Source organism: Coregonus lavaretus, assembly GCF_964263955.1.
Source record: "Coregonus lavaretus genome assembly, chromosome: 12".
In the NCBI taxonomy this organism is placed as follows: domain Eukaryota; kingdom Metazoa; phylum Chordata; class Actinopteri; order Salmoniformes; family Salmonidae; genus Coregonus; species Coregonus lavaretus.
This window is the reverse complement of record NC_139999.1, coordinates 48,054,450-48,126,538: the sequence shown is the minus strand read 5'-3', so window position 1 is coordinate 48,126,538 and position 72,089 is coordinate 48,054,450. Positions and strand designations below refer to the sequence as shown.

General features: G+C 42.8%; 3 protein-coding genes across 3 annotated transcripts; 2 read left to right on the top strand and 1 right to left on the bottom strand.

Moving 5' to 3' along the window:
- Nucleotides 1-27,951: 27,951 nt before the first annotated feature.
- evc (EvC ciliary complex subunit 1) lies at nt 27,952-45,260 on the bottom strand. Its single transcript, XM_084172780.1, has 20 exons — nt 44,984-45,260; nt 44,434-44,547; nt 43,962-44,048; nt 43,203-43,426; nt 42,955-43,039; nt 42,605-42,703; nt 42,346-42,483; nt 41,942-42,103; nt 41,376-41,592; nt 39,485-39,633; nt 39,162-39,260; nt 32,026-32,238; nt 31,589-31,698; nt 30,946-31,159; nt 30,332-30,547; nt 29,789-29,924; nt 29,369-29,471; nt 28,873-28,999; nt 28,480-28,570; nt 27,952-28,073 (listed from the first exon to the last, which is right to left on the bottom strand). The coding sequence occupies exons 1-20, from the start codon at nt 45,161-45,163 to the stop codon at nt 27,976-27,978; spliced, it is 2,862 nt and encodes a 953-aa protein (XP_084028906.1). The 5' UTR covers nt 45,164-45,260; the 3' UTR covers nt 27,952-27,975.
- A 498-nt stretch (nt 45,261-45,758) lies between these two features.
- Nucleotides 45,759-66,723, top strand: LOC311138023 (limbin-like; the record flags this gene model as incomplete). The annotated part of the gene is made up of 23 exons (XM_084172672.1): nt 45,759-46,025; nt 46,147-46,216; nt 46,436-46,626; nt 46,795-46,851; nt 47,025-47,211; nt 47,598-47,698; nt 47,815-47,880; nt 48,098-48,232; nt 48,592-48,731; nt 51,120-51,444; nt 51,761-52,000; nt 54,017-54,192; nt 54,401-54,560; nt 55,339-55,527; nt 56,006-56,301; nt 56,575-56,767; nt 59,070-59,213; nt 59,861-60,088; nt 61,883-62,121; nt 62,260-62,347; nt 62,512-62,687; nt 65,461-65,559; nt 65,971-66,723. The coding sequence occupies 23 exons, from the start codon at nt 45,759-45,761 to the stop codon at nt 66,404-66,406; spliced, it is 4,203 nt and encodes a 1,400-aa protein (XP_084028798.1). The 3' UTR covers nt 66,407-66,723.
- Nucleotides 66,724-67,234: 511 nt separating this feature from the next.
- Nucleotides 67,235-69,821, top strand: LOC311137990 (cytokine-like protein 1). Its single transcript, XM_084172635.1, has 4 exons — nt 67,235-67,490; nt 67,583-67,627; nt 67,995-68,141; nt 68,516-69,821. Exons 1-4 carry the CDS (start codon nt 67,350-67,352, stop codon nt 68,618-68,620), a joined length of 438 nt encoding a protein of 145 aa, XP_084028761.1. The 5' UTR covers nt 67,235-67,349; the 3' UTR covers nt 68,621-69,821.
- Nucleotides 69,822-72,089: the final 2,268 nt, after the last annotated feature.

Sequence of the window (72,089 nt, the reverse complement as noted above, 5' to 3'; positions counted from 1 at the left end):
TAAATCGGCCGGCCCATATGTCCTGTCTCGTAGCATTCAGTAATCCCCTACACACTGACTTTTCGTCAGATATACAACACCGGAGTCAATCTCTCCCTACTAGTCTGGATGAAAAGGGACCACACACACGCCACTCTCAACAACAATCCTGCCTACAGCGCTATTGGTGTGCAATGTATCTTGCTACACAATTCCTATAGACTGAATTCAACAGTAAGGCCTAGTTCTATCTTAGACTCCTCGCACGGGGGCTCCAATATGTCGTGACGTGCCTTTCATTATTGTGATGACTATTATTTATCTAATAATTACCTACTATGTTTAATTGTTACTAGATTAAATGAATCATGTAACAATTAACTCATTAGGAATTTGGGGCACCACGGGAAAAGTTGTTTAATGAGTTACCTTTTCCCGAATTAACTCTAAAGATATCTAGATATCTCTTATAATTTAACAGTAATTTATTAATCATTTACCTCATATCAGTCTCATTCTGAAAGTCGTATTCTCTTTAACTCTGCACGAACCTGGGTCTTACTGATCATTCTGTACCACACAAATTGATTTAATTATTTATTTACTAACTAATTAAAAATGATAACACAGGATACATACACGGTATAGGTAGGGATTAGAAACTTAATAAAATGAAAACGGGTCCCTAGCGGACTAACACAATATGACACTTGTTACAAAAGATGGCAATTTAAAAAGGGAGAGAGCGAGAGAAAACATTTGGATACACATGGACCTACGCTCATAGTAATCCTATTAATTTGCCAAGAACTGCTGCCCGTTTGTTAAGAAGTAATGCATGTATTTACGTGTTTGTCTTCGTCTCTGTTGGACCCAGGCCTTCGTGGGAAGGGTCGATTGGGCCTTCTCTTTTCGGATGGCCTTTTAGATGTAAGGCTCAGATGTAAGGCTCAGATTGTCCACAAGACGTCACAATGTCCTTCTTCTTGGTCGTCTGTTTACTTTCACTCGTTCTGGAAGTGGTCTTCTGAGGACGGCTAATCAGCCACGTCGATGAGCCCCTGTGGTGTGATGAGAGCAGTGTAGTAGACAATGGTTTGAAGAGAGTAACAGGATGGTCCCACTTAAATTCACCTTCTTAGATACAGTACTTAGAACAGCTACTCAGCCGTAACATTGATTGTTAGTGGAGGCAACTTTGTCGTCTTCACCTCGTGTTGATTTTTAGGGTCGGGACCAATATGGACAAAAGCTGCAGCTTGAGGTCCGTCTGATCTGATAATTCTTATCTCAGTCTTTTATGCACTCTGGTAAAGAAGGGCGTTTCCGTCATACTGACACACTTTCTGAGCTCCCTCGGGCGTGGCTAGTTCTGAGGCAAAAGTATTATTATCACTATGATTTTGTTAGAAAGCTAAAATCACATTCCTATCTTCACAAAAACATTGTCTTCCTCCTTGATATTTTCTACACAACGTAAAGGATGTAAATCCTCTTCAAGTCACAAGGTTTTCATAATAACGCCTTTATACAATTTTTTATGACATCACAAAATATACATTAATTTTCCATATTCCATTTCTCATCATTCCCAACGTTTGGATGTTGAAATATATTGTCCCAATGTTCATTGTTGGATGTTGAAAACAAAAGACATTCCTTTCACCATATTAGAGGGCCAGAGATAGCTTCTCCTATCTCTAATTTATGGCAGTATTAAGGTGTCAAGACCGGCACAGCCCCCTCCCTCCTGTAGGTAAGAGGGTCTGGTTGTTGTCGGCCATTTACCAAGCCGATATGAGGCCTTTGATCCTCACCCAGGGAGAGTCATGACAATATTCTGAAAATATATGTTTGCAAATCTTATTGAATGTATTCAAATGTCAAGTTACGAGTTTTCAACCATTGTAAAATCTTTCACACATAATGCTACAAGCTTGCGAAATTAATACAATTTGTGAATCGTACTTTCAACCATGAATTTGAATGTGCGACCACGAAATTCAAAATACAAACTCACGTAGTTCTGACTTTATAATCCCATATTGGGGACCTTCGACAAGTCTTTTGAGGCCTGTGGACGTCCTAGAGCGAAACAACCATCATGTAGGTGTTTGTGAGAGTCTCACCTTTTCGCAGAGGGGTCATATTAGTGTGTATCCTAAACTGTTCGGATGCTACAGACAGAAGTTGGCAGATCGGCTGTACTGACTTTAGACGAGTCCCAAGACGCAAAACGGAGAACACCAGTGAGTTCGTGACAGTCTCAGCTTTCCATAATAGTTTTTAGGCCAAACCGTTCGGACGCTACAGAAAATGTTGTGAGAAGGACCGATCTTCGGGATGTCTCATGGTCTGACAAACACTGCTCTAGCTCTGTCACCTTTCATCGCAGATGCGGAAGTGCGACATAGGCGGATGCGGTGGATTGAGACGCATCCGGATATCTTTAGCTTAAACTGACAGATTTTTATGGGGAATTTTGTATTCTGCTCATTCGATTTCCGCGGGGGCGCAGACATCGACCTTAGGGGGGTAAGCAACTCCAGTGTAGATTTGGCCCAGTGTCTGGTGGAAAGCAGACTGAACCAGGTTTTCCTCTCGGATTGTGCCTGTGCTTAGCTCTATTCCGTTTCTTTTTTTATCCTGAAAAACTCACCAGTCTTTAAAGATTACAAGCATACCCATAACATGATGCAGCCACCACTATGCTTGAAATTACACTGGGCGAAAAGGTTCCATATCAGGGGATATCTTTACATGGCACGTTTTTGATATTCAAGAGAATACAGACCATTTCCAATGCATATTTTGAGTTTTGTGGATATGCGCCATATCCTGACAAATTCTGAATCCAGATGTCTTTTAGACATATGATATTGGGATTATTCCGAATATCACACATGGACATTTCCTATGGCCGGATATGGACTCATTCAATATCCTAAGATATACAACATCCTATTTTCTCTCTTCATGTTGATACTGACTGTATACATCACATCTTTGTGTTTTCTCAGCACATTCAAGATATGAAGCTACAGTATATTGATTACAGATATGTGACTCTTGGCTGAGGTCCATATCCAGATCTTGATATGCTTTTTGATATGCTGAAAAGATTTCTGATGCATTTCTGAGTTTTCAGCACATGCTTAATAATTGGACAAATATGAAATCCATATTTTTCTTTCATGCAGAAATCATTTTTGGATTCCCTCCGGATATCATACATGGTATGGCCGGATATTGACTCATTAGATATCTTGAGATAGGCCTTGGTGGACATTTTATTTTCTCTATATGATGACAAATACTGACAGTAGGCCTACATATTATATTTTCTCAGCACATTCAATTCATATGCTCTTGACTGAGGTCCATATCAGGATCTTGATATGCATTTTGATATGCTAAATAAGGACAATTTCTGATGCTTATTTGAGTTTTGAAGACATGCTCAATAATTTGACAAATATTAAATCCATATCATTCTTTCAGACACTAGCTATACTTTTTGTATTCCCTCTGGATTAAGGCGCGTGCAAACTGCAAGCTAAAATCACTGTAACTAGTAGCGCCTAGCTAGAATCACGTATTTTCTGCTGTCATTTTTTTATTTGGGCGCCACAAATTAGTGTGTAAATGGTGTGTGTGGTCAAACTGACAACTGGAGAAACAAAGTGAGAATCTATTCAGAAAATACCTAAAAGAAGTTAACGTTAAAGTGAGTAGCTAATTTGAGATGTTTTATTTATCTTAGTAATTAGAATCAAGAACGATAGCTAATTTGGCCAGCAGCCAGTAGGACGAGCTAGCTAGCTAGGCTTGATAGGGGGGTAAAAGCTAACTTGTAGCCTAGCTAGCTAACTTCAGTGAAAAACATTTTTACCCCCTATCAAGCCTCAAGAAGACAGCTAACGTTTTAAAACGTTTAGGCATATTTTCTATTACTGATTTAATATAATCTAGCTAGTTAACTAACATAGCTAGCTATGTAAGTAGAAACTTGGCTAGCTAGCTAGCTTGTTCCAGTTAGTTTTCTCATCATGAATGAAGCAGGCAGAGTAGCTACCTTGTGGTATGGTTATGTGAAATGACAATATTTTCTTGCAATATCCACACAATTTTGATTCATGATTTATGCATTGACAGTTTGGAGTGCATCACAGACCAACATTACCACCACATTAGGTCTGGACTGCGAGGGACTGCACTGACGATCCGATCTGCACCCATCGCATCCATCGTCCGTTACAAACAGGGCCGGCAGGGGTATTGAGGGTGTGCAACTTTTAATTTCTGTTAAATAAGTAAAAATATTTTTTTTAGCAAAGATTGGCCTACGTTTCCATCTTTACAGAAAATGTATTGTGATTGGAGCTCTGGATTTGCTATGATGCATTTAAAAAAAAAGAAATAGCAGAGATGTGCTTTGGAAATAGCAACTTGGATTAAATATGACAATGCTTGCCTTTCCGTGCCTTATATAGTCTACTACTGAATATGGTGCAAATGTATAAATGGGTTAGCTGACCCATGAAAACGATGCACACGCTTCAATGGGGCAGAAGTCAGTGAGTTGTTGTGATTCTGGATGTTCAGATAGCTAGCAACAATGACAATAAACTGCCATGTGGGGAATTATATGTGACTCTTTTCAGCTCGTTTAATCTTGTTCTTGATACCATGTCTTGTTTTGAGGTGTTTTGACTGATTTCCCACGGGGGGCCAGTATGAAAATGTATGCACTCACTAACTGTAAGTCGGTCTGGATAAGAGCGTCTGCTAAATGACTAAAATGTAATGTAAAAAAATTAATTTCATGTCCCAACCCCCCCCCCCCCCCCCCCCCATCTCCACCCCCCTCCCCCCAAGCCACCATCCCTGTCCAACCCAACCAAAACCACCACCCACCCGATGCAAAAGACAAAAAAGACAACAACTATTCAAAAATAAAACACATCAACGACAACAAGAATCAAAACAGCAAGGCCAACTGTATGTGCATGTGTGCCACTATTTACGTGTGTTTTGAATGCGAGTGTGTGCATGTGTACAGACGTTCCTTTTTAGTGAAATTTAAACTTTTTGTATTTGTTGTTAATTTTGACTTTATTTTTTACTTGTATCTTTGACCGTCATTCTACCTCCCGCCCAACAACTTCCCTTCCACATCCCAACCCTCGGTTTCCTTCAGCCCATCGTACCTATCTCTGCTGGCCACCCTTTTCGGATTTCTACGCGCCATATATCTTTCAACTATGCTGTGATGTTTAACATACAATTTGAATCCATCTAATCGAATAGAATCCACAGATTGTGAGTTGAAGATAAATACTTTTACTAAGAGTATTAGTATATTCAGGGGCTCAACTTTGGTTTTAGAAGTGGGGGGACATATATTTTTTGTATAAAAAAAAAAAAAATCAGGTCTGATAAACACTCCAAACAGCCTTCCCGACTGCTCGGAGTCGTCCGCATGGTCCTAAAGCACATCGTTGCCTCGTTTTGTATCACATTCCAATGATAAAACTGCGGGGGAGAAAAATTCAGTTTCAGAATGTGGGGGGGGGGGGGACATGTCCCCCCGTCTCCAGTGAAAGTTGCGCCCCTGAGTATATTAGTAATTGACTGACCAGGTCTCTCCAAGTCTCCCAACAATGCTATTTCTAGGGTCCATTTTAGATTAATGATATGCTTTTTCAGCTTCCTGAACCTGAGACCAGAAACAGGCTACCTGAGGCCAATACCAGAACAAATGGTCTATTGATTCTGTATCCTCGCAACAAAATCTGCAGAGCTGCGATGGTTGTTTTCAACATTTTGTTGGTGGCAAGAATTCTGTACAATAATTTTAGCTGAAAATCACGAAGTGTTGAATTTTGCATTGTTTTATATATCAACTCATACACCCTATGCCAAGGAATCGGTACATCAAAAATGTCTTCCCAGCTTTTTTGCAATCTGTATGGCACAGCTGTCAACAACCTGGTCCTCAAATGAAACTGGTATACTTTCCTGTTTATGTTATTTTTGTTCCTCCGTCAGTTTTGATCCTTTATATTGGGTAGACAGACCAGTTCCCTACATCCTCCCGATGCCACCTGCCTCCTCCATTTTTTGGGTAGTGCTGTAATCAATTGTTTGTAATCTTGGATTGAGCAGACCTTCCCATACATTTGCTATAGCTCCATGAAAGACATAACTCTACCATTCCAATTTACAATATAATTTAAAAACAAAATACCCTTCTCAAACATATTTTTTATGAATACAGGTATTTTATCAACCAGTACGTTTGAGTTCAACCATAATATTTGTTGTAATATTTGTTCTATCTTTTCTGGGGGATGACATTTTAATTGTAACTAACTCTGCATTGTTTGTTTGAAAAAGAGAGATACTTTGAACAAGGTTTCATTTTCAATTAATTGAAAATGAGAAATGGCAATCTGCACAAAGGCATGAAGGCAATTTTTTGCAGTATTACTTTAGTGCCTTGTTGCAAACAGGATGCATGTTTTGGAATATTTTTTTATTCTGTACAGGCTTCCTTCTTTTCACTCTGTCAATTAGGTTAGTATTGTGGAGTAACTACAATGTTGTTGATCCATCCTCAGTTTTCTCCTATCACAGCCATTAAACTCTGTAACTGTTTAAAAGTCACCATTGAACTCATGGTGAAATCCCTGAGCGGTTTCCTTCCTCTCCGGCAACTGAGTTAGGAAGGACTCCTATATCTTTGTAGTGACTGGGTGTATTGATACACCATCCGAAGTGTAATTAATAACTTCACCATGCTCAAAGGGTTATTTCATGTCTGCATTCTTGTTGTTGTTGCCATCTACCTACAGGTGCACTTCTTTGCGAGGCATTGGAAAACCTCCCTGGTCTTTGTGTTTAAAATTCACTGCTCGACTGAGGGACCTTACAGATAATTGTCTGTGTGGAGTACAGAGATGAGGTAGTCATTCAAAAAAGCATGTTAAACACTATTATTGCACACAGAGTCCATGCAACTTATTATGTGACTTAAGCACATTTTTACTCCTGAACTTATTTAGTCTTGTCATAACAAAGGGGTTGAATTCTTATTGACCCAAGACATTTCAGCTTTTCATTTTTTATTAATTTTGTAAACATTTCGAAAAACATAATTCCACTTTGGCGTTATGGGGTATTGTGTGTAGGCCAGTGACAAAAAATCTCAATTGAATCAATTTAAAATTCAGGCTGTAACACAACAAAATGTGGAAAAAGTCAAGGGGTGTGAACACTTTCTGAAGGCACTGTATACACGAGTGTACAAAACATTATGAACACCTGCTCTTTCCATGACATAGAACAGTTTCCCATGAGTATCAAGAATGGTCCACCACCAAAAGGACATCCAGCCAACTTGGCACAACTGTGGGAAGCATTGGAATCAACATGGGCCAGCATGTTTCTGTTTCTTTTTACCTGCTTTTTGGTAAATCTGAAAGGGGTAAACAACATAGCAAATTAAAAGCCAACAAAAGACCTACACCCTTAGAAAAAAGGGTTCCAAAATGGTTCTTCTGCTTCCCCATAGGAGAACCCTTTTTGGTTCCAGGTAGAACCCTTTTGGGTTTCATGTATACCCTTCTGTGGAAATGGTTCCACAAGGAACCCAAAAGAGTTCTACCTGGAACCATAAAGGGTTATTCAAAGGGTTCTCCTATGGGGACAGTTGAATAACCCTTTTAGGTTCTAGATAGCACCTTTTTTTCTAAGAGTGTAGTCATTATTCCTGCATTTTCACATACCCTGTAACCAAAATACAGGTATCGGGTCTTTGTGAATGGTTCTCTGCTTTTTTGCCGGTAAATTCATTAACACTTCCATTATTTAATACCTCCCTAATTTGAAATGTAAACAGCTCCCATGATTTAACAAAACTGCCCACTCCCTCCCCTCCCAATTTGCCAGTTACCCACTGATGTGTATAAAAAGGGGTAAACCTGCATGAAAATTGTAAATGAGGGGCTGTTTGAAATGGGGTCATATTGCCTTATATTTTTTTACAGGTAATATATCACATCTTCTGTCTGAAATGGGTAATACAGCGGTGCGTTACTGAACAGGCACATTAATTGAACCAAATGTAAAACCATTAATTGAACCAGATTTAGGCCAAATGAAAAGCCGAACTCAAGTAGCTGTGTTTTTAAATAAATTAGATATGACATATGGTATCCTTTACTCTATTTGTAGCTGATCATTTAGTCATTTTATTAAGCCTTCTCAGAAGCACTAAAACTTTGAGAATCGGAGGACAGAATACAATGAATCACATTCGTTCCATTCAGTGGCAAATCTCTGCCATAAATCATTGTCACTCGCACTTGTTGTAAGGTTACTGTAGCCTACGGCCACACAAAGTAGGTGACTTACTTGTTATCTCTGGGCAGAGAATCGTTGGATTTCCACAGCCGCACCTGCGTCCGTTAGAAACGACCTCAGGTATACCTCATTATCTGTAGATGAATAAAATGACGATATTCCTTAGTAAAGAAAGAAAGAAAGATCCAATCGACCCGCACAGTTGATTCTCATCTGCTCGGATGGGCTCTGTTAAAATGGGTAGCTACCGACAAGGCAGAGAGGAGAGCATTTGAAACCAGGTCATCCTCTCACTGGTCCATCCAGTCCCCAAGGGGACCTCAAAAAAGCAACCATTGAACTAAGCATTATCTCTCCAAATGGAATAGCTGCATGACACCTGAAATGTCAATATAAACTAGAGGCTACATATTAGCTAATCCAATGAATCATTAACTAGTCTATAATAAAGACATACCAGTTGGCACAATAAATATGTTATTGTGATATCACATGTATAAATATGTGTGTGTTGGAGTGGTTTTTCAGTGTGTCAGATAACAAAAGTGTTTATGTGTAAAGGAGAAAATTGATAAAAAATTAATGCTTTCATAATTGAAGCTCCTCAACAACATCTAGCTTGACAGTAAACCATAAGGCCTGGAGGACCTGCTAGCGTGCACACACACACACACACACCTGCCGGTCAGTCCTTGTGGACCTGTCACCATTACCGAACATTAGCATCCATAAAGGCCCATACTTAAAACCCCATTAGACTGGGGAAAGAAGAAAGCTTTCATCTCTGAGTAGTTGCACTTTGACCAGAATCAAACCCAACATATTGGATGGTTTCACCCCGGGGCGGACTGAACATCTGGCATTTCGGGCAAATGCCAGATGGAAGGGCCCATTTTTTGCCCAGTGGGGCAGTCAAACAGCTTTTTTTGCACAAAATGATAATTTTCTGGCTAATAATGGTGGAAGGCCGGCCCTGGGCATAAGTGACATAGGGCACCCGGCCGCAAGGGGGCCCCGACCCCAAAAAAAGGAATAGTACAATACACGCAATTTCTACATTTGGTTGTTTATCAGCAGTTTTCCTCTTTATTTTTTGAGAATAAAAAAAAATAAGTTTATTTAACTAGGCAAGTGTTGCTATATCATTCACTGACAGTCAGTCAATTAGCCCAAGCAACATTTTCTGGATTGGTAATCTAGTCTACCCAGCTATATATTGTAATTACCGACAGGGCACTGACCTCCAGAGGGCCCCCATTTATTTTGTTAGTCAGTCTAACTCAGATATCATATTAACATAGCATAAGTGCAAAATGTGTAGAATTGCAGGAAATTAGCTGTAAAACTGATATTTCTTTCTCTCCGCTCCATGGCAAAACTAGTAGAATTGCATGTAATTAAATGAGGACCTTAGGGGGAAAATGGGCCAGTGTGGGGCCTCAAGGAAAAAAATTGGCTGATTTCTGGTCCCAGTCCGCCCCTGGTTTCACCTGTCAGCTATAAAGGAATTCATCCATCATATGAAGAGGATGGAATCTCTTCCAATCCATAAAATGAATGGATGGTATAGAAAACTGTTTTTAGGTAGGATTTTTATTTTACATTACATAAATTACTGTGTATGTATTTACCTAGAAATAACAGCTAATTTCTGGCAATTGTTTCTACAAGGTTTGAAGAGCGTAAGGCAATTGCCCAGGTGCAATTTTCGCTAGATGGGCCAGCTGCAAAGTTTTACATGTAGATACTCAACCAGGTCAGGAGCCACCAACTGCTTTATTACAGAGGCTTGCGAAAGTATTCACCCCCCTTGGAATTTTTCCTATTTTGTTGCCTTACAACCTGGAATTAAATTAGATTTTTGGGGGGTTTGTATCATTTGATTTACACAACATGCCAACCACATTGAAGATGCAAAATCATTTTTAATATGTGGTGGTGAAGTTGTTCTCTGCTCAGCTGACAGAGACAGGAGATACAGGAGTCCATTCTGTTCCAAGTAGGTTACCTTGGCTCTCCTCTATGCACAGCCCTCTGGGGACTTCCTGCAGGTAACCATGTTATCCACCAATCACCCCCGTAACTTAATCATTTGTGGTACTGAGAGTTCCTCTTATTTCTTTGACGCTGTATGAAGGCATTGTGCATAGGACATTTGTCACGTAGAGTGGATGATGACCAGATGCTGGCTATTGGTTAGAAAGATGGTTCTATACTGAATGTATGTGATAGTCATTGCTAAACAATATGAGTAGTGTAGGTAAGGGAAGAAGTGAAAACCTATAGGAGGATAGCTCTCCATAAGGTGGGTTGGGCATGAATTGACAGCAGGCTGTTCAATACTGAGCCATGCTGACTGACGAGTGGCGTGGCTTGGTACAGGGCAATTCCACAGTAACCGAGTGATGCTGAGTCTCAGATTTTTCACAGTGTATGTCAAACAAATCAATGATTGCAAATTGTTTAAAGTAGTCTTTGTGCATACAGTTGTATGGTTTGTTTCACTTAGATTGAAATCATTGTTTTTTTTAACATACATTATAAAGTGAAAAATCTGAGTGTCAGCATCACTCTGTGGCGTGGTATTGCCATACAGCTCGGCTCAGTCCCACAACATGCGTTATCTCTTATTTGTTATTGCCTCTTTTGATACAGCCACATCAGTCTTAAAATGGACTGTTACCTTGAATGCAACATTAAGATTTTGTTGTGGAAATTCAACACATGGACACTCGAAAGGCTAACTCTTCAGACAACATTTCCCTCACAATGTTAAAACATTTAAACTCCAACTCTGTCTGTGATATTTCTTGACATCTTATTTTCTTCTCTCTCTCTCTTCAGTTGTTCTGAGGAGACAGGTCAGTGTTTGAAGTGAGAACACGTTTGACCAGGTGGAGTCAGGCTTCTAATTCATCGCCCTGGACCACTACACCAACGAGGCAGAGGACACCTAGTTTGGACCAGTGAGTCACCAACTAATTTTATGCCTTATACAACTCAGCACATACAGTGCATTCGGAAAGTATTCAGACCCCTTGACTTTTTCCACATTTTGTTACGTTACAGCCTTATTCTAAAATGGATTAAATTGTTTATTTCCCTCATCAATCTACACAAAATATCCCATAATGACAAAGGTTTTTAGATATTTTTTTTGTAAATGTTTAAAAAATTCCAAACTGAAATATCCCTTTTGCATAAGTATTCAGACCCTTACTCAGTACTTTGTTGAAGCACCTTTGGCAGCAATTACAGCCTTGAGTATTCTTGGGTATGACGCTACAAGCTTGGCACACCTGTATTTGGGGAGATACTCCCATTCTTCGCTGCAGATCCTCTCAAGCTCTGTCAGGTTGGATGGGGAGCATTGCTGCACAGCTATTTTCAGGTCTCTCCAGAGATGTTCGATCGGGTTCAAGTCCGGGCTCTGGCTGGGCCACTCAAGAACATTCAGAGACTTGTCCTGAAGCCACTCCTGCGTTGTCTTGGTTGTGTGCTTAGGGTCGTTATCCTGATGGAAGGTGAACCTTCGCCCCAGCCTGAGGTCCTGAGCGCTCTGGATCATCGATCCGCTGAAAAACAGCCCCACAGCATGATGCTGCCGCCACCATGCTTCAGAGTAGGGATGGTGCCATGTTTCCTCCAGGCGTGACACTTGACATTCAGGCCAAAGAGTTCAATCTTGGTTTCATCAGACCAGAGAATCTTGTTTCTCATGGTCTGAGAGTCCTTTAGGACTCCAAGCGGGCTGTCATGTGCCTTCTACTGAGGAGGGGCTTCTGTCTGGCCACTCTACCATAAAGGCCTGATTGGTGGAGTGCTGCAGAGATGGTTCTCCTTCTGGAAGGTACTCCCATCTCCACAGATGAACTCTGGAGCGCTGTCAGAGTGACCGTCACCTCCCTGACCACGGCCCTTCTCCCCCGATTGCTCAGTTTGGCCGGGCGGCCAGCTCTAGGAAGAGTTTTGGTGGTTACAAACTTCTTCCATTTAAGAATGATGGAGGCCACTGTGTTCTTGGGGACCTTCAATGCTGCAGAAATGTTTTGGTACCCGTCCACAGATCTGTGCCTCGACACAATCCTGTCTCGGAGCTCTACAGACAATTCCTTCAACCTCATGGCTTGGTTTTTACTCTGACATGCACTGTCAACTGTGGGACCTTATATAGACAGGTGTGTGCATTTCCAAATCCTGTCCAATCAATTGAACTTACCACAGGTGGACTCCAATCAAGTTGTAGAAACATCTCAAGGATGATCAATGGAAACAGGATGCACCTGAGCTCAATTTAGAGTCTCATAGCAAAGGGTCTGAATACTTATGTAAATAAGGTATTTTCTTTATTTTTATAAATTAGCAAACATTTCTAAAAACCTTTTTTCACTTTGTCATTATGGGGTATTGTGTGTAGATTGATGAGTTAAATTGTTTATTTAATCCATTTTAGAATATGGCTGTAACGTAACAAAATGTCGAAAAAGGGAAGGAATACTTTCCGAATGCACTGTTTGTATTGTTCCACTTTCTTCAAACTCCAGTGCCCTACTTTTGTTTACCTTTTTACCAATGTCTATGGGTTGTACAAGGATTTTAAATTGGGACTTCGACTCCATACTAAATCTAATTCCATCTCCTGTATTGTTCTGCCCTCTCTATAGTGGAATGGAATAAATGGAACGGAGTCAAACATGTGATTTTCGTACGTTTGATACTGGTCCATGAATTCCATTCCAGCCATTACAATGAGCCCGTCTTCCTATAGATCCTCCAACCAACCTCAAATGCTCTTTAGATTATGCTGATGCCCCACTGTAAGAACCAGGTTCACTGGTTTTGAGGGAGGTGACGTGGCCACAAACAGTGCCTGGGACACCTTCAGCGCTAACGCAGTCTGGAGAACAGCCAGAGGGTGGTCAAGACATCTGCTGCAACATCATCTTTAGTGGTGTCAGCTCGGCTGCACCTGGGAACTAAAGCTAAGGCACCACACCCCCAACAGTCATGTATGCTTAAACATTTACATTTACATTTACTTATCCAGAGCGACTTACAAATTGGTGCATTCACCTTATAGCCAGTGGGATAACCACTTTACAATATGTTTGTTTTTCTTTCTTTGGGGTGGGGTAAGGGGGGGTAGAAGGATTACTTTATCCTATCCCAGGTATTCCTTAAAGAGGTGGGGTTTCAAGTGTCTCCGGAAGGTGGTGAGTGACTCCGCTGTCCTGGCGTCGTGAGGGAGCTTGTTCCACCATTGGGGTGCCAGAGCAGCGAACAGTTTTGACTGGGCTGAGCGGGAACTGTGCTTCCGCAGAGGTAGGGGGGCCAGCAGGCCAGAGGTGGATGAACGCAATGCCCTCGTTTGGGTGTAGGGACTGATCAGAGCCTGAAGGTACGGAGGTGCCGTTCCCCTCACAGCTCCGTAGGCAAGCACCATGGTCTTGTAGCAGATGCGAGCTTCAACTGGAAGCCAGTGGAGTGTGCGGAGGAGCGGGGTGACGTGAGAGAACTTGGGAAGGTTGAACACCAGACGGGCTGCGGCATTCTGGATGAGTTGTAGGGGTTTAATGGCACAGGCAGGGAGCCCAGCCAACAGCGAGTTGCAGTAATCCAGACGGGAGATGACAAGTGCCTGGATTAGGACCTGTGCCACTTCCTGTGTAAGGCAGGGTCGTACTCTCCGAATGTTGTAGAGCATGAACCTACAGGATCGGGTCACTGCCTTGATGTTAGCGGAGAACGACAGGGTGTTGTCCAGGGTCACGCTAAGGTTCTTCGCACTCTGGGAGGAGGACACAACGGAGTTGTCAACCGTGATGGCGAGATCATGGAATGGGCAGTCCTTCCCCGGGAGGAAGAGCAGCTCCGTCTTGCCGAGGTTCAGCTTGAGGTGGTGATCCGTCATCCACACTGATATGTCTGCCAGACATGCAGAGATGCGATTCGCCACCTGGTTATCAGAAGGGGGAAAGGAGAAGATTAGTTGTGTGTCGTCTGCGTAGCAATGATAGGAGAGGCCATGTGAGGATATGACAGAGCCAAGTGACTTGGTGTATAGCGAGAATAGGAGAGGGCCTAGAACTGAGCCCTGGGGGACACCAGTGGTGAGAGCACGTGGTGCGGAGACAGATTCTCACCACGCCACTTGGTATGAGCGACCGGTCAGGTAGGACGCAATCCAAGAGTGAGCCGCGCCGGAGATGCCCAACTCGGAGAGGGTGGAGAGGAGGATCCGATGGTTCACAGTATCAAAGGCAGCAGACAGGTCTAGAAGGACAAGAGCCGAGGAGAGAGAGTTAGCTTTAGCAGTGCGGAGAGCCTCCGTGACACAGAGAAGAGCAGTCTCAGTTGAATGACCAGTCTTGAAACCTGACTGGTTTGGATCAAGAAGGTCATTCTGAGAGAGATAGCAAGAGAGTTGGCTAAAGATGGCACGCTCAAGAGTTTTGGAGAGAAAAGAAAGAAGGGATACTGGTCTGTAGTTGTTGACATCGGAGGGATCGAGTGTAGGTTTTTTGAGAAGGGGTGCAACTCTCGCTCTCTTGAAGACGGAAGGGACATAGCCAGCGGTCAAGGATGAGTTGATGAGCGAGGTGAGGTAAGGGAGAAGGTCACCAGATATGGTCTGGAGAAGAGAGGAGGGGATAGGGTCAAGCGGGCAGGTTGTTGGGCGGCCGGCCGTCACAAGTCGCAAGATTTCATCTGGAGAGAGAGGGGAGAAAGAAGTCAAAGCATAGGGTAGGGCAGTGTGAGCAGGACCAGCAGTGTCATTTGACTTAACAAACGAGGATCGGATGTCGTCAACCTTCTTTTCAAAATGGTTGACGAAGTCATCCACAGAGAGGGAGGGGGGGGGGGGGGGGGGGGGATTCAGCAGGGAGGAGAAGGTGGCAAAGAGCTTCCTAGGGTTAGAGGCAGATGCTTGGAATTTAGAGTGGTAGAAAGTGGCTTTAGCAGCAGAAACAGAGGAAGAAAATGTAGAGAGGAGTGAAAAGATGCCAGGTCCGCAGGGAGTCTAGTTTTCCTCCATTTCCGCTCGGCTGCCCGGAGCCCTGTTCTGTGAGCTCGCAATGAGTCGTCAAGCCACGGAGCAGGAGGGGAGGACCGAGCCGGCCCGGGAGGATAGGGGACATAGAGAGTCAAAGGATGCAGAAAGGGAGGAGAGGAGGGTTGAGGAGGCAGAATCAGGAGATTGGAGGGAGAAGAATTGAGCAGAGGGAAGAGATGATAGGATGGAAGAGGAGAGAGAGAGAGCGAAGGTTGCGACGGCGCATTACCATCTGAGTAGGGGCAGAGTGAGTAGTGTTGGAGGAGAGCGAGAGAGAAAAGGATACAAAGTAGTGGTCGGAGACATGGATGGGAGTTGCAGTGAGATTAGTAGAAGAACAGCATCTAGTAAAGATGAGGTCAAGCGTATTGCCTGCCTTGTGAGTAGGGGGGGGACGGTGAGAGGGTGAGGTCAAAAGAGGAGAGGAGTGGAAAGAAGGAGGCAGAGAGAAATGAGTCAAAGGTAGACGTAGGGAGGTTAAAGTCACCCAGAACTGTGAGGGGTGAGCCATCCTCAGGAAAGGAACTTATCAAGGCATCAAGCTCATTGATGAACTCTCCAAGGGAACCTGGAGGGCGATAAATGACAAGGATGTTAAGCTTGAATGGGCTAGTGACTGTGACAGCATGGAATTCAAATGAGGAGATAGACAGATGGGTCAGGGGAAAAAGAGAGAATGTCCACTTGGGAGAAATGAGGATTCCTGTGCCACCACCCCGCTGACCAGATGCTCTCGGGGTATGCGAGAACACATGGTCAGACGAGGAGAGAGCAGTAGGAGTAGCAGTGTTTTCAGTGGTAATCCATGTTTCCGTCAGCGCCAAGAAGTCGAGGGACTGGAGAGTAGCATAGGCTGAGATCAACTCTGCCTTGTTGGCCGCAGAACGGCAGTTCCAGAGGCTGCCGGAGACCTGGAACTCCACGTGGGTCGTGCGTGCAGGGACCACCAGGTTAGAGAGGCAGCAGCCACGCGGTGTGAGGCGTTTGTATAGCCTGTGCGGAGAGGAGAGAACAGGGATAGACAGAGGCATAGTTGACAGGCTACAGAAAATGGCTACAATAATGCAAAGGAGATCGGAATGAAATGAACTAAACATCTGGGAAAGCGAGAGAGCGGGGCCTCCCTCACTTACTTTTCACTGAAACACCCAAATATATCTCTCCCAACTTCCACCTCAGAAACTATAATTGTTGTAAACTACAGTGGTTCAATGTTTTCTAGGAATAGACTAACTTAGTTTATTCAGCTAGCTAACTTGGTACAGTATTCTTCCGTGAAAACCGTCCAGGGCACCTAGTCATATGACGCCACAGCCAACTAGCATGCCGGCCTCCAACAACGCGGTTTAGCACCAATACTCGGCCACAACAAACCACCAGTGTGTCAACACGCCAAGGAGATCATTCGTGTCCGTGTCTAACGTTGTGGGTTAGTCCCGACAGCTTGAGCGAGTCCGTCGTCAACTTATTCAGCCACTTAGTTAGCTAGAATAGTTAGCATACTAGCTAGCCATTGCTTTCTGCCAATGAAGAAACCCGTCCTCCCACGGCACGAACACACAGAGAGAGCCAAGCTAACGTTAATTAGTCACCCATGTCCCGAATTCCCTTGAACGACTCTGGCTACCAGTATGTAAAAACAAAACACAAATGTAGGTTATAACTTACCCCTAGCAGCTACTGTTAGCTAGCCAAGTGCAAAGCTAGCCACTGAATTGACTCAGCCAGTTCGCGTCTGTTCGCTAGGTCGTTCCAGCTATTGTTTAGTAGCTATCCAGGTAGCAACAAGCTAGCTACATTTCGAGCACAGTAGCTACTTACTACCTAACGTTAACATACAGTATCAGTCAAAAGTATCAGTCAAAAGTTTGGACACACCTACTCATTCAAGGGTTTTTCTTTATTTTTACTATTTTCTACATTGTAGAATAATAGTGAAGACATCAAAACTATGAAATAACACAAATGGAATCATGTAGTAACCAAAAAAGTGTTAAACAAATCAAAATATATTTCAGATTTTAGATTCTTCAAAGTACCCAACCTTTGCCTTGATGACAGCTTTGCACACTGTTGGCATTCTCACAACCAGCTTCATGAGGAATGATTTTCCAACAGTCTTGAAGGAGTTCCCACATATGCTGAGCACTTGTTGGCTGCTTTTCCTTCACTCTACGGTCCAACTCATCCCAAACCATCTCAATTGGGTTGAGGTCTTGTGATTGTGGAGGCCAGGTCATCTGATGCAGCACTCCATCACTCTCCTTCTTGGTCAAATAGCCCTTACACAGCCTGGAGGTGTTTTGGGTCATTCTCCTTTTGAAAAACAAATGATAGTCCCACTAAGCGCAAACCAGATGGGATGGCGTATCACTGCAGAATGCTGTGGTAGCCATGCTGGTTAAGTGTGCCTTGAATTCTAAATAAATCACTGACAGTGTCACCAGCAAAGCACCATCACACCTCCTCCTCCATGCTTCACGGTGGGAACCACACATGCAGAGATCATCCGTTCACCTGCTCTGCGTCTCACAAAGACATGGCGGTTGAAACCAAAAATCTCAAATTTGGACTCATCAGACCAAAGGACAGATGTCCACAAGTCTAATGTCTATTGCTTTTGTTTCTTGGCCCAAGCAAGTCTCTTCTTATTATTGGTGTCCTTTAGTAGTGGTTTCTTGGCAGTAATTCGACCATGAAGGCCTGATTCACGCAGTCTCCTCTGAACAGTTGATGTTGAGATGTGTCTGTTACTTGAACTCTGTGAAGCATTTATTTGGGCTGCAATTTCTGAGGCTGGTAACTCTAATGAACTTATCTTCTGCAGCAGAGGTATCTCTGGGTCTTCCTTTCCTGTGGTGGTCCTCATGAGAGCCAGTTTCATCATAGCGCTTGATGGTTTTTGTGACTGCACTTGAAGAAACTTTCAAAGTTCTTGAAATGTTCCGCATTGACTGACCTTCATGTCTTAAAGTAATGATGGACTGTTGTTTCTCTTTGCTTATTTGAACTGTTCTTGCCATAATATGGACTTGGTATTTTACCAAATAGGGCTATCTTCTGTATACCACCCCTACCTTGTCACAACACAACTGATTGGCTCAATCGCATTAAGAAGGAAAGAAATTCCACAAATTAACTTTTAAAAAAGCACACCTGTTAATTGAAATGCATTCCAGGTGACTACCTCATTAAGCTGGTTGGGAGAATGCCAAGAGTGTGCAAAACTGTCATCAAGGGGTGGCTACTTTGAAGAATCTCAAATGTAAAATATATTTTGATTTGTTGAACACTTTTTTGGTTACTACATGATTCCATATGTTATTTCATAGTTTTTATGTCTTCACTATTATTCTACAATGTAGAAAATCATAAAAAATAAAGAAAAACCCTGGAATGAGTAGGTGTGTCCAAACTTTTGACTGGTAATGTACTTGTATGCTCATTTATGTGTTTTTTAAAGTGGCAATCAGCAGTTGAAACAATAACAAAGCATACTCCACACCCCTGTTTCGATAAAAAGCTGAGGGATGGGGCTTGGGAAATGTAACCACTCTCAAATTCATAGACAGAGCTATGGATGCAAGGACTGACCATCGCACCGCTTTCTAAAACCTAATTGGAGGAGACGACCCAAGGTTCCTCGCCTCAGACCTCCTCCAATGGGTTTTGAGAAGGATGCGAGTAGAGAGGAAGTGAGGAGTTGAACAGAGGTGAACTGGGACAGAACTCATGTCATTGTTTTAGGTGGAATCTTATGTTGAATGATACATTTATTCTGTTTGCACTTATATATCTTTGTTCTACTTGTTGTCTTTCCACCGATGGCTCTGGCTTGCTGATAACATCTTATCTGATGAGACTCCCTATGCGAGTTGACTCCTGTGTTACCTACTGTATTCAATAAAACTTCCAATGCCAAATTGAAATCATTTCGGATTCTGTAATTGATATACAATGGTAGTTCCCAATCAGACAATTGCTATTAAACAAATATATTTTCCTCAGTGCAATGTTTGGTGAATGCAAGGTATTGTTTTGTCCTCAGCCCATCTTTGAATGCTGTGTGTACTGCTTTTAGTTATAAACGACCATCATCAAGTCCATCCACACCACCTCCATCACTGCAACGGTTTGTCCGGTCTGCTGAGAGGGTCATTGGCTGCCACCTGCCCTCCATCGAGGTCCTGCACGACTCCAGGGCAAGGAAGCGCGCAGGAAAGATCATCGCTGACTCCTTCCACCCCCTCTTCCAAAGACTCCCATCTGGCAAACGGTTCAGGTCAATCTCAACCAAAACCTCCCGCCACCTGAACCGTTTCTTCCCCCGTGCCGTGGCCCTCACCAACCGGCCACCTGGTCCACAATGATCCTCTCATCCATGGACTTTGCACTCTGCACTATTCATCCACAGACTATGCACCGTGCACTATCATCCCAGAACTACACATCGCTCTTTGCACATCTCTTACATGCATAATTTATAATGTAGCTTATAGTGTTCATACTGTACATACTGAATGTGGATCTGTGGAAATCCTGCATCTATATATTTTTTGTCTGTATATTCTGTTTATCGTCTGAATATTCTGTTTATTGTGGCAGCACCATTTCACAGAGTCAAATTCCTGTACATGCAAATGTATTTGGCGAATAAAGCTGATTCTGACATGTTAACCTGAGTAGCTGGTTTATCATATGTCAGTTTACATTTAAGTGATAATGCCTGAGAAGCCGGTGTTTGGAGGATATATTGGCACAGGTGCATACCATTTGTCGTAAGTTCTAAGTGTTCCATTGTCATACTGGCTGGCAACGTTCTTATCGCTTGCTTGCTAGGTAGCCAACTACGGCTAATTTACAGTCACGTCAAACAGTGCAGCCAGAATAACAACAGTAGTGCATTTGCATAAGCTGTTGTCTAGTTACATTTATTTGGATACATCCATAACAATGAGCTAATTAGGCGCGATTTTGCCTGGCATAGAAAATTTGCTCTCTCGTCAGGACACTGTCATTCAGAGGAGCTAGCCAACAACACAGCTAACACAATCACTTCAAACTGAAGCTGGAAAGACTGCAAACTAACTTTTTCAATTGACATTTCTTTGTATATATCCATAAAAATGATGCCAGCTGATTCATGATTTCGACTGGCTGAGAAACGCTGCCTGCCTGTCTGTCTCATTACTATGGGACAGCTAGAGACCGAATTTGTTACAAATGTCGGAGTGACAGACAGAAAGGTTTATACAAATCACCGCTGTTGAAAACTGTTAGTCTAAAAGAAATGAGATAATGTCTAGATGCTTTTTATAGTGGAGATCAAGTTTCTAAATTGCCTGGCTGAGCTGATGAGACAGTGGATTGCGCAGTCAGATGGAACAGAGTAAATAGGCATATTAACACCATAGATTTAGCCAGTGGTAACTAGTGGAATAGACACCGGCTGGAATGCGGTTTTAACCAATCAGCATTCAGGATTAGAACCACCCGTTGTATAATTAAGCAATAATGCAGGAGGAGGTGTGGTATATGGCCAATATACCAAGGCTAAGGGCTGTTCTTAGGCACGACGTAAAGCGGAGTGCCTGGATACAGCCCTTAGCTGTGGTATATTGGCCATATACCACAAACCCCGAGGTGCCTTATTGCTATTATAAACTGGTTACCAACGTAATTAGAGCAGTAAAAATAAATGTTTTGTCATACCTGTGGTATACGGTGTTAAGTTGCGTCAATTCAAATCTGGTATTAGGAACAAAAGAGGTCAATACACGTCTTCTAAAATAGACTAGTATTTTAATTAATGCAAAACGCTTCAATGGTAAATATGATGTTCGTATATACGGGTCCACTGAAATACCTCACAGGGCACTCAGAGAACTGATCCATTGTTCTAAGTTCTTCTTCAAATACTCTGACAGAGATAGTTCCCGCTCCCTGCTGGCCAATCAGAGTAGAGACTGAGCGTGGTTTAGACTTACTCAGCCTATCCGTTGGCGCACAGGCTGGTCCCAGCCCCTTGGCGCTCCACTGTTGCACACTGTTGCCAGGCATAAGTTTGTTATCATCACAACCTGTAGAGTCAGAACCCATAGACACTGTTCCCCTGTACTCTTTGTACCTACGTCCTTGGACGGTTCACAGATCACAAAGAGGCAGTGTTCGTGTCTGTGAGAATCACAACTTCTTATCTCATCCTACCCCCTAACGTTCCTCACATGAATCACAGCTTGTTATGTGAAACAATTTATATCAGTACAGTACAAACCCATTATGTTTAATCATTAATGCATTCCTTCTAAGCTAGTCATCACATCTAGATCCCCACAACGGTCTGATATACCACGGCTGTCAGCCAATCAGCATTCAGGGCTCGAACCACCCAGTTTATAATCTATTATTTGGGACTGGTTATGTACTGGATGAACTGTAGCAGATTCTCCACTTTGTGTCTACATATAATAAAAAATCCCCATGTGCTGTGTGTGTGTCCTTAGGCTTAATACGCTAAATATTGTCTCCTTCTTGATATTAGTGGACTTGTTTTATGGTGTTTGCTAGAGCTTACTGTCTGCTTTTCGTTTTACAGACTAACGTTGCTGGCTAACAAGTAATTAGCTAGCTAACTTTAGCAAGTGGATTCCACTCGACTCAAGGTATAGTATACCTATTAGAATATATTTCCCAATTCATGTGGTTATCAAGCTGCTCGATTTCCCCAGTCGTTCCGCAATTACTACTCAAGCCGGCTTGCTAGCTAAATAGAAGGCGCTGCAGTGCATTGCGAACAGATGGCCTGTAGTAGTAATAACAGTTTTTTCTGATTGGTTAAGCACATTTTTTGTAACTATTGGCTATTTTTGCAAAACTCTACACACAAATAAGAAAACCTTTCACCCAATTATCAAAACATTGTAGTTCTCTTGCAAAAGCGAACACAGCTAGATTAACTCTTCACACCTTCTTAAAAATGGTGTTTTCGTATCAAACAGTAAACACAAGCCATCATCTACTAAGCACACAATGTGCCAACTACACACTGATGGTATGAATACAAAACACATCTGGCTTTTGCTTTCTCTGTGTACAGATGTCAATTTGAGGTCATACTTTTGTCATAGTGTCATGTAAACATACAAGGATCCAAACTTCAAGTATTGGTGTTTATTCACACTCATCAAAACCAAGACAAAGTCAGAACACAAAATAGTAATTTCACAAAAAAAAGAAAAACAATAAGCCTACATCATGTCGTCTTTCTGGGTCCGGCCACAAAATTTCGTCCACATCGCATGCGATATCCTCCAGTCCAAGGCACCGGGGAAAATATCTCCTTGAATGCCGTATCCAGGCCTGACATGATGCCTGGTCAATATCTCCACATGCCTCCTCCATTGCCTGTAAAAGGGCTACCTGTTGATGAGGATGACGGTCGTACACTTTCCAGCGCCAGGCAGAGAAGAACTCCTCGATGGGATTTAAGAATGGAGAGTATGGAGGGAGGTTGAGTGCCATGAAGAATGGGTGGTCTGTAAACCAGTTGCGGACCAAAGCAGCCCTATGGAAACTAACATTGTCCCATATGATGACATATCGGGTATGCTCTGGTCTCTGAACAGTGAGCATGTCATGTAAGGTGTCCAGGAATGCAATAATGTGTGCAGTGTTGTATGGGCCTAAGGTTGCATGATGGTGAACAACACCATTTTGGCTTATAGCTGCACACATGGTTATGTTACCACCACGTTGTCCTGGGACATTGATGATGGCACGGTGTCCAATAATGTTCCTGCCACGTCTCCTGGTTTTACTGAGGTTAAAACCGGCCTCATCTACAAAAAGTAGCTCATGTCCCATGGCATCTGCTTCTAGTTCCATCACTCTCTGGACAAGAAAAAACAAATGCAACACATCAGGCCCATGCACAGCACTACAGTATGCACTTCCAAATTCAGAACCAATGACACTATAGCTTACCTCCACATAGTCATATCGCAGTTGCTTTACATGTTCTGCGTTTCTCTCGAAAGGAACTCTGTAAATTTGCTTCATTCTTATTCTGTGGCGCGCAAGTACACGACTTAGTGCAGAAATACTTACACTGTGTATATTTTGAAAGATGGTGTCATTATCAATTATGCGCTGCTGTATTTCGCGCAGTCTTATTGCATTATTGGCAATCACCATGTTCACTATATGGGTCTCTTGCTCTGGAGTGAACATTCTTCCTCTGCCCCCAACATCTGGACGTCTAGCAATTCTGTAAAGTAACAATTTCAGTATTTTTGCATGTATGGTACTGTTGTGTTTCTCATTAGAGTATGGCAGTGCTACAAAGTAGTTACCGATTCTCATTTCGAAATGTCCTAATGATGCTTGCCACAGTGTAGCGGCTCAAATTAGGCTGAACCCGTTGGCCAGCTTCCCTCAGGGTCATCCCATGGTTGATGACATGGTCCACTATTGTAGCTCTGATGTCATCAGTTATTCTATTTCTTACTCTTCTTACCCTTCCTCTTTCCCCTCCTCGTCCTCTTCTTGCTCCTCCTTGTCCTCTTCCTCTAACTTCCTCTAACCCTCTCGCTTCTTCAACTCCACGTCCTCTTCCTCCAACTTCTTCAACTCCACGTCCTCTCCCTCCGCCTCCTCGGCCTCCTCTGATTCTCACTCTTCTCCCTCTTACTGCTCCTTCCATTGTACTCCACACAGACAGCTTACCTGTGGCTTATTTATAGTGCTTAGGCTGATTGCAAAGTGAACTAATTATCTACAACAGTTTTCACATGTGCAAGTGTGCCAGACAGTTGACAAAATAGTGTTAATGATAGCCATACATGTGTATAATTTTGCTAGGAGTGTGTTGGAAATTTGGTAATTGAGTGTAAGCAGTGAGTTGTGTTTAAAGTTCTGCAAAAAGAGTGTTGTGCAGTGAATTGTGCCTACAGTTTTGCAAAGTGTGTGTTACAAAATTGTAAACTGAGTGCAAAGCAGTGTTTGTGCTTTTAGTTTTGCAAACTCAGTGAGTGGTTTTGCTATACGTATTAATAGCTTTAGAAATTGTGCTACAAGAATCACGATTAGCGCTTAAGCATTCAGAAAAAACTGTAAAACGTTGGACTGGCCAATGGCATGAATTTGTTAGTTTGTCCATCACTCCAGTGAAAGTGACCAATCTATGGTTTCTAAACACGCCTTTAAGCCCGCCCCCATCAGCCTGAAATCCAAACTCTAAGGTGGCAAGATTTGAGAGAGAGCAATCTGAGAAATTGAGAGCGAAAACTTGAGAGTGACGTGACTATTGCTGGTTCAAATAAAATAAAATACACGTTTGAATCACGTTTCTTTGCCTACAGTTCTATATGTAGGCCTACTGTTTAAGACATTTTTATTTTTGGTCAGTGACAATTATGTTCTACTTTGTCAAAATCACACTTGCAAACTCACGTTTAATTTCCGCTCGCTCTAGACTTGCCTGTACAATCGAGAACCCCGTCCTCTGCTCACTCTGCCACATTTCTTCTCTGTCGAGCAATGACGTTTCATCTTGATCGCGCGCGCAATCTCGTGCGCGTTTAACTTTTGAATCGGATTTGACATAATACAACTGCCTCTGCAACGCAATGCTGCAAGGCAAACGCAGCATTTCATTGTAAATGAATGTACTTCTGGTGTACAACTCATCACAAATAGTAAGCAAGCTAGTTACAGCGCCTCATAGATAATCTGTCAGGCAGAGAGTGTGCAGCTCTCAAACAGCTGGTTGTTGGTGGATAGAAGACCGACGGTGGTAGGGGTAGGAAAGCAGTAGGAAAGATATTCCAAGTTAAGATATCGACCAGTAGCCTAAATGCTAAGGCAATAATGGGTATGCAAACCAACCAGGTATTTAAAAACTTAATAGCCTTGGTTGAGTATTTGCGATGCACAATTCTGTCATCATGGAATAGCCTACCTTACATTTTAGTCATTTAGCAGACGCTGTTATCCAGAGCTACTTACACTAGATACTGGTCTTTAGGGTAGATACTTGGTAATAATGCTACAACACCCTCAATAGAGTAAATAATTATACTTCAAGAGGCAGTCTGTGATTTGATTGTTTTGGTGAACAGCTGAGGGATGGGGCTAAAGAAATGTAAACTCTCAAATTCATAGACATACTGATATTAGACATCTGTCCTAGTGACTTTCACACATTGTAGGTCCCTTAGTGGTGTTGTGACTATAATGCACAGAGTTTATTTGTGTGAAGCAACTGTGAAGTCACTTTGGATTGCAGTCGACTGCTCTCATTGTATTTTGGTCACCTATGTCAAAGTAAGTGCTTGATGGTTATTCCCTATTACTAGCCTGTTCAACCTCTCTTTCGTAACGTGAGATCCCCAGAGATTGGAAAGCTGCCACGGTCATCCCCCTCTTCAAAGGGTGTGACACTCTAGATCCAAACTGTTACAGACCTATATCCATCCTGCCCTGCCTTTCGAAAGTATTTGAAAGCCAAGTTAACAAACAGATTACCGACCATTTCGAATCCCACCGTACCTTCTCCGCTATGCAATCCGGTTTCCGAGCTGGTCATGGGTGCACCTCAGCCACGCTCAAGGTCCTAAACGATATTATAACCGCGATCGATAATAGACAGTACTGTGCAGCTGTCTTCATCGACCTGGCCAAGGCTTTCGACTCTGTCAACCACTGCATTCTTATTGGCAGACTAAATAGCCTTGGTTTCTCAAATGACTGCCTCGCCTTGTTCACCAACTACTTCTCAGATAGAGTTCAATGTGTCAAATCGGAGGGCCTGTTGTCTGGACCTATGGCAGTCTCTATGGGGGTGCCACAGGGTTCAATTCTTGGGCCGACTCTTTTCTCTGTGTATATCAATGATGTCGCTCTTGCTGCTGGTGACTCTCAGATCCACCTCTACGCAGACGACACCATTTTGTATACATCTGGCCCTTCATTTGACACTGTGTTAACAAACCCCCAAACGAGCTTCAATGCCATACAACACTCCTTCAGTAGCCTCCAACTGCTCTTAAACACTAGTAAAACTAAATGCATGCTCTTCAATCGAACGCTGCTGGCACCCGCCCACCCGACTAGAGTCACTACTCTCGACGGGTCTGACCTAGAGTATGTGGACAACTACAAATACCTAGGTGTCTGGTTAGACTGTAAACTCTCCTTCCAGACTCACATTAAGAATCTCCAATCCAAAGTTAAATCTAGAATCAGCTTCCTATTTCGCAACAAAGCCTCCTTCACTCATGCTGCCAAACATGCCCTCGTAAAACGGACTATCCTACTGATCCTTGACTTCGGCGATGTCATTTACAAAATAGCCTCCAACACTCTACTCAGCAAATTGGATGTAGTCTATCACAGTGCCATCCGTTTTGTCACCAAAGCCCCATATACTACCCACCACTGTGACCTGTACACTCTTGTTGGCTGGTCCTCACTACATATTCATCGCCAAACCCACTGGCTCCAGGCCATCTATAAATCACTGCTAAGCAAATCCCCGCCTTATCTTAGCTCATTGGTCACCATAGCAACACCCACCCGTAGTATGCGCTCCAGCAGGTATATCTCACTGGTCATCCCCAAAGCCAACACCTCCTTTGGCCGCCATTCCTTCCAGTTCTCTGCTGCCAATGACTGGAACGAATTGCAAAAATCTCTGAAGCTGGAGACTCTTATCTCCCTCACTAACTTTAAGCATCAGTTGTCAGAGCACCTTACCGATCACTGCACCTGTACACAGCCCATCTGTAATTAGCCCACCCAACTACCTCATCCCCATATTGTTATTTATTTTGCTCATTTGCACCCCAGTATCTCTATCTCTATTTGCACATCATCTCTTGCACATCTATCATTCCAGTGTTAATACTAATTGTAATTATTTTGCACTTAAGCCTATGTATTGCCTTACCTCCATAACTTGCTACATTTGCACACACTGTATATATATTTTCTGTTGTATTTTTGACTTTATGTTTTGTTTTACCCCATATGTAACTCTGTGTTGTTGTTTTTATCGCACTGCTTTGCTTTATCTTGGCCAGGTCGCAGTTGTAAATGAGAACTTGTTCTCAACTGGCTTACCTGGTTAAATAAAGGTTAAATAAATACAAATTGTTAATCATTTAAAAGTGTATTTCAGTATATTTACTAACCCCATAGACCACTATAAAGATATCAACCATTTCCACAAATGTAAATCATCTAACTACATGCAGTGATACAGATCAAGTAATATAGTTATTTTTTCTGTTTTATTTACATTCACCACAAAATGGTAGCATTACATAGGAGATGATATAGAGATCATTTTGATTGTTATATATATATATATATATATATATATATATATATATATATATATATATATATAAACTATATTAGAAATTAACATAAAGTGTATTAAAAAGGGTTATATTACATATTATGTGAAAACAGCAAAAATGGCCAGTACAACCCCCCCCCATCAGGTGGTAATAAACATAGTTGTGTTCCAATTATCTAGCCTTCTCCTAAAGTGTGCACTTGCACACTCCCTGTCATGAAAATAAAAGTGTTGGATTGGTGAGCAGAGTTTCACGCTCCCGCCTCTCTCGCCTCTTCCACAATGTTGGATTCAATGTTGGACTCTCCTCCCCTGTAAAAATGTGACATTGATAATGCAATTCATATTCGCAAACACTCTTATTTGAAGACTACAGTAGGATATCCAGAATCATAAAATAAACAAGAAAACTGTGTGATAGCTTCTATTTTCAGTAGCAAATATAGTGTGCTGTATACCAAGTACGCATCCGAAATGGTACCCTATTCCCTATATATTGCACTACTTTGGCTCTGGTCAAAAGGAATGCATAATACAGGGAAAAGGGTGTGATTTCAAAGCCCTGGTCACTAGTACTATTACTACTAATACTGCTAGTGTGCCATTTCAGATGCATAATACAGGGAAAAGGGTGTGATTTCAAAGCCCTGGTCACTAGTACTATTACTACTAATACTGCTAGTGTGCCATTTCATATGCAGCCCTTGAAAATCCTTACCTATGATGTCATCCTCAGTGTTGAGCTCTTTGCAGGATAGTGGGATCCGAGCTAAGGCAGACAGTTTAGCTATGAAGGCCTCTTCTGCCTCCTGATGGAGCAAACACAGAAATACAATATACCAAATTAATTAAACTTGTATTTTAATTTGATAAAATATTTATTAAAACAGTCTTTAATATATAAATCATGAACAACAGACATTATCCATGTATTTACTTATTTTAGCTGAACAGATTATGTAATATTATTTACACATAAGAAGACTAAAGAAATGTTTGCCAACTCTCCCATGGATTAATGGAAGTTAAAACGGAACTATTCTTTGCGTTCACGTCAAAATTACCATAATGATGAACCATTGTGATTTAGCATTTACAAGGTGGTTGTTACCTGTAACTGTCCTTTGATTCGCTCCATGGTTTGTTCCTGGGCTAACTTCCTTCTCCTCAGAGTCTCACATGCAACCTCCTGCTCCAATTCATACTGTTCCAACATCCTTTTCTTCTGCAGTTCAACCCTATTAGCATGGTGGGTAGTGTATAATGAAAAAGAGTGAGCCCTTCTCTGTATAATATTGTTACAATATTAGACATGGGTTCATATAGTATTTGTTTTCTTTCATACTTTAGCAGCACTTGATTGAGCCTGCCTGGCTCAACAAAACCAATGAAATAGTCACAAAAGTGCAAAACCCATCCATCTGGCACTCCAGGCAGGCTCAATTAAACGCTCAATTTGAACCCAGGTTTGTACATACAGAATTTGCTTTAGACAACTTTATGCCGTGTTCATTAGTTGCCATGCCAAGTCATAGGAGAGAATGGCAGGGAATAAAATGTATAGTATAAATAACAGTCAATTAGTTAGTAGAGAAAGTAAACAGTACCTCTGATGAAACTCGGTGGACATGGGCTTCCTCCCCCAGTTGGCCAGCTCCTTTAGCAGGGCCTTGTTCATCTGAGAGCTGCTCTCTCGTCGTTCACACTCCTCTGGGGAGGGGACAGACACAACAACACAGTGATAGTTGCATTAACTTAGGCCCCCAATTCAATCAAATGAAGATTATGTGAAAGTTTGAGTTAGCACACAGCTCACTGCAAAAAACAATACACCAATGAATTGCAACATTGCACATACACAGCCCATGATTCTGCCGGTAGAACCAATGAAAGGACTTTCTAGTGTAGTTTTTCTGTGAACAGATTGTAAGGCCCTTCACAAATTCATAGTATCTGTAGTTTTCCTACAGAATGAGCCCTAACAGACCAAAATGTCTTATGTATGCACGTCCACCTGTTCATTTCACCTTTGGCCCTGTTAGGGTGTTGCTGCTGAAGGCCCTTGGTGATGTCCTGGATCTGAGAGTAGTAGCTGGTGACCAGAGCACTGAGGGAATCCCGGGTCACGTACACACTCTCCGACGCTACCTCCGTCAACTGACTCTACTCATACGCAAAGAAATAACAATTAGAATAGATAGAAAATAGATTAAAAATGAGTGGGGGGTGGGGGGGGGGCTATTTAAAAATAATACATAGGCCTAGGTCAGTGGAGGCTGCTGAGGGGAGGACGGCTCATAATAATCTCTGGAATGGAGTCAATGGAATGGTATCAAACATGGTTTTCATGTGGTTGACACCATTCCATTCACTCCATTCCAGCCATTACTATGAGCTGTCCTCCCCTCAGCCGACTCCACTGGCCTAGGTCCATCATCATTTATACTTGGTTTTAGTCGTTAACTTAAAACTTTAATCTAAAATTGTCACATGGGCCCTAGTTTGCCCATGTCTGTCCTAGGGGGTAGGGCCTAGAGGTTGTTCATGGGTGAGGCCAGATGCTCTAGTACCTTCCTTCCGCGGTCAGGCTGGGGCCTAGCGGGAGGGGCCTGGTCCATCTGCTGCCAGAGGCTCTGGCTGAGGGCGTGGCCCACCAGCTGCTGGGCGTTGGCCTGCAGGAGCTCCGCCCCGGTCTCCAGCTCCGACAGGAACTCCTGCTGGAAGCTGTGGCCAATCAGCTGCGTCTCCGGACCCAGGTGCCTCTCGGCAACACTGGCACTGGATTCCTGTGGGGAGTCCAAGACACAGAGGGAGGTGATTGACAGACCACAGTGACAAGGTGACAGTGACATATTGATAGTCTAAAAAAGAGCTGTAGATGGAGCAAGAAGGACAGGTAGGGGTCTCTATACTGTATGCCTCTAAAGCAGTTTCTCAATTCATTCCTAGGGGGAATCACAGTGTGCACTTTTTTGTTCTAGCCCTGCACAAACACACTTGATTCAACTAATCAAGGGTTTGGTGATTAGTTGATCAGTTGAATCAGGTGTGTTTGCACTGGGCTGGAACAAATATGTGCATCCCTCTCCAGGAATGCATTGAGAAACACTAGTCAAAACAAGCCATCATCTTCTCACTTTGTAGAATGTATTATAATGTAATGTTAGTGAATGTGTGACTGGACCTGATGCTGGGCTTTGGGGAGCATTGGTCTGACTGTGGTCTGGGTGTGGTCCTCTAGAGACAGCAGGGCCCTGAAGTCACTCTGAGACAGCACCTTGAGCTTGGACAACCTCATCTCCTTCAAGACCCTCAGACAGAAGTGTCTGGCCACAAAGTGCCTCTGCACCGCCACCAGCAGGAGGTGCTGTTTCTTCTCAATCAACATCCCCACATGGCTGGGATAGAATAGGGATTGGTCATTGGTTGATAATAATAATAATAATATGCCATTTAGCAGACGCTTTTATCCAAAGCGACTTACAGTCATGCGTGCATACATTTTTGTGTATTGGTGGTCCCGGGGATCGAACCCACTACCTTGGCGTTACAAGCGCCGTGCTCTACCAGCTGAGCTACAGAGGACCACAGTTGAGTCAGGTGTGTTAGTTCTGGGCTGGAACAAAAGCCTGCACATTCTATTTTTCCAGTACCAGGCATGATTTAGTACCAGCACCAATTTGCTACTTTAAACCATGCTTTTGCTTGTCAGATGTGCTAGAGTGTATAAAATGTTTACGATTGAAAATCAAATAGATTTCAGATCATATTTAAATACTGAATTGTTTTAAATGCATTTCCACCCACCAGAGGTCCCCCTGCTTCACCTGTTAAGCACATAGCTCTGTCTGACCACCATGCCTCTAAGGATCTTCAGCTGCTGTTCACCTAGGTGTCTGAGGCAGGCCAGCACCAGGGCTGCTTCTTCACACCATACCTAGAGACAAACATACAGAAATACAATATTAAAAACGGGCATATTCATTAGGGCACACAATAGCAAAACATTTTAAAGCGGAAAGCAAAAACAAGCTGTTGTAACTGGACCAGATCTAGTAGTAGTACCTCCCCATTTCATTACGTTTTCTTCCATTTAGTGCCTAACGAATATGACCCAGGAGTGTAACCTGGCGCCTGTCCAGAAGAGTGCAACGTTACATAAGGTCCAGATAGAGATGCATTGAGTAGAACAGATATGATGTCTGTCATGTAGAATAGGGAATCGAGTCAGCTCTATTCATTACATTTCTGGGTCCAGCAGTACCTGTCCATCTTGCTCCAATTGAGCATGTACACCCTCCAGTTGCCGTTTGGTATTGGACTCTGCCTGCTGCAGCAGTGCAACCAGGTCACCATCTAGATCCAGCCATAGCCTCTGGCCTTGGTCTGTGGACAACTGGGGCTGAGCAGGGAGAGCAGATAGGAAGATGTCTTTGGCCAGCTCTCCCAGCTTCTTGGACCAGGTGGCATGATGCCTCTGGAGATACAAAAGCATGGGTTATTTTCCATTAGAAATAAGTTGAATTAGCACTACACAGATTATGATTATTTTTTTTTCTTTAGGGGGTATATCAGCTTTAATATTGCAGATAGATTGTAACTTCCATCCATGTAATTGTCTGCATCACTTCCAATCCCCCATATGTTTTTTTCTTGCAAATATATATACAGTGGGGAGAACAAGTATTTGATACACTGCCGATTTTGCAGGTTTTCCTACTTACAAAGCATGTAGAGGTCTGTAATTTTTATCAGAGGTACACTTCTACTGTGAGAAACTCAGATAAAATCCAGAAAATCACATTGTATGATTTTTAAGTAATTAATTTGCATGTTATTGCATGACATAAGTATTTGATCACCTACCAACCAGTAAGAATTCCGGCTCTCACAGACCTATTCGTTTTTCTTTAAGAAGCCCTCCTGTTCTCCACTCATTACCTGTATTAACTGCACCTGTTTGAACTCGTTACCTGTATAAAAGACACCTGTCCACACACTCAATCAAACAGACTCCAACCTCTCCACAATGGCCAAGACCAGAGAGCTGTGTAAGGACATCAGGGATAAAATTGTAGACCTGCACAAGGCTGGGATGGGCTACAGGACAATAGGCAAGCAGCTTGGTGAGAAGGCAACAACTGTTGGCGCAATTATTAGAAAATGGAAGAAGTTCAAGATAATGGTCAATCACCCTCGGTCTGGGGCTCCATGCAAGATCTCACCTCGTGGGGCATCAATGATCATGAGGAAGGTGAAGGATCAGCCCAGAACTACACGGCAGGACCTGGTCAATGACCTGAAGAGAGCTGGGACCACAGTCTCAAAGAAAACCATTAGTAACACACTACGCCGTCATGGATTAAAATCCTGCAGTGCACGCAAGGTCCCCCTGCTCAAGCCAGCGCATGTCCAGGCCCGTCTGAAGTTTGCCAATGACCATCTGGATGATCCAGAGGAGGAATGGGAGAAGGTCATGTGGTCTGATGAGACAAAAATATAGCTTTTTGGTCTAAACTCCACTCGCTGTGTTTGGAGGAAGAAGAAGGATGAGTACAACCCCAAGAACACCATCCCAACCGTGAAGCATGGAGGTGGAAACATCATTCTTTGGGGATGCTTTTCTGCAAAGGGGACAGGACGACTGCACCGTATTGAGGGGAGGATGGATGGGGCCTTGTATCGTGAGATCTTGGCCAACAACCTCCTTCCCTCAGTAAGAGCATTGAAGATGGGTCGTGGCTGGGTCTTCCTGCATGACAAAAGACCCGAAACACACAGCCAGGGCAACTAAGGAGTGTCTCCGTAAGAAGCATCTCAAGGTCCTGGAGTGGCCTAGCCAGTCTCCAGACCTGAACCCAATAGAACATCTTTGGAGGGAGCTGAAAGTCCGTATTGCCCAGCGACAGCCCCGAAACCTGAAGGATCTGGAGAAGGTCTGTATGGAGGAGTGGGCCCTGCTGCAGTGTGTGCAAATCTGGTCAAGACCTACAGGAAACGTATGATCTCTGTAATTGCAAACAAAGGTTTCTGTACCAAATTTTAAGTTCTGCTTTTCTGATGTATCAAATACTTATGTCATGCAATAAAAAGCAAATTAATTATTAAAAAATCATACAATGTGATTTTCTGGATTTTTGTTTTAGATTCCGTCTCTCACAGTTGAAGTGTACCTATGATAAAAATGACAGACCTCTACATGCTTTGTAAGTAGGAAAACCTGCAAAATCGGCAGTGTATCAAATACTTGTTCTCCCCACTGTATACACTACCATTCAAAAGTTTGGGGTCACTTAGAAATGTCCTTGTTTTCGAAAGAAAGCAATTTGATAACATCAAATTGATCAGAAATACAGTGTAGACATGTCAAAAATGTTATAAATTGATTTGCATTTTAATGAGGGAAATAAGTATTTGACCCCTCTGCAAAACATGACTTAGTACTTGGCGGCAAAACCCTTGTTGGCAACCACAGAGGTCAGACGTTTCTTGTAGTTAGCCACCAGGCTTGCACACATCTCATGAGGGATTTTGTCCCACTCCTCTTTGCAGATCTTCTCCAAGTCATTAAGGTTTCGAGGCTGATGTTTGGCAACTCGAACCTTCAGCTCCCTCCACAGATTTTCAATGGGATTAAGGTCTGGAGACTCCAGGAACTTAATGTGCTTCTTCTTGAGCCACTCCTTTGTTGCCTTGGCCGTGTGTTTTGGGTCATTGTCATGCTGTAATACCCATCCACGACCCATTTTCAATGCCCTGGGTGAGGGAAGGAGGTTCTCACCCAAGATTTGACGGTACATGGCCCCGTCCATCGTCCCTTTGATGCGGTGAAGTTGTCCTGTCCCCTTAGCAGAAAAACACCCCCAAAGCATAATGTTTCCACCTCCATGTTTGACGGTGGGGATGGTGTTCTTGGGGTCATAGGCAGCATTCCTCCTCCTCCAAACACGGCGAGTTGAGTTGATGCCAAAGAGCTCCATTTTGGTCTCATCTGACCACAACACTTTCACCCAGTTCTCCTCTGAATCATTCAGATGTTCATTGGCAAACTTCAGACAGGCATGTATATGTGCTTTCTTGAGCAGGGGGACCTTGCGGGCGCTGCAGGATTTCAGTCCTTTACGGCAAAGTGTGTTACCAATTGTTTTCTTGGTGACTATGGTCCCAGCTGCCTTGCGATCATTGACAAGATCCTCCCGTGTAGTTCTGGGCTGATTCCTCACCATTCTCATGATCATTGCAACTCCACGAGGTGAGATCTTGCATGGGCCCCAGGCCGAGGGAGATTGACAGTTCTTTTATGTTTCTTCCATTTGCGAATAATCGCACCAACTGTTGTCACCTTCTCACCAAGCTGCTTAGCGATGGTCTTGTAGCTCATTCCAGCCTTGTGTAGGTCTACAATCTTGTCCCTGACATCCTTGGAGAGCTCTTTGGTCTTGGCCATGGTGGAGAGTTTGGAATCTGATTGATTGATTGATTGCTTCTGTGGACAGGTGTCTTTTATACAGGTAACAAGCTGAGATTAGGAGCACTCCCTTTAAGAGTGTGCTCCTAATCTCAGCTCGTTACCTGTATAAAAGACACCTGGGAGCCAGAAATCTTTCTGATTGAGAGGGGGTCAAATACTTATTTCCCTCATTAAAAAGCAAATCAATTTATAACATTTTTGACATGCATTTTTCTGGATTTCTTTGTTGTTATTCTGTCTCTCACTGTTCAAATAAACCTACCATTAAAATTATAGACTGACCATTTCTTTGTCAGTGGGCAAACTTACAAAATCAACAGGGGATCAAATACTTTTTTCCCTCACTGTAATTTGGTTGTAATCCAGAGAGGTTAGAAATGTATCTAGATCCTCTATGAGGCTGTGGAGGGATTCAAGTTGTGGATTTAAAAGAACATAAATCATCAGCGTACAATAACACCTTTGTTTTTAAGCCCTGGATTTCTAATTCCTTTATATTATTGTTGGATCTGATTTTAATAGCAAACTGTCACGCCCTGGCTCTGGGGACTCTTTAATGTTGAGCCAGGGTGTGTAGGTTCTATGTTTTGGTTCGTGTTGTGTACACTAAATAAAGTATGTACGCCTATCACGCTGCGCCTTGGTCCGCTTCATCATGTAACGATCGTGACAGAAGATCCCACCAAAGGAGGACCAAGCAGCGTGCCCAGGAGGAGAAGATTGCGATGTCGCAGGTGGGCCAATGGTGGTCTTGGGAGGACATATTCGCGGGCAGAGGGCCATGGGCAAAAGTTAATGCCCAGGCAGGAGAGGAGAAACGGCGCCAACCATGCCGACGACGGACACGCCGTCGTCGGCAGCTACAGGGCGAATCGGCGGACTAGGAGAGGAGGCCACCAGGTTTGGGGGGCTGGAAGGGTGGTTGGCGGAGCCTAGAGGTAGAACAGAGCCAACTCCCCATACTCAGGCTAGGGAGCGTGAGACTGGGCAGGCTCCGTGTTATGCGGAGCCACGTACTGTGCCGCGAGTGTTCCGGCACAGTCCTGTACGTCCTATGCTAGCACCACGCACGTGTCGTGCTAAGGTGGGCATGCAGCCAGGACGGAGTGTGCCGGCTCAACGCTCGTGGCCTCCAGTACCCCTCCTCGGTCCCGGATATCCTGCGCCAGTGCCACGTGCTGTAGCGTCAGTACGAGTGCACAGCCCTGTGCGTCCTGTGCTGATGCCTCACACATATTGTGTGGAGATAGGCATTCAGCCAGGACGGGTTGTGTCAGCTCTCCGCTCCAGACCTCCAGTCCGCCTCCACAGTCCAGCCCGGCCTGTTCCTGTCCCTCGCACCAAGCCTGTGATGCGCGTCGCCAGCCCGGTCCGGCCCGTTCCTGCTCCCCGCACCAAGCCAGTAGTGCGCGTCGCCAGCCCGGTCCGGCCTGTTCCTGCTCCCCGCACCAAGCCAGTGGTGCGCGTCGTCAGCCCGGTCCGGCCCGTTCCTGCTCCCCGCACCAAGCCAGTGGTGCGCGTCGTCAGCACGGTCCGGCCCGTTCCTGCTCCCCGCACCAAGCCAGTGGTGCGCGTCGTCAGCACGGTCCGGCCCGTTCCTGCTCCCCGCACCAAGCCAGTGGTGCGCGTCGTCAGTCCGGCACGGTCCGTGCCTGTTCCACCGGTGCCTGGTCCGGCACCGGTCAGCTGCTCCACACCGGAGCCAGAGCAATCCGCTCCACCGGTGTCCAGTCCAGCTCTGGCCAGCGGAGCCAGACCAGACCAGGGGCGCAACGGGGAGGTGGAGAAAGGGTGGTGGTCACGCCAGGAGCCGGATCCGCCTCCGAGGCGGAATGCCCACCCGGCCCCTACCCTCTTGTGTTTGTGTGGCACGGTTGCAGTCCGCGCCTTTGGGGGGGGGGGGGGGGGGGGGGTACTGTCACGCCCTGGCTCTGGGGACTCTTTAATGTTGAGCCAGGGTGTGTAGGTTCTATGTTATAGTTTTCTATGTTTTGTTCTAGATCATTTATATCTGATTGGGAACCATACTTAGGCAGCCTGTTGGCACTAGTTATTTGTGGGATCTTGATCCGAAAGGTTTGTGTTATGACCTAGGACTTCACGTATCGTTTGGTTTGTTGTTTTGGTTCGTGTTGTGTACACTAAATAAAGTATGTACGCCTATCACGCTGCGCCTTGGTCCGCTTCATCATGTAACGATCGTGACACAAACATTTCGATGGCCATAATAAATAGATATGCCGATAGTGGACAACCTTGTTTCACTCCTCTTGACGGTTTAAAACTTTCAGAGAAATAGCCATTTTTACTATTTTACACCTAGGGTTACTATACATGATTTTAACCCATTTTATAAGAGATTCTCCAAAATTGAAACGCTCCAGGCATTTATATATAAACTCCAGTCGTACTTTATCAAATACCTTTTCAAAGTCTGCTATGAATAGCAGGCCTAGTTTCCCAGATTTTTCATAGTGTTCTATTGTTTCCAGTACTTGCCTTATATTATCTCCAATGTATCGTCCATGTAAAACACCTGTCTGATTAGAATGAATAATGTCAGACAATACCTTTTTAATTCTATGCACTACACATTTTGCAAAAGTTTTTGCATCATAACACTGAAGTGTAAAGGGCCTCCAATTTTTAAATGGACTGGATCTTTATATTTTCCACTTGTATCCTGTTTCAGTAATAATGAAATCAGACCTTCTTCTTGAGTGTCTGATAATCTACCATTTACATAGGAGTGGTTAAAACATGCTAATAACAGTTCTCTGAGTATTTCAAAAAAGGTTTGGTATACCTCGATTGGTATGACATCCAACCCTGGAGTTTTCCTGGACTTAAAGTTTTTTATTGCATCCAGAAGTTCCTCCTCTGTAATTTCACCTTCACATGAGTCTTTTTGTATGGCTGTTAATTTTACATTATCAATAGAAAAAAAATCTCTACAATTAGCTTCAGTTAGAGGAGATGGAAGCGACTGAAACGAAAACATATCCTTAAAGTACTTCGCTTCCTCCTTCAAAATATAATTTGGTGAATCATGGTTGACTCCGTCATTTGTAACTAGTTTCAGTAAATAATTTTTGATAGCATTTCTATGTTGAAGATAAAAAAATAATTTGGTGCATTTTTCCCATATTCCATTCTATTTATTTGTTATAATATATTACACTTGATCTTTCTTGAATAAGTTTCTCCATTCCTTTTTGTTTTTCCTCTAATTTATTCTGAGCCTCTATGTTACAGTTTTTATTGCTATCTATCTGTTCTGTTAGACCTTCTATTTCCTTTGTTGGTATGGACTCTTTTGACCTAAATTGCTTTTGTTTTTTTGAGATGAGTACTGAATTGCATGGCCTCTAAAGGCACATTTAAAAGTGTCCCATACAATAAGGGGATTTGCTGTACCTATGTTATGTTGGAAGAAATCAGTTATAAATTCCTCTGTCCTAGTTAAAAACAAGTTAACATCTAATAGGCTTTGATTAAATTTCCAATATCCTCGCCCACGTGTAAATTCAGTAAGAGTAATGTATATGCCAATTATATGATGTTCTGACCGCATTCTGTCCCCTATCAACACTTTTTAAACTTTTGATTCCAACGACAATGACATAAGAAAGAAGTCAAGACGACTAGCTTGATTGAGTCTTCGCCATGTATATCTCACTAGGTCAGGATATTTAAGCCTCCATATATCTACTAGTTCTAATGTATCCATGACATTCACGATTTCCTCAAGAGCATGAGGGTGATAGCTTGTAGTGTGATTTAATACAGTATTATAATCTCCCACCATAATAATAGAGTATTGTATTGCTTGCAGGGTTGATACTGTATTATATATATTGTCAAAGAAGTGTGGATCATCATTATTTGGTCCATAAAGTTTTTGGTGAAATGCCGTAATTACGACCTACCCTCCAAAGATCACACACTGCCTCTGCCACTCTCCCATCCTGCTGCAGTTCCAAGTCACTGCTCTGCTTCCTCTGTTTCAGAAGCAGCTCCTGATACACCTGGAGAAGAGAATTGAACTGTTAAACCGGAGCATACAGTTACAAGGAGCAATTAACAATGTAATGTAATGGAACTCGAAAACAATAATCCACAGAGTTTGTACTTATCCGAAGTAGACTTTATAGTGAAGTGAGTGAATAGAGAAGTAGTTTAGCAGTACCGTTACTACTACTATTGTTGTGGCACTGGACACATGACAAGGAACTAAAAGAGAGATAATGACCTTTACAAATTCCTGTAGGTCGCTGTGCGTCTGTGCAGAATCCAGGACACGGCTTCTCTCCTTTGCGTGAGTCCTCAGGAGTTTCTTCTTCTTGGAGTCGATCTTCTTGCACTTTTCATACACAAGCTCCTTGGTCTTTAGCCTGCATTCTGTATAAAAAAATTTCATTACATGTAGTTTTGATTTATTGACATCATTATATGTAAATTACAATGTTACTACACTAAGTTGCTGATTTGGCACATAATTTGACCAGTTTCCTTTTAACACAATTCACTTCATTATTCTGTGTATCATTCCGCACATATCATTTAGAGTTGTGTAGTAAACTACATTACTACACAATATACTTATATCAAAATGGTATAACCATACAATTATATTTTATTGTCACTACAGTGTGGTTTGCATTGGTTATAACAGTGCACTCAAAGAATAATCACTATTCATTTGTTTGATTGACACTCTTTTTAGCAATGGAGAAGGGGCACTGAACATTTTAAGAAGCCAGTTAATTTAAGATGAGGAACTAGGCCACATAATACTGAAAGATTACCACCATATTCCTCAGGAGGGAAGTTCAGTAGGGTACTAGAGAATTACACAACTGCCCAGTGGGCACAACTGGTTACAAAGACGTCATGTGCCAAATTTTGCCCTCTGGGTAATGATTTCACATAAATTAGAACGTTAATCTAGGTTGCATTTGTAAATTCACCCTGGCAATCTACTCCGATATCAGAGCACTCTGGTTTGAGACCTAGCACCCGGTTGTTATGACAGGTGTCAGTAAACATCGGATAAAAAACTAAATTTAATTGTTGCCAGTCCAGTCATTAACCCTCTAGATAACATGAAAACAGTATAACCAGCTCTGTTAGTAAAATGGTCAGAGTGAGGTGTTCTCTCATTTGTGTCTGGAAGTAGCTAGCAAGCTAACCAACATTAGCTAGTTAGCTTGACTGTCGTTGTGAGGTCAGAAAGCTTGGATCAACCCTACTCCTCGCCCCGAAAGAGAAACGCTCTGAATGCTCTTACAATGCTCTTAATTTAAGAACGTCCCAGAACGCACTGGGGGCAAATTTAAGAACTCACTCCTAATGTCTATGTTTTTACCTGATATTGAATTCATTGAGGTCACTCTTTTGTTGAACACACACCAGATTCTTCGCTTCAACGGTTGGCTACTTGGAGTTGGTGGCGCGCGGCAACAATAATGTATGTCAGGCCAATGGCGCGATCTCTGGCCCTCGTATTGGCCGCAGAGACAACATTTTGCTGTTTTAAAGCAAACTTCCTGCAATTCTACACATTTTGACTTGGGGCGTAGAGAAAATGTTACAGTTTAAATCTAGTTTCCTGCAATTCTACACATTTTGCCATGGGGCTGAGAGAAAATGTGCAGTTTTAAAGCTAATTCCCTTCAATTCTACACATTTTGCAACTAGCTTATGTCGTGTTCTTATGCTATCTGGGTGACTCAAATATTATAACAAAATCAATGGGGGCCCCATTCCATGACATATTTGACATTTTAGATTCTCCCTGACTGTCTAGTTTTTATTTTGGTGATTGTTAGTTCTCAAAGATGATCTTATTTAAAAATATATAACTCTATTACCTTTACTACATACTTTATATCTGGTTTTAGTCATTTAAGTTTATACTGAAAACGTTTTACTAAAAATTATATAAATATTATTTATTTTGTATTATATTTTATTAAGTGGCGGTAACGATTTATGAATATAAGGGAACACTACTTATAGATTATCAAAGAATGTAGGTGGTGTGTGTGTGTGCGTAGGTGCATGGGTGCATGTGTGTGGGCATGCATCTGTGTATGTCCATGCTCGTGCGTGCATGCATGTGCGTCTGCAGCATCACTCACCTTCGCTGCAGTGCTGCAGCCCCTCGGTCAGGGCTGCCTGCAGCTCGGCCAGGGTCTTCTCCATGGTGGCGAAGGTCAGGTGGCCGTCACTGGTCAGCTGCTCCAGGCTTCGGGCCACCAGGTCCTGTCTGAGGGACGCCTCCTGCCGGAGCAGGGCCGGCTTGGCCTGCAGCACAACCCTCAGTTCCTCCCACCACAACAGCTTCTCCTGGGTCCTCTGGGAGAGAGCCAGGGGAAAGAGAGATGGATGCAGGCCCTCATCAATAAATAGACCCTATAGGCCATGAAGACTAGATAAGTGTAAGAAGTATGACAAGAAATCCTACTATAATTGTTTTATGTGTGTTACATTTTTACGTATTTTCTGTGTTGTTGTTGTAGTTTTTTTTTTGTAGTTTTTTTTTTTTTACATGTAATGCATCCATGTAGAACAGTGGCCATGCATGCAACCTCATTAAAGGTACAAAGCTTTCGGTGCAAATGCAGTTCTGAAAATGCCTTACTTTTATGTCAAAAACAACTTCTATGGCCTGTATCTTTAAATGTTTATTGTTCTTATATCTCACCTTCATGTCTGCGGCCTGAGTCTCAGTTAGCTGGTTTTCAACCAATAGGAGACAGTGGATAAGGGTGTGGATGACATCCTGGGCCTCTTCTCTGGGAAGAACACTGGACCTGCCAAGGAGGCTCTGGCAGAAGGCCTCCACCTGCTTGCTAAAGCCCTTGGTCTGTGGAGATAGACATACATAAAGTTTGCCCACAAACTTCCAAGTTTTTAAAGAAAATGTTCCTCCATAAACTTCCAAGATTTTTGTCATCAAACTGGCAATTGCATTGTCAGTGAAATAATATTTTACTTTGCTAGAGCAGACAATGTGGTTCCATGTTGGTGGTTCAATTGGTATAATGTGAATTACACACTATGCGGTTCAAAGATTTGGTCGTGCTTTGATCTAGTTGACTTGGTTACCATTTGAAGCGCCTGCTCCAGTAGATCTTTCTGAGTTCTTTCGATCTCCTCCAGGGTACAAGGATCTGAACTTAAATCTTTGTTTCTTTCACAGGCAAACAGGCTGGCTGACAGTTCTTTCTTTAATAAACCCAGTTCCTACAAAGAGATGAGAAAATCAATAAAGATCAGAATCCTTACTTCAGAATTTAAAAGCAGGTTTGTGAGAAATCATGTTACGCATGCACATCTCATGCTAAGATTTGGATTAAGATTGTACCTTTTCTTGCAGGAGAAGAACATTGGTGTAAAAACCTGAATCCTTTTTATCCTTGGGAAAACGACCACTGAGTATAATTCTGAGAATTTGGAGAAAGAGCTACAACAAGGAAATGGGAGAGGTAAGGGAGATATCTTCTTGAGATTTGGACCCACCAACATTTTACACAACATTTTAGCAAACTAGTACTGTTGTCATATTATCAATGGAAATGCACTTAAAAACAAGTCTTATAATGCAATATAAGGAGATAATAGGCACTATAAGTGCATTCATAATGCATTAATTGGCTCATAGAAAGTGTTACCTAATTGTTTGCTACTGTGTGATGAAAGAAAGAGGTCACCCACCACACATTTCTCTTCCAGGACCTGTGAACAGTGTATCTGCACGTCCTGCAGGGCCAGACAGTACAGGCTGATCCTGCCCTCAAAACTACAGTGGTAACAAAATTACATTAGAAAATAAGCATTTACAGTACAGAACGGTAAAGGGAGACTCAGCAATATGACATCCTCATACACTGCCAAATAATAGTAGTGTTCCTGGTGAAGCAAGCACTTTAATTAACTGAAATATATGTTCCCCATCAGCTCACCCTGTTTGAGAGAGTGTGTGGGGGTAGAGGGCCACCCTGGTGAAGCTCTCGTTCTGCATACTCTTGGGGACCAGTGAGGAGGAGATGTACTGGCTGCTGTCGTCGTTGTCCTGGTCCTGGCTCAGTGAATCCCCGCTGGAGCCCGACGAGGACTCTCCATTGGGGAGGACAGGCAGCTTGGAGTGCTCATGCAGTGAGGGGTTGGAGGCTCCATCCGCTAAGGGCTGACGTTGGGATGTAACGTTAAAGGGACAGTTCACCTCAAAGTCAAAGTTTGCTAGATGTTTCTATACCTAAAATGTGGTCTTTAAAGCTGGAGTCCTTAATGGTGAAACTGCCACGTCCATTTGGGGTATTACAACAAAGATGTTACTGCAAACAACAAACATGTTTTTTTCCCCCTTGGACATCATTGCATGCACGATATATCTGCAGAATATGTAGTGCACATTTTTTTAACACACTGCTGGACGCTCACCTCTGTTTCGTCAATAAAACAAACACAATAACAAAGGCTTTGGTGCGAACAGTGGCACTGTTAATGCAGATTAGATCTTTAAAGGGATAGTTCAGCGATAGACAGCTTTTAAAGGGTACAGAACAAATATCTAAATATGTATTTGTGCTTTACTATCCCTTTAACCCTATCCCATCCTCTCAGAATAAAGGCAAAATTACATTGCAATTAGTGTTCCAATTTGGATAGATTTGGTTACATGTGGTATGAAGGCTGTAATATAAACAGATAGATGATCTTACTCTGTATTTCTGGTTGATGGGGTACACCACCTTTGCCCGTGATGCAAAAGCAGCCACATCGCTGTTCACGGGTGGCTGCTTCTTTTCCTGGTAAATGAATAAACACAGTGAATTTTTAGGGAAAATGTTAATGAAGTTGGGTGAATGTTAATGAAAGCCAACTCAGCTTTTCTTTACACATACTGTACACTCTTAGAAAAAAGGTGCTATCTAGAACCTAAAAGAGTTATTCGGCTGTCCCCATATGATAACCCTTTTTGGTTCCTGGTAGAACCCTTTCCCCAGAGGGTTCTACATGGAACCCAAAAGAGTTCTAACTGGAACCAAAAAGGGTTATACTTGGGGACAGCCGAAGAACCCTTTTGGAACTATTTTTTCGAAGTGTATCTACCTTGCAATATATCTATCACACTAAAGCATATTTATAGTGCTCAAATATTCCATATCTATAACTAAAATACATAATATTTACTTTTTCATTGGTAGTGGCACTTTGGACACCCTTCTTGCTGTTGCTGACACAGTCACTTTGGTTGTTCTCCCTATCCTGGTCGTCTCCCTCAAACAGTCTTCTGGCATCATAGCCCTGGTGGAAAGGAATGGAAGACAGCTAGTCCTTTTGAATGGGATCATTTTGAACTGGGTTTATTCAAAAGGACTACAGACTTCAGTTATTAAACAGTTATAAATAGTGTTAATGTTATGCTGATGCTTGCCAAATAGTGAGCTTATGACTGCAGTGTTATTGATTATTGCTGTTATTATAGTCCCGTGTAGCTCAGTTGGTAGAGCATGGCGTTTGCAACGCCAGGGTTGTCGGTTCGATTCCCACGGGGGGCCAGTATGAAAATGTATGCACTCACTAACTGTAAGTCGCTCTGGATAAGAGCGTCTGCTAAATGACTAAAATGTAAAATTATTGCCAATGCAGTCATGCAGTAGGCTAGGCTATTTGGCTATCCAACCAACGAGTTATAACACAAACTAATACAAACCTATAATAAACACCTTTACAAACTTACTTGTCGAGTTAGAAGCATAGGCTTCAGGCAAAACACATACAGAAGGGCTGCAGCTATTATTCCAGAAAAAACCCCGCATACAGTGGCAACTGTCAATAATCCTGTAAATATGTGCAGAGATTCTGCAAAGTGAACAAAGACATCATTTGAGCATTCAGTAATCGTGTCGTGGTCGTTCATTTTGGATAATTCCCGGGTGCAAAGGAAGAAAATAGACGAAAAATGCGCATTTCTTCATTTAAAAAAAACTATTTTAGGCTACGTCTGAAAGAAAGAATCAGGACAACAACTCAGACTGGTCATGGACAAAGACCGCAAACCATTGATCTACAGAAAACAACCCCAAAAGTTACTTTAAAAAAAGTAATGTATGGTAGGAAAAGTAATTACTTGAGGTATGACACCGTAACTAACAAAACACTTTTTTTGTAGCAGTTAGATTCGATGTTTTACAGATGGAGTATTGAACCAATCATTGAACAGATTTGACGAAACGCAAGACATTTAGGGGTGGAGCTTGCCCCTTTCTTCATAGTTTTGGGAAAGTCTTCAAGGAAGTTTGGATGACCCATTTCCATGACCTATGTTTTTACAGTCGAGAAACTGTTTCGCCTGCTATTTTTTTCTCTTTTGCATGCCACCTTTTTAGATATGTTGTAACACAATTTCGTGTTATCAGTGAACAATGACAATGTTTCCATTGTCTAATACAGTAGCAAGAGGATGCAAAATGTAACGGATTTCGGGAATGTAGTGAAAGTTTTAGAACAAACGAATGCTTCAGGTACATTTCCTCGTGAAGGTAGTCACTGTATGCACTATTTTCTTCTATTTTCAACTAGAATATAGGCCTATATTTTGGATACAGTGTCTACAACACTGCCCTTTTCATTCGTATGGGTTCCATAATGTAAGCCATCATGAAAATCCATACCATTCCGCTATCATGGGGGACAGCAACAACGTACATTCCGCGTTCTGTTACATCTCTCTACTGTCATCGGGAACTCGACAGAACGCGTTTGGAAATGGTCGACCAAGAGTGAGTCCAATTCCCTTATTTCTGTGCCTGTCCTATTGCAAGGGTTGTACATCTATATCTGTCTGCCTGCTATGCAGTCGTTGACCAGGTTTTGTTTTTCACTATATTTCCCCTTCAACAGGACTCTCCTAGACCATTTCAACATGACCCTGGTGGAAAATCAGCAGAGCCGAGTTTGAAGAAGATGGATGGTTTGTTATTTTATGTATTCAGCAACATTTGTATCATCCCTAGGGTAACAATAAGGGTATAACATCAAAAGTGACATGGCCTTCTCAACCGCAAGTAGCCTATGACAGTAATTCCACCGGTTACACTGTTACATTTGCTCTAACCCACTGTGTCATCAGAACTATGTGTACTGTACTGTTACTGTACACTATTGTATGTTAGCCAATGTTACTTCACAGGGCAACCAGGGCCATGTGGGCCCTTGGCTTTCTGTGCTGAAGAGGGTCCTCTTCGTTCTGTGGCCCCAGCCGGCCCTGGGGGCCAGTCCCTCTACGCCTCCTTAAGCCACCTGGCCAACATCATGCAGCATAGGGCCCGGAGCCGCAGGAGCAGTCTCACCAGATACATCACTGGTCACACTCTGCCTCAGGTAGGTACACACGCATGGACACACACACACACACACACACACACACACACACACAGAGACATAGTCCAGGGGAGTCGGTCAAAAGTCCTAATAGAACATAATGGGACAATTTTCCATCCCATGCTTTTGTGAAACAGAAAAACGTGTTTACTTTGTATTTTCTTTCAGATTCAAAGTGCTGCAGAGCCATCAGCTTTTGGACTCAAATTTCACAAATGTGCCCAAGTAAGTCATGTAGATTCTGTAGAGGATGGTCTTGCATTGCTCTCTACTGTTCGGATAGACTTGATATCTAGTAGTGTATAGGTTTTCCCAATGCGGCATGTGTCTCATGTCCTCATATACAGTACAATGTGCCCTCATATACCATGTGTTCTATATGCTCCTTTGGGACACAGGTGGATGCAGGTACCGAGTTCCCCCATCTGACGTTCTTCCTGCTCATCCACAACATTGGGCCTCCATGGGGCACCAACCTTTCCCAGCTGGCCATCAGAGACTCGGTCTCTGGGATAGCACCCCTGCAGAGTGGGGGGATGGTGGTGGAGAAAGGCTTCCAGACCTTCACAATCGACTCACTGTCAGGTACACAAGAGTCATGAGAAATTTGTCTCATCAGTCTGTCCGTCAGTCAGTCTGACAGGAAGGCAGTCAGTCTGTCCGTCAATCAGTCAGGAAGGCAGTAAGATCACCAGGGTTGTGTTCAGTATGCACAAAATGAGAAAATAGCCTACATTTGAAACAGGGAGATACTGCCTGAACTGAATAAGAAGCACTGATTTTCAGTTTGTTTTGCTACGGTGTACGCCACTGAACATGACCCAGGCTCCATGCGACAGAACAGAGGCTGTGGCACCTGAACTTATCCAATTTGAGTTATTATGACCATTGTTAAAATTATTGTATTAGCTTTTTACTCAATATTTCCAACCATAGTTAATATCATTGTTGTTTTGGTTATGTTTCTGCAGCAGGATCTCAGTACGTTGTGACGTATACTGCCCTCATCAAGGTTCACAAGAGTGAAATTCTGGACCTTCCTGCCTTCCTAACCTTCTCCAATGCTTCACTGGTACCGCAAACACCTTGTCCCTTTTTCGCTTGCTCTGTTTGTATTGCCAAAGCAGCAACATTGCTGTACATAGGCATTATTCTAGGGTAATTTATACTGTTACTCTCGCTCCACAGAATGACGTCAATATGTTTGGTCCGGTGGTGGCTAATTTGACACTGAGAGTTAACTCCACGGACAAGGTAACCTTGAAGCCTTCATTGCTTAGTTTATCAATGTGATGTTGGTTGATAATCATGCTCAAAATACTGCTGCGTTTACAATGCTAAACCTTACATACATTTCATCACAGTAATCAGATTACAATATTGTCCATGCCCCTGATAGTAATTTCTTTCTCTATTTCAAATATTAAGGGAATATTGATGAATATGACCTAATCTCACTATACACTTTCAGATTTACCCCAATCACTGTGTCCATTTTGCTGGGTTTGTTGGTGGATTCTTTCTGTCCTTGTTGCTGCTGTCCCTGGGATTTCTGGCCATGAACCTGATATGTGCCCGAGCCAGGAAATACTCCCTGGAGCGAAGGGTAAGACGTTGTTATTATAACCTCACCACTATTAGCTAGCCTGAGTCCCAGATCTGTTTGTGATGTCCTGCCAACTCCATTGCTGTGTGACAATGACAGCAATGGAGTAGGCAAGACAGCACAAACAGATATGGCTGCTTGTTAGCCACACAGCCGTGGCAAAAAACAACAATGAAACCAATAAAAAGTGAACAAATTGACTCTCTTTTGTATTTCATTTTAAAGATTATTTTAAAGATTTTTCTCCTCTTGTTCATTGACTACGATTTTTTTTGTTCTATTTGAAAACAGTCCACAGTAAACAGTCCACAGTACAGAGATTGTTGCTATTTCTCTTTGTATGTCTGTCATTCCCAAAGAAAAAGCGAGGTGATTCAGACCCTGAGTATGCAGTATGCAACATGAGCGAGACGACCAAAGAAGAGGCGGCATTCGAGGACAAGATGGTGGACATCATGGTGCTGGAAGACCCTCAGAACATGTATCAAGCTCTGGAGAAGTGAGTATGGAAACGCCAAAATATATAATGTTTTATTACTTGTCATAAGCATATATGAGGTTTTATTATGTCTTAAACTCTAGGCATAGGAACTGTGTTATGTATACTGAACAAAAATATAAACGCAGCATGCAACAATTACAAAGATTTTACTGAGTTACAGTTCATATAAGGAAATCAGTCAAAAAAATGTAGGGGCGTGGATCAGAAAACCAGTCAGTATCTGGTGTGACCACCATTTGCCTCATGCAGCGCGACACATCTCCTTCGCATAGAGTTGATCAGGCTGTTGATTGTGGCCTGTGGAATGTTGTCTCACTCCTCTTCAATGGCTGTGCCGAAGTTGCTGGATATTGGTGGGACCTGGAACACGCTGTCGTACACGCCTATCCAGAGCATCCCAAACATGCTCAATGGGTGACATGTCTGGTGAGTATACAGGCCATGGAAGAACCATAACCCCACCGCCACCATGGGGTTCACAACGTTGACATCAGCAAACCGCTTGCCCACACAACACCATACACGCTGTCTGCCATCTGCCTGGTACAGTTGAAACCAGGATTCATCCATGAAGAGCACACTTCTCAAGTGTGTCATTGGCCATCGAAGGTAAGCATTTGCCCACTGAAGTTGGTTACGACGCCGAGCTGCAGTCAGGTCAAGACCCTGGTGAGGACGACGAGCACAAAGATGAGCTTCCCTGAGACGGTTTCTGACAGTTTGTGCAGAAATTATTTGATTGTGCAAACCCACAGCAGTTTCATCAGCTGTTTGGGTGGCTGGTCTCAGACGATCCCGCAGGTGAAGAAGCCGGATGTGGAGGTCCTGGGCTGGCGTGGTTACATGTGGTCTGCGGTTGTGAGGCCAGTTGGACGTACTGCCAAATTCTCTAAAACGACATTGGAGGCGGTTTATGGTAGAGAAATTAACATTCAATTATCTGGCAACAGCTCTGGTGGACATTCCAGCAGTCAGCATGACAATTGCACGCTACCTCATAACTTGAGACATCTGTGGCATTGTGTTGTGTGACAAAACTGCACATTTTAGAGTAGTCTTTTATTGTCCCCAGCACAAGGTGCACCTGTGTAATGATCATGCTGTTTAATCAGCTTCTTGTTATGCCACACCTGTCAGGTGGATGGATTATCTTGGCAAAGGAGAAATGCTCACTAACAGGAATGTAAACAAATTTGTGCACAAAATTTGAGAGAATCTGGGGCCAACACTTTACCATTTGCATTCATATTATTGTTCAGTGTATTTCTATTCTGACTAGACTGAAAGGAGCTGTTATTTGGTCATTATGAGAAGTTGCTTTATAAGGGGGTCATACGTGCATATAATTATTGAGGCATCATATTGCATTCCGTGTTTCCCCTATAATTTTGGCAAAGATAGCGTGGGGCTTGGCCAATGGCATGTTTTCTGACCAAACATTTTAGAGACCCTCCTCATGGCCGCACATACTGGCATTTTTTTTTGCTGTTTAAAGCTAATTTCCTGCAATTCTACACATGTTGCCATGGGGCGGAGAGAAAATTGTACAGTTTAAAGCTAGTTTCCTGCAATTCAAAACATTTAGTCATGGGGCTGAGAAAATATAATCAGTTTTAAAGAACATTTCCTGCAATTCTATGCTATCCGACTGATTCAAATATTATAAGACAATCAATGGGGGCCCCTTGACATTTTGGGACATTTTTATACTCCCTGACTGTCGGGTTTTTATTCTGGTGGTAGTTAGTTCTCAAAGATGATCTTATTTAAAAATATATAACTCTTATTACCTTTACTACATACTTTATGTCTGGTTTTAGTCGTTTAAGTTTAAACTGAAAATGTTGTACCATCCGAAAAAGTATTATATTTAGTAATGGACACGTTTTAGTAATGGTGGCCCGCCGGTGGTAAATTAATATAAAGGAAACACTGGCATTATACCTGTCTGCATCAACCTTTTACTGCAGTGGGCTAAATCAGGGTCACTCAGGGTGTTGCTTGGTAGTCTTAAACAAATCTACTTTGAAACAAAAGAATACTCCTAACACACATGGTTATGGACTTTAAAAAAAAGAAGACACGTACCATGATATAGAGTTTAAATGTACTCCATTTTGAGTTTGCATCCCAATATTACACTTTATATACATCACAGAGGACTGAATTATAGCAAAACAGTTTGACATAGAAACACAGAATTTTCAAAAAAATAAATATAATAATGTTTATTATATATGAAATTATGAAAAATATTAACAATATTCCACCCATGAGGCCACTAGAGGACGATTTGGTCATTTGACTGCAGGAAACTACGTGTTGATGAACGATAAAGTGGAAAAGTCAGATAAAACTTTATAACATATATCTGACACCTCACAGCCTGGAGATGTCCAGCCTGCTGCGAGCCACCTCCAGCCTGGAGAGCAGTCGGGTCCAGATGTACAAAGATGTGATCGCAGCCCTGCTGGCCGCGCTGCGCTCCCACAACCACATGTCCCAGCAGGCCGAGCAGCGCCTACTGAGCGTGCTCCACGGCCAGCTGATGGGCATGGAGGGCAAGCTGAAGGAGGAGCACATGGCACGCATGGCAACCCTGGCTGCCCAGTGTAACCTGGAGACCCGGGAGCAGATGGAGGCGGCGCATCGCAGGGAGGCCCAGGAGAAGGCCCGGGCAGAGGTGCTGTTTCAACACTCTGACCAACAGGTACTGTAGTGGCTATTATCAATCAAAAACCACTGGCAGAGGTAGAGAGCAATGTGGTTAAACAGGCCATAAATGGAGCCTACGGGCACAGATGGAGTTACAACTCCAGCCCTGTTCTTAAACATCTGATTTAGCTCATTATGGTCAAGACTATGGTTAGGTGATTATTTGAAGCAGGTGTATTGGTGGTGGGCTGGAGCAAAAGCCTGCACAACCAGTAGCTTTCCATGGCACTGGATAGGCTAACTCAAGTGCCCTTCAAGTATTTCACACTTATATTTGACACAGGTCTGGTTGATTCTGGTTGATTCTCCAGGAGCTCCTCCAATGCAGTGTCCTCCTGGAGAAGCTCCACAAACTGAACCAGAGTCAGCTCCAGCGCACCCTGCTGGTGAGACACGAGGAGGCCTCTGCCAAGGTCCAAAGGCAGATAGTGGAGTGGAGGAGAGTGGAGTTGCACAAGATCTTCTCAGAAGAGCTGGAGGAAGCCACCAGGATGGGCGAGCTGGAGAAGACCGAGGCCAGGAGTCTCCTGCATGACTACTTTGCCTATCAGGTGAGCTAGTGAAAATGGGCCCGTTCAGTAGGAACAGAAAGGAGGAAACACACAGACAACAGACAACGTAAATGTTCAGGTATGAGCTACCTCAGCAATACTTTTCAGCAATGTTTCGCTGTGTGTATCCCTGAAAGTTGTTTTGGGCAAAATGGGAAAGTCAAGGGGAAATACTGTGATAAGGGAAAACTAGTTGTGCCTCTCATTTCTTCTCATCTCATCTAATCTCTTCTCATTTTATGTCCTCTCATCTAATCTCTTCTCATTTTATAACCCCTGTCATCTAATCTCTTCTCATTTTATGTCCTGTCATCTAATCTCTTCTCATTTTATGTCCTCTCATTTAATCTCTTCTCATTTTATGTCCTCTCATCTAATCTCTTCTCATTTTATGTCCTCTCATCTAATCTCTTCTCATTTTATGTCCTCTCATCTAATCTCTTCTCATTTTATGTCCTCTCATCTAATCTCTTCTCATTTTATGTCCTCTCATCTAATCTCTTCTCATTTTATGTCCTGTCATCTAATCTCTTCTCATTTTATGTCCTCTCATGTAATCTCTTCTCATTTTATGTCCTCTCATCTAATCTCTTCTCATTTTATGTCCTCTCATCTAATCTCTTCTCATTTTATGTCCTCTCATCTAATCTCTTCTCATTTTATGTCCTGTCATCTAATCTCTTCTCATTTTATGTCCTCTCATGTAATCTCTTCTCATTTTATGTCCTCTCATCTAATCTCTTCTCATTTTATGTCCTGTCATCTAATCTCTTCTCATTTTATGTCCTCTCATCTAATCTCTTCTCATTTTATGTCCTCTCATGTAATCTCTTCTCATTTTATGTCCTCTCATCTAATCTCTTCTCATTTTATGTCCTGTCATCTAATCTCTTCTCATTTTATGTCCTCTCATGTAATCTCTTCTCATTTTATGTCCTCTCATCTAATCTCTTCTCATTTTATGTCCTGTCATCTAATCTCTTCTCATTTTATGTCCTCTCATCTAATCTCTTCTCATTTTATGTCCTCTCATGTAATCTCTTCTAATTTTATGTCCTCTCATCTAATCTCTTCTCATTTTATGTCCTCTCATCTAATCTCTTCTAATTTTATGTCCTCTCATCTAATCTCTTCTCATTTTATGTCCTCTCATCTAATCTCTTCTCATTGTATGTCCTGTCATCTAATCTCTTCTCATTTTATGTCCTCTCATCTAATCTCTTCTCATTTTATGTCCTGTCATCTAATCTCTTCTCATTTTATGTCCTCTCATCTAATCTCTTCTCATTTTATGTCCTGTCATCTAATCTCTTCTCATTTTATGTCCTGTCATCTAATCTCTTCTCATTTTATGTCCTGTCATCTAATCTCTTCTCATTTTATGTCCTCTCATCTAATCTCTTCTCATTTTATGTCCTCTCATCTAATCTCTTCTCATTTTATGTCCTGTCATCTAATCTCTTCTCATTTTATGTCCTCTCATGTAATCTCTTCTCATTTTATGTCCTCTCATCTAATCTCTTCTCATTTTATGTCCTGTCATCTAATCTCTTCTCATTTTATGTCCTCTCATGTAATCTCTTCTCATTTTATGTCCTGTCATCTAATCTCTTCTCATTTTATGTCCTCTCATCTAATCTCTTCTCATTTTATGTCCTGTCATCTAATCTCTTCTCATTTTATGTCCTCTCATCTAATCTCTTCTCATTTTATGTCTTCTCATCTAATCTCTTCTCATTTTATGTCCTCTCATCTTCACATATCTTGTCTCATACTATCTCATATAATTTATTCTCATCTCTTACCATCTCTTCTCTTCTCATCTTATCTCATTGACATTGACATTTTAGTCATTAAGCAGACGCTGTTATCCAGAGCGATTTACAGTTAGTACATTCATCTTAAGATAGCTAGGTGAGACAACCACATATCACATATCTCATTGCATGTCTTCTCAATTCATCTTATCTTATCTCATCTCATTTTATTTGATCTCATCACATCTAATCTCTCTAGAATCAGCTGGAGGAGGTGCTGGATGTGGTCCTGGCCAACCAACGTTGCATGCTGGGAGAGCGCCACGCCCAGAGGAGGTTCCTGGTGCACAGCCTCCACAGCCTGAAGGGCCTCATCTCTGAGACCTTCTCCAGGACCTCCAGCCAGATAGAGAACTGCTTCAACCAGCACAGGAGGTTGGTTTGTGCTATGACTCTCTACATGTGTTATACTGTATGTCAGATTTTATAGCATCTGTTGTCTTCTACCTACCGGTCCTTAAGCCATTGTAGACTACTAAGGGGTTCGGGAAACTTGGGAAACGTAAATGTATCCCTGGTCTAAATCTTTCATTCTAGATGTAGCCTACATTCCTAAAATGCAACCTTGCCTGTATTCCACCAGGGGGAGCGATGTGTCTGAAGAGCAGGTGGATCTGCTGCTTGACAAGGCCCAGAAGGAACTGGTGCTGCTGAAGCAGGGCCTGGACGAGGCTCTGAACCGGGAGAGGAGGGCCATGCACTGTGGCCTGGTCAAGAAGAGGAGGGACCTCATCTCCGACATGGTGAGATGATTGACAGTTCGTCATTTAACACAAACTTCACAGTGTTGCTCTCAGGCAATACATTTGCCTATCTTCATTAGATAAATAATGAATTTGCACTTTTTCCTCTACTGTGAGAAATATTCCCAAATAAGCTCATATTTTTTCAAGAAAATATCTCAATCAATTCCCAACATCTGTGCATTTACTAATCACATAAAGTTGGGAATTATTCTGGGTAAGGGAGAAACCGCAAATATTACTGCCAGATATGTATACAATTGCCATAGCCTGAGGGACAACCCATGAGTATTTACATTGTATATTACTTATAAGTAATACAAAGTGTAACCATCATCCATGTACATTTTGTTGTTTAGTGACCATTCTTTCTTTGTCTTTTTTATAATTGTATTTTTATTTAATATATGTATCGACCAAAGATTACACAATACAACAGCAGTAGTGTTGTACCTGTATACATGATTATATGTACTATAATTATTACCACTGAAATTAACTGTATTCATTATCCTCATTGCATTGTACTGTATTTGCTCAAATGCTGTACCGCTATACTGTTTTAGCAATATCTACAAATTGTATTTCATGCCAATAAAGCAATCTGAATTTGAATTTAAATAGGTAACAGCTAGGTTTTGCTGTGTTCAGCAGGGCACACCATAGTGGAATATTCAGATGAACATATATTGAACGAACATCAGCTCTGTTCATTACATTTCTAGGTGCCAGGGGTCGATTTTGGGGTTTTCAACCTTGTCTTTTTCTCTTCATCCAGCTGCAGGGCCACAAGCAGAGGCAGAAGGAGCTGTCGATCCTGTCCCGAGGGGGCCTGGAGGAGGACAGGGTGGAGGTGGAGCCGGCCCAGCACCTCTGCTGCTGGCAGAGCCTGCTGACCGCCCAGTGCCTGGAGCTTGGAGAGCTCATCAACAACTTGGACGAGGAGGCCGCTGCAGACATCCGTAAGGTAACCCAAATAACACCCGCCTCTCTCTTTATATACAACTGTTAGATTAGGTAACTGGTAGCTATAACTTGCACAACATATGTTGCCGATTTCGAATCGCTAGCTAGTTAGCAGTGCGCTAGTAGCATCCATCGTGCAAGTGATAGCACTCGCTCTAAGACTTAAAGTAGTTGTTTCCCTTGCTCTGCCAGGGCCATGGCTTTTGTGGAGCAATAGGTAACGCTGATTTGTGAGTGCAAAGTGTTGGTCTGCAGAAGGTCCCCAGTTCGAGACCATTGACAGACAGGAAAAGGACTTACTTTGTTATAAGTACACAACATAGCTGTTTTTGAAAAAGTTATTGTTAGACAGCAAATGAACATCATACATGACTATACATACATAGTTACATGGATTGTTAACTAACCAAACAGGCAGTGTCACTTTCCCTGACTTTCTGTTGACTGGAGATTCACCTTTGACCTCCCACTCCCCCCAGGTCACCATGCGTGTGATCCACAGCGCCATGGCGGAGGTGAAGGCCATCCAGCCCGCTGTCACGCAGGCTCTGCTGGCCCTGGGGAACCCCCGTGGCCCCCTCCAGCAGCCCGAATCGGGGGCCCCCACAAGGGCCAGCAGCAGCAGCGCCCTGTCCCAGGCCCAGGAGAGGCTCCATCTGGAGGGCAAGGCGGCAGTGAGGACCCTCCAGGCCTCCAGGGACTCCCTGCACCAGGGCATGGTGAGGGAGCTGCAGGAGCAGCAGGAGCTGAGGGCCAGGGGATGGGTCTTCTTCAGGTCAGCAGATATTTATTTTCCAATCACCTTTTCAGGTCAGTCCCTTGTGCTACAGAGAAGATGGTCATGTTGCTACACATTTCAGATAACTTGTGAAAGGGGGTAAAAAATATACCGCTAAGGTATCATAATGCAAATATTAGCACTATGAGCTAAGTGTGTGTGTGTGTGTGTGTGTGTGTGTGTGTGTGTGTGTGTGTGTGTGTGTGTGTGTGCATGTGTGTTTGACCATCCATCTGTGTGTGTGTTTGCTTGTATTTTCTATCCTTCCAGGTCTCTGTGCTCTTCCCAGCTCACCTTATCAGACGAGGAGCTCCTGCACATGAAGCTGGAGTTCCAGAACTGTCTGTCTAGGATGGACCACTGCCTGATGCTGCCCCACGCTCTCTCCCGCTCCAAACTGCAGACCGCCCTGTCCACATGGCGGAAGGAGATGGAGGAGCAGGATGAACATCCACAGCCAGAGGTAGGCGGAGTATCTGAAACATACAGTTTGTTGTGCCAAAATGATTATACCGCCCTCTGCTGGCTCCTTACCTGTAACATACTGTAACATACAGTTGACAAAGATAACTTGGACATGTTGCATTATATATATCACAAAAAAGTCAGCACTAACTTATTACAAGTTCTTCTTTTAAAACTGAAATAATAAAGTTGTACTCAAAAATGAATGACCCCGGAGGTGGGAGTTGGAGGAAGCAAAACAAGTGATTCCCTTTGACAAACACATTAATTGACTTGAAATAGATTTTGGGGTTGCCAATAAATTATACATCAACAAGAAGTGCATTTGAATCCCGGCGGATAACAACACATGAATAGTGTTGGAAACCCATACCTAGGAGCAAGAGCACTAGGTCTGGGGGGAATGTCGGATTCTCTTGGACATTTGGAAAGGAAAAAAGAAAGTGTTCCACGGAGGGTACTCTTCAGACAGACAACTCTCCCAACAAATCACAAGTTTGGGTAGGCAGGGCTTAAAATGCGGGCAGGAACTGTGCTTATGTTTAGTGAGGCAAAAAGCGTATATGGCAGTGAAGTCCCAACTGACGCCAGAACTTCTACAGACATGTAAGCTGGAGCATTGGCACACTGTGGGAGGCAACCCGTCTTGTCTAGAGAGACTAACGCATGAAAGTATTGACAAAAACACCTAGGCTACAGTGAGGGAAAAAAGTATTTGATCCCCTGCTCATTTTGTACGTTTGCCCACTGACAAAGAAATGATCAGTCTATAATTTTAATGGTAGGTTTATTTGAACAGTGAGAGACAGAATAACAACATAGAAATCCAGAAAAACGCATGTCAAAAATGTTATAAATTGATTTGCATTTTAATGAGGGAAATAAGTATTTGACCCCCTCTCAATCAGAAAGATTTCTGGCTCCCAGGTGTCTTTTATACAGGTAACGAGCTGAGATTAGGAGCACACTCTTAAAGGGAGTGCTCCTAATCTCAGTTTGTTACCTGTATAAAAGACACCTGTCCACAGAAGCAATCAATCAATCCGATTCCAAACTCTCCACCATGGCCAAGACCAAAGAGCTCTCCAAGGATGTCAGGGACAAGATTGTAGACCTACACAAGGCTGGAATGGGCTACAAGACCATTGCCAAGCAGCTTGATGAGAAGGTGACAACAGTTGGTGCGATTATTCGCAAATGGAAGAAACACAAAAGAACTGTCAATCTCCCTCGGCCTGGGGCTCCATGCAAGATCTCACCTCGTGGAGTTGCAATGATCATGAGAACGGTGAGGAATCAGCCCAGAACTACACGGGAGGATCTTGTCAATGATCTCAAGGCAGCTGGGACCATAGTCACCAAGAAAAGAAAGTGAAAGTGTTGTGGTCAGATGAGACCAAAATCGAGCTCTTTGGCATCAACTCAACTCGCCGTGTTTGGAGGAGGAGGAATGTTGCCTATGACCCCAAGAACACCATCCCCACCGTCAAACATGGAGGTGGAAACATTATGCTTTGGGGGTGTTTTTCTGCTAAGGGGACAGGACAAATTTACCGCATCAAAGGTACGATGGACGGGGCCATATACCGTCAAATCTTGGGTGAGAACTTCCTTCCCTCAGCCAGGGCATTGAAAATGGGTCGTGGATGGATATTCCAGCATGACAATGACCCAAAACACACAGCCAAGGCAACAAAGGAGTGGCTTAAGAAGAAGCACATTAAGGTCCTGGAGTGGCCTAGCCAGTCTCCAGACCTTAATCCCATAGAAAATCTGTGGAGGGAGCTGAAGGTTCGAGTTGCCAAACGTCAGCCTCGAAACCTTAATGACTTGGAGAAGATCTGCAAAGAGGAGTGGGACAAAATCCCTTCTGAGATGTGTGCAAACCTGGTGGCCAACTACAAGAAACGTCTGACCTCTGTGATTGCCAACAAGTGTTTTGCCACCAAGTACTAAGTCATGTTTTGCAGAGGGGTCAAATACTTATTTCCCTCATTAAAATGCAAATCAATTTATAAAATTTTTGACATGCGTTTTTCTGGATTTTTTTGTTGTTATTCTGTCTCTCACTGTTCAAATAAACCTACCATTAAAATTATAGACTGATCATGTCTTTGTCAGTGGGCAAACGTACAAAATCAGCAGGGGATCAAATACTTCTTTCCCTCACTGTATATCCATAGTGATCGATGGTAAATGAAATAGCAACTAATGCTAAAAAGTCAAGATGAAATGACAGTAGCCTATGCTGCGGAGATGTTTCCCTCACCATCTCACTAACCATCTTGTGTATTTTCCAGAGGAAGACAAGGACTGAAGGGAAATCCGCTGAGGGCAGACAGCGAGCAGACCCCTCAGAACTGCTGCTCTTCCAGAAGAAGATGGAGGACAGGATACAGCTGTTTGAGAAAGAAAAAGAGATGGAGAGCACTGTGATGGAGAAGGTTAGGTGGAATTCAATTCACGAAAACTTTATTTGTCCCGAGGGGCTGTTATAAAATGGAGGAGAAGGCTTTTATATTGTACATATGCTCTTTCGTCGCATTCACTCACTTTTTGTTCCTTTGCTCCTTTGCCACTTTCTCAAACTTACGCACAGCTGGACGAGATGGGAATATAGCGGAGGCGGGTAAGGGGATATTCCCGGACGGACTCTGAAAGCTTTAGGGCCTTTAGAGTTTCTCGGACCCAGATTAAGCCTACTCCTGGACTAAAATCCACACTCTGTAGATTATCTCATTGAACATCCTTTTTATTCCAGGAATGGTCTTATAATCACATTCAGAAAAACTGTCCCTTAGCGTTTGCTGCTAGTGTTACGAAACCTGTTAGTCAGCCTACTGATAAACCTGCTCTTGCAATGACTAGGGGTCCTAGGTCTGCCTAACGGGTCCATAACCTGATATAAAATGTGCGCATTTAACACGAAAATAAGAGTAAGCGCACAGGGTGTTAGATGTATGTCTCACCAGGGTCCAGGGCGAGCTTAGTTGAGTAACTGTGACCTAATCACTTAACCTAACTCATTTCCTACCACTTTAGCTAAACCCCTTCATTCTCTGACGTCTCCAACATCTTTCTCTCTCTCTAGGTCCTGGAGGAGATGCGTAGCGAGAGGGAATCGGAGCTCCAGAACCAGGCAGACGGCCTGGCTGTGCAGATGGCCGCCCTCCACTACCAGAAGGCTGAGAGGAGGACCAGGGTCCTGGAGACCTCCAGAGCTCTGCTCACCGTCCAGAGCCTACTCACAGAGGAACTACGAGCCAGCAGGAGCCTGGGGGCAGCCCCCATAGCCCAGAGCATCCAGAACCACTGTCTGGTAGGTAGGACATTGTGGCATGTAGGATGCTTTGGCATGCACTGTAGCCTGATTCATACTTTAGCTGTGAAATATTACATCGATGGCTCAATTTGATCAAATCTGCCTGAGCAATTTGGTTACACACACACACACATATACACATATACACACATACAGGATACAAAATACACTGCTCAAAAAAATAAAGGGAACACTAAAATAACACATCCTAGATCTGAATGAATGAAATAATCTTATTAAATACTTTTTTCTTTACATAGTTGAATGTGCAACAAAAATTATCAATGGAAATCAAATTTATCAACCAATGGAGGTCTGGATTTGGAGTCACCCTCAAAATTAAAGTGGAAAACCACACTACAGGCTGATCCAACTTTGATGTAATGTCCTTAAAACAAGTCAAAATGAGGCTCAGTAGTGTGTGTGGCCTCCACGTGCCTGTATGACCTCCCTACAACGCCTGGGCATGCTCCTGATGAGGTGGCGGATGGTCTCCTGAGGGATCTCCTCCCAGACCTGGACTAAAGCATCCGCCAACTCCTGGACAGTCTGTGGTGCAACATAGCGTTGGTGGATGGAGCGAGACATGATGTCCCAGATGTGCTCAATTGGATTCATGTCTGGGGAACGGGCGGGCCAGTCCATAGCATCAATGCCTTCCTCTTGCAGGAACTGCTGACACACTCCAGCCACATGAGGTCTAGCATTGTCTTGCATTAGGAGGAACCCAGGGCCAACCGCACCAGCATATGGTCTCACGAGGGGTCTGAGGATCTCATCTCGGTACCTAATGGCAGTCAGGCTACCTCTGGCGAGCACATGGAGGGCTGTGCGGCCCCCCAAAGAAATGCCACCCCACACCATGACTGACCCACCGCCAAACCGGTCATGCTGGAGGATGTTGCAGGCAGCAAAACGTTCTCCACGGCGTCTCCAGACTGTCACGTCTGTCACATGTGCTCAGTGTGAACCTGCTTTCATCTGTGAAGAGCACAGGGCGCCAGTGGCGAATTTGCCAATATTGGTGTTCTCTGGCAAATGCCAAACGTCCTGCACGGTGTTGGGCTGTAAGCACAAACCCCACCTGTGGACGTCGGGCCCTCATACCACCCTCATGGAGTCTGTTTCTGACCGTTTGAGCAGACACATGCACATTTGTGGCCTGCTGGAGGTCATTTTGCAGGGCCCTGGCAGTGCTCCTCCTGCTCCTCCTTGCACAAAGGCGGAGGTAGCAGTCCTGCTGCTGGGTTGTTGCCCTCCTACGGCCTCCTCCACGTCTCCTGATGTACTGGCCTGTCTCCTGGTAGCGCCTCCATGCTCTGGACACTACGCTGACAGACACAGCAAACCTTCTTGCCACAGCTCACATTGATGTGCCATCCTGGATGAGCTGCACTACCTGAGCCACTTGTGTGGGTTGTAGACTCCGTCTCATGCTACCACTAGAGTGAAAGCACCGCCAGCATTCAAAAGTGACCAAAACATCAGCCAGGAAGCATAGGAACTGAGAAGTGGTCTGTGGTCACCACCTGCAAAACCAGTCCTTTATTGGGGGTGTCTTGCTAATTGCCTATAATTTCCACCTGTTGTCTATTCCATTTGCACAACAGCATGTGAAATGTATTGTCAATCAGTGTTGCTTCCTAAGTGGACAGTTTGATTTCACAGAAGTGTGATTGACTTGGAGTTACATTGTGTTGTTTAAGTGTTCCCTTTATTTTTTTGAGCAGTGTATATCCTCAATGAATTAAGTTTTTATGAAGACCTTGATCCCTTTGCATGTGACTACAGGGTTTGGAGGAAGCAGAGCTCCAGCTCCAGAGAGAGCATGCAGAGTTGGAGAGTCTGGAGACTGGACCCTCCCAACACAGACCACCTAAAGACCCACACCACTCTGATAATGAAGATGAGGAGGAAGAGGAGGAAGGGCAAGGGAGACTGTTCCATATAGATCGTGACAGCCGCATGGCCACCATCCTTCACGAGGCCCTGTACAAGTGTGATCAGGTCACCAGTCTGCAGACAGAGAGGTGGGCTTTATGGAGCTATTATTCTGCCTAAAATAACTGTACATATTATAAATATTCTTACACAAATGCACCATGACGCGTAACACAGAACATAGCTCCAAGTGTGAACAGAATCATTATCAATATTTTTTCTCCCAGGCTGCAAGAGGCCAACGCCAGGAGTCAGGCCATGGAGGATCTCAAGGAGCAGCTGGAGCTGAAGAGACTCTACACAAACTGTGACCAGGTGATCTAGCCATCATATGATTGTGATTCTCCAATTGCTTTTTAGTTGTTTTTTAGTCTAGAAGTAGGCTTAATCTGGGTCTCAGGCACTATTTTGTTGACAGTCCAAGCCCAAGGAGCCAGTTCTTTTCCCTCCATCCCTCTTTTTCCTCCATCGCTCCCCAGGATCTGGAGTTTGCGGCCAGGCTGGTGAGGCAGAGCCAGGTCTCCACTGAGGTTCTCCTAGAGGCTCTCCGTCTCCTCCTCCCAACCCTCCCCGAGTCGGAGCTGCTCTCCCTCATCGACGCCCTCTGCCCCAAGCAACCTGTCCTTCCAGCGTCCGCAGAGCAGGAGAGCACAGTGTAAGAACTACTGAAGCTCCTTCGTCTAGCATTAGTCTTATTGGAAGTGGATTGGAGTGTTTTCTTCAGAATTGTTTAAAGGGATACTGCGAGATTCTGGTATTTAGGCCAGCATTGCTACTGTACCTGTAGACTTCCAGTCATTGCGCTAAAACTAGTTAGCATTGGCTCGCAAAACATCCGCTAACTTCCTTCAAACTGCACACAGAGACATACAAATGGTATCTACGAGTTCATTTGACTCTGGGTAAGTAGAACATGGCCAGAATCTTGCAGTATCCCTTTAAAGGTAGAGTCTGCAATATGACATCATAAACATAGCAGGGCAACTTCCTGTTTACAACAGCAACAGACTTAAAATCTGCAGCAACAGAGCTTAAAGGTAGAGTTGTCAACATGACATCACCATACACACGGTGGCATGTTCCTGCTTACAGACATAAACAACAACAACAAAGTTCAAATCTTCTATTGCCAATATTGGCTGTTCCCAAGGGAGGGCGAAGATTGGGAAGAGCGAATAGTAGCAGTCTTGGCAGATTTGAAGTCTGAGACATAAACTCTCTGCCTGGCCATTGAAAACTCAGGGTAAACTTTAATCAAGTATTGAGCATGGTGTATCTGACAGCTTGCACATCTTGGGTGTCTAACGCCAATTTCAACCCTCCACTTACATCCAGTAAGTAAGTGAAGTCATACATAAGCTCACTGTTTAGCAGGCTCCAAAATAGCAATCCCACTAGAGAAAGAACTCTTGGTGCAGTTTGTGCCGTGCACCAGATGTTTAGGCGTGTCTGTGAGTGACTCACACCAGCACAATGTGTTACTTGTCAGTAAACGCTGGATGCAGTTTGTTTCTTGTCTTAAAAGCTTATAAGACATATTTATCATGTGTCAATTTAATAATTTAATTTGGCTCCTATTAACTTAACTTTGAATATGGCCCTTCTTGCCATTGTAACCACTGGCGTAGCACACACCCCCACAGCCCCTGCAAGTGGTCCCCCCGGAGGTCGGGCCCCCCAGATAGCATATGAACACGTCATAAGCCATTTTTTTATGTTTTATTACAGGAAATTAGCTTTCAAACTACAAGGGGGGGCCCGTGAAACTGCGTTATGGCACTAATTGTAAGCACATGTCACACACAAATATACTACCACAAAAAGTAGAACAAAAAGGAATTTCAATTAGACTCCAAAGTAGAACAAAAAGGAATTTCAAGTAGACTCCAAAGTAGAACAAAAAGGAATTTCAAGTAGACTCCAAAGTAGAACAAAAAGGAATTTCAAGTAGACTCCAAAGTAGAACAAAAAGGAACTACAAGAACATTTTTCAAAATGTCAGCATTCATGTAGGGAATTAATAGCAAGCTAATACTTTATCATACAGGGGAATGCTGGTATTTCAGTATTTTGACAGAACCTGCGAAAAGATCAAATCAAGATGAAATCTTCACGTTTCGTAAACAACAGGTGTAGACTAACAGTGAAATGCTTACTTCCGAGTCCTTTTTCAAGTTACATAAAAATGTAATAGTGACACGAGGAATGAATACACAGTGAATAACGAATAACAATGACAAGTAAAAAATAACAAATCAAATTTTATTGGTAGCATACACATATTTTGCAGATGTTATTGCAGGTGCAGCAAAATGCTTATGTTTCTAGCTCCAACAGTGCATTAATACCTAACAATACAAAACAATACACACAAATCCCAAAAAATAACATGGCTATATACAGGGACTACCAGTGCCGAGTTGATGTGCAGGGGTATGAGGTAATTAAGGTTGATATTTACATATAGGTAGGGTTAAAGTGACTAGGCAACAGGATATATCGACAGTAGTAGCAGTGGGTAGCCATTTGATTAGCAATTTAGCAGTCTTGTTTATCAGTCTTATGGCTTGGGGGTAGAAGCTGTTCAGGGTCCTGCTGGTTCCAGACTTGGTGCACTGGTACCGCTTGCCGTGCGGTAGCAGAGAGAACAGTCTATGGCTTGGGTGGCTGGAGTCTTTGACAAATTTTAGGACCTTCCTCTGGTTTACTTGGTGTGCAAAATGTTGGTTATAACCGCATTCTTACAGCACTGTCGAAGTAGTGAGACTAATCAATGTGATCTCTCTGAGGAGGAAAGAATACTCATTCAAATCAAATTCCATTTTATTTATCACATGAGCCGAATACAACTGGTGTAGACTTTACAGTGAAATGCTTGCTTACGAACCTTTCCAAATGATGCAGAGTAAAAATAAATAAAGAGTAACTAACGCAAGAGGAATACAATTAAATATACAGTTGAAGTCGGACGTTTACATACACCATAGCCAAATACATTTAAACTCTGTTTTTCACAATTCCTGACATTTAATCCTAGTAAAGATTCCCTGTCTTAGGTCAGTTAGGATCACCACTTTATTTTAAGAATGTGAAATGTCAGAATAATTGTAGAGAGAATGATTTATTTCAGCTTTTATTTCTTTCATCACATTCCCAGTGGGTCAGAAGTTGACATACACTCAATTAGTATTTGGTAGCATTGCCTTTAAATTGTTTAACTTTGGTCAAACGTTTCGGGTAGCATTCCACAAGCTTCCCACAATAAGTTCGGTGAATTGAGCCCATTCCTCCTGACAGAGCTGGTGTAACTGAGTCAGGTTTGTAGGCCTCCTTGCTCGCACACGCTTTTTCAGTTCTGCCGTTCGTGAATAATTTCTTTCTAGCTAGAGAGCTATTTTTCTTCTCCATTCTGGCTGTTTTTTTCTCAGGTGGCCAGGGGGAGCAGGCACATCTCTGCTGGTCAGACTGAGGGAGGATATGGTGGGAAGGAATGTATCAGCCCACAACATGGACAAGGACAGAAACCAGTAAGTGCAAGACAAAGAGCCTCTCAGCTTTTTCCTGGGGCTTTTATTTTAGATGTGGATACACTTTATCTAAGGCCCCAATTCAATCAGTTCTCATCGACTCAGAATGTTGACAATGTAATGTTGATGACAAGGACAGGTGGGTCTGTGCGAATTTAAAAAGGTTAATACCTAACGATAAAGCATAAACATTGATTGTGAGTCAACCTACAGTGCTGTTTTTCTTTATCAGTGATTGATTTGGAGCCTAAGGGTATGTCTACAAAGTACTAGGAAATAACTTGGGAGAGACAATATTTGGCACATAGCAACATAGAGTAGTACATGCATTTTGGTCCCACTTTTTTAAAGGCCTATATACTGTAGATGCTTCAGAAATCATAGTCAAATATCATGCTCTTCATTTTCCAGGTTCCAGGAGAAGAGACAGAGCCTGCTGGAGAGGTTTTTTCTCAATCCCAGACCCGAGGCTCGCAGGGACGTCATGCAAGTGTTGGTCCAGGAAAAGGGGAGGGAGGGAGTTGTTGCCACTCCCAAACCAGTCGCGACTGGAACGAGCCGAACCATATCCTCGGAACAGCTCCAAGACTCTGTTCTGATTTCAGTGGGAGGAGTAGAGGTGGACAGTGAAACTGTGTTTGACTCCACTACTGCAGCAGCACCCTCCACCTCTGGCTCGGCCAACGATGCAGTAGTCCTGGACATCCCCACTACGGGGGAGAGGGTGTTTCTGTTCCGCGCTCTGCCGGAGCCCCAGAACACGACAGGGGCCACCAACAGGAAGAGGAAGAAGAGGAACTTCCTTAATCTGAAGAAGGGATCGGTGGCCCCCACAGACCAACCCTGAGTTTGCTGGTGGTTTCAGAGGGTCAACTCTGGACACAGACTTGCCATTAGATTCCTACTGGTCCTATACTATGTTGGCAAAACAGCACAAACAGATCTGAGACCAGGCTAGGGGAACATGTACCCTGTTAGACTCCGTTATGTGCTCTAGAATGTCCCACCTTTATGGTACTCAATGGTGGTATTATGATAAGAATGAGCAAAATTATATGTATTAACCTTTAATTTAGTTGAAGTAGTCGAAAGGTACTGTAAAATAGCCAGATAGTTGCAGGCTTTGTCTGTAGACAGTTAGTTTTTGTGATAATGAATGATTTGCACGTCTTGGCATATACATGAACCACATCACCATTATCAATATTGTAACAAATTATATAAATGCAATTATGCTAAATAAATAAAAATGTTATAAAAAATAGTATTCCTGTTCCTGTCCATTGAATGTTAAAACACCTGCAACAGTCCTTTTATAGCTCAGTGTTTGGCAAGCTTCAAAATATCAATCCCACAATTTCAACCTATGTGTTATAACTGTTTATTACTGATTCATCAATAAATTAATCATATCAGTTTAGCTATATAAACTCAGTTTATTAACTAGGCCTACCTATAACTATTTGTAAATCGTTTCATTAACAGCCATACAAATGTTACCAACATGTGCTTAAATGAATGTTGATAGTGGCATGTGGATTGTTGCAGCATGGGATGATACACTTTGTTGTCATCCTGAAGGATGTTGATAGACATTTCACGTGTGAGCGCAAAATACGTTTCATTTCCTGTCATGTTGCGCTTAGTGGATCTTCGACGTCATCATCTCTTTTTTGTCACTCCCAACTACAAACTGCAAAGTTGCTCGACAAAGAACACACTCGTGTTGTAAAGCCCATGCGTAGCTGGGTAGTAAGCCTTTTTTGACCGACGCAACAACGGGTAGAAAGATGAGACTCTTATCTTTGTTGTGTTTCTTCAGTTTTATTTGGTTGGCAGACTGTGCACCACCGACATGCTATTCCCGAGTGCTTGGCTTGAGCAAGGAAATAATGGACCTTTTGGAAAAACTACACAATTGTCATCGCACGGTGAGCTATTTCAATTTCGTAATTGATTTGATAAAAACAGTTATTTTCTTATGTATCCAAATGATTTCTAATTTAAACGTTTTATGTTGTAGAAAACCTGCGTGGAGATTCTGCCCAAGATGTTTCTGGATGTGCACGTAAGTTTAAACCATGTAGTTTATCTGAACAAAATATTGATTCTCAGACGTCATGTCAGTATTGAAGAAAAGGTCGACAGCGTGAACCAGAATCTGATTTGATGTCTCATTGGGTTATATTGCATTAACAGTAATGAGTTGGTGATGCACTATACATGTTTCATGTAGATTAGAAGATGCATGCATTCCATAATGTGATTGGATGCGATATCAAAGCTTAAAAATATAACATGCCAATACATTTTAATTAATATAAAAGAATTGTTGTATACCAGTATCTGAAACTGTTTTTGTGTAATTTTAAATCAAAATAGTATAATATTCATTGAGCAATAGGTTATACAATATCATTTTTATTTCCCTGTAGAATTCGTGCATCACGACCAAGCTCCGTGACTTAATCTATGTTGTGGAGAACCTTCCTACGCAGTACTGCAGAGAGCGACCCAGGATCCTGTTGTTGAAGCGCAAAGTTACCAACCTGTACACAATCATCAACAGAATCTGTTATCGGGTATGTGTGTGCTCAGCTCTACAGATTAATTAACCGTGATGTCTCTCATAGTCAGAACATATATATATATTTTTAAATGTCTGTCATAGCCTATTCTGTATGTGGTGCAGGAAATTACTATCCTGTTTCCAGATCTGTTCTGCCTTGCCAACTCTTATAAGGACAATGACATGAGGTGACAAGATGGCATTTCTGGAACCAAGCTAGGGAATTACAGCCCAGAGTTCAATTCAGTATAAAAGATAACATGTTTACTTCTGCTCATTTAGTTTATTGTCTGCCGATGTTTCGTCAGCTTTGCTCAGCCTTTCACCCACATTCTGCAGTTGGAGATGTTGTGGATGCCTAGGTCTGACTGTTTGACCTCCCCACAGGACCTAGTGTTTTTCACAGATGACTGTGAGGCCATTGAGACTGGACAGAGTACCCCTCGCTACGGAGAGGACAGACTCCAGCTGCTGGTGGAAGAGAAGAGTTGAACCCATCCAGAGACAAACACACGCACACACAGCATGCGCAAACAGAGCACGTATCGCACACACACACAAGTGAGAGGGTATGTAAACCCTGTTTCACTCAAAAACACACACACACACACATACATAACATCACACACAACTCTAGTAAAAAAACATGCCAACGCTGTTTTATTTTCTAACCTATGTAGTGGTGGCCTACAGAGTTTATGTTATTGGCCAAGTGAAGTCTCATGTTAGATGGCATGTGTCTGTGATAACATTCCACCAAGTGGTGGAGAACTTTCCACAGGAAATTTGCTGAATACCAGCCATTCCAAAGAAAACCTTAAAATAATAAACCAATAAGAAATGTTTGTGAGCCTCGCTTACCGCTGCTTACTTACCACACCGTTCGAAAGGGAATGACTAATTTATCCAAATATGTTGTATGTTTCCATAACCTTTCGTACTACTAAGCTGTCTTAAGGCTCACACATACCCAGTTCCCAGCCTGTACATCCCTGAGAAAATAATGATTACCTAATGCGTGTTGTTTTATTGTATGAATAGGCCTACTCTTTAACCTTTAGTTATGTGTCTTGTTTTGATGTAGGCTAAACTTTATCATTATTGCGTTTTCTATGGAATTGGTACAGTATACGTTTGTGTAGTGTATTACTTATATGTATGTAATAAAACAACTCTCTTTTTGGTGCCTTTGAGTTTTCAAATGTGTTGTGTGAGTAGCAAGCACAAATGCAATTGATTTTCTTTTAATATTGCAAGACAGTCGAGTGAGTTTTGATATTGAATTCGCATTGTGAGAGTGAAAACAAGAAATGCTGTGCAAGGACGTTGGCAGTGGGCGTAACATGCAGGACTGGTGATCTGTGATTGGCAGTGGCAGTTCTAATCCAGGTGTGTTTTTGTTTTTTTACATTATCCTAACCCCCTAACCCTTACCTTAACCATTCACTAGCATGCCTCAACTTGATATCTTGTGCTTGCCTTTAAATATTGGTTGTTTTGAGAATCGGACAATGTTTCTCAAGACTGTTCAGACAAAGTTACAGTTTCTCACAAAAATTTAATCAACACTCTAGAGACCCAAACCCAACTTCGAGATGAGACTAAGACAGTTAAAATGTCTGAAAGATAAGTTGATGTAAGTCGCTCTGGATAAGAGCGTCTGCTAAATGAATAAAATGTAAAATGTAAATGTAATGTTGAAAAAACAAGGTTCCCTGGTCATTTCGAGTTGCCACTCTTACAAGAGATGGTACTCACGGGTGTATCTTGACCACATGAGTTGAAAGACTACACAAACCATGGTCTTGACCATGACCAAGACATTGGGTGCCAACCCAGGCCAGACACTGTGTATTGAAACCCAGACCAAGACTGCATTTATGTGACCAAGATCATGAGATCAAGACTTCATCTCTGGTTTATCCTGACTGTAATTCTGACAAACTTTGATGTTGTTGAGAAATGTCCCTTTACATACCTAAATGTGTTGAAAAGAAGCCAGCAAATTATGAACTTTACATAACAATCTATTACTGACTTACCACAATACTGAAACACGAGTTTCCCTTTATATCTTTTGTTACATAATGACCTTGCAAAAGTTACTACTCATAAAACCTGATTGACTGTGGCAGGAAATCTACATTGTGGGGGAAGCTACTCTGAAAATATAGTTTACCAAGCTACCAATTACTTCACAGTTGAAGAAGTTAAGCTACCCTTGAGGAAAATATATACTGAACAAAAATATAAACGCAACATGCAACAATTTCAAAAGTTTTACTGTTACAGTTCATATAAGGAAATCAGTCCGTTTAGATAAATAAATTAGGTCCTAATCTATGGATTTCACATGACTGGGAATACAGATATGCATCTGTTGGTCACAGATACCTTAAAAAAAAAATGGGCCTCATAATGGACCTCAGGATTTCATCACGACGGTATCTCTGTGCATTCAAATTGCCATCGATAAAATGCAATTGTGTTTGAGTTCAACTACCACCAAGCTACTGCAAAATGTAGTTAAATTACTAGATGTACAGTTGAAGTCGGAAGTTTACATACACTTAGGTTGGAGTCATTAAAACTCGTTTTTCAACCACTCCACACATTTCTGGTTAACAAACTATAGTTTTGGCAAGTCGGTTAGGACATCTACTTTGTGCATGACACAAGTAATTTTTCCAACAATTGTTTACAGACAGATTATTTCACTTGTAATTCACTGTATCACAATTCCAGTGGGTCAGAAGTTTACATACACCAATTTGACTGTGCCTTTAAACAGCTTGGAAAATTCCAGAAAATGATGTCATGGCTTTAGAAGCTTCTGATAGGCTAATTTACATCATTTGAGTCAATTGGAGGTGTACCTGTGGATGTATTTCAAGGCCTACCTTCAAACTCAGTGCCTCTTTGCTTGACATCATGGGAAAATCAAAAGAAATCAGCCAAGATCTCAGAAAACAAATTGTAGACCTCCACAAGTCTGGTTCATCCTTGGGAGCAATTTCCAAACGCCTGAAGGTACCACGTTCATCTGTACAAACAATAGTATGCAAGTATAAACACCATGGGACCACGCAGCCGTCATATCACTCAGGAAGGAGATGCGTTCTGTCTCCTAGAGATGAACGTACTTTGGTGCGAAAATGCAAATCAATCCCAGAACAACAGCAAAGGACCTTGTGAAGATGCTGGAGGAAACAGGTACAAAAGTATCTATATCCACAGTAAAACAAGTCCTATATCGACATAACCTGAAAGGCCACTCAGCAAGGAAGAAGCCACTGCTCCAAAACCGCCATAAAAAAGCCAGACTACGGTTTGCAACTGCACATGGGGACAAAGATCGTACTTTTTGGAGAAATGTCCTCTGGTCTGATGAAACAAAAATATAACTGTTTGGCCATAATGACCATTATTATGTTTGGAGGAAAATGGGGGTGCCTTGCAAGCCGAAGAACACCATCCCAACCGTGAAGCACGGGGGTGGCAGCATCATGCTGTGGGGTTGCTTTGCTGCAGGAGGGACTGGTGCACTTCACAAAATAGATGGCATCATGAGGAAGGAAAAATATGTGGACATATTGAAGCAACATCTCAAGAAGGAAGTCAGGAAGTTAAAGCTTGGTCGCAAATGGGTCTTCCGAATGGACAATGACCCCAAGCATACTTCCAAAGTTGTGGCAAAATGGCTTAAGGACAACAAAGTCAAGGTATTGGAATGGCCATCACAAAGCCCTGACCTCAATCCTATAGAAAATGTGTGGGCAGAACTGAAAAAGCGTGTGCGAGCAAGGAGGCCTACAAACCTGAATCAGTTACACCAGCTCTGTCAGGAGGAATGGGCCAAAATTCACCCAACCTATTGTGGGAAGCTTGTGGAAGGCTACCCGAAACGTTTGACCCAAGTTAAACAATTTAAAGGCAATGCTACCAAATACTAATTGAGTGT

Excerpts from the sequence above, each read along its gene's own strand:
- evc (XM_084172780.1), bottom strand. The coding sequence starts at position 45,163 with ATGAACGACCACGACACGATTACTGAATGCTCAAATGATGTCTTTGTT. Across the intron at positions 29,472-29,788 it reads ACACCCTAACAGGGCCAAAG|AGGAGTGTGAACGACGAGAG; the intron begins GTGAAATGAACA and ends TCCCCTCCCCAG. Across the intron at positions 28,571-28,872 it reads GAATCAAAGGACAGTTACAG|GAGGCAGAAGAGGCCTTCAT; the intron begins GTAACAACCACC and ends TTGCTCCATCAG.
- LOC311137990 (XM_084172635.1), top strand. The coding sequence starts at position 67,350 with ATGAGACTCTTATCTTTGTTGTGTTTCTTCAGTTTTATTTGGTTGGCA. Across the intron at positions 67,491-67,582 it reads TACACAATTGTCATCGCACG|AAAACCTGCGTGGAGATTCT; the intron begins GTGAGCTATTTC and ends TTTATGTTGTAG. Across the intron at positions 67,628-67,994 it reads AGATGTTTCTGGATGTGCAC|AATTCGTGCATCACGACCAA; the intron begins GTAAGTTTAAAC and ends ATTTCCCTGTAG.